Source organism: Staurois parvus, unplaced genomic scaffold, assembly GCF_062004578.1.
Source record: "Staurois parvus isolate SC_StPar_1 unplaced genomic scaffold, SC_StPar_1.0 ptg000151l, whole genome shotgun sequence".
Taxonomy (NCBI): Eukaryota; Metazoa; Chordata; class Amphibia; order Anura; family Ranidae; genus Staurois; species Staurois parvus.
The window spans coordinates 10,628,254-10,700,342 of record NW_028317947.1 but is presented as its reverse complement, the minus strand read 5'-3'; the positions used below and the strand labels follow the sequence as shown (position 1 = coordinate 10,700,342).

General features: G+C 42.0%; 1 protein-coding gene across 1 annotated transcript; it reads left to right on the top strand.

The window, feature by feature from the left end:
- The first annotated feature begins 34,562 nt into the window (after nt 1-34,562).
- Nucleotides 34,563-67,076, top strand: LOC149464454 (keratin, type I cytoskeletal 42-like). The gene is made up of 8 exons (XM_089674423.1): nt 34,563-35,033; nt 51,672-51,754; nt 54,142-54,298; nt 56,518-56,679; nt 58,360-58,485; nt 60,163-60,383; nt 64,375-64,406; nt 66,844-67,076. Exons 1-8 carry the CDS (start codon nt 34,623-34,625, stop codon nt 66,966-66,968), a joined length of 1,317 nt encoding a protein of 438 aa, XP_089530549.1. The 5' UTR covers nt 34,563-34,622; the 3' UTR covers nt 66,969-67,076.
- Nucleotides 67,077-72,089: the final 5,013 nt, after the last annotated feature.

The window sequence follows — 72,089 nt, the reverse complement described above, 5'->3', positions numbered from 1 at the left end:
GGGAAGATCTCCTTCCCTTGTTTTAGTTATTTATGGCCAGGAGCTTTCACTCAAGCTCTTTGTCATTTTCAAAATCAAAATCTATAATGATGTATGAAATGATTGTCCCATTCTCTATTCCCCTACAAAAAAGACCTGGCTATAGGGGGTCAATTGACTGCACTTCATCCCTGTGTAATATGCAGCCTACTAAACAGATTCCAATGTCATGCAACATTGGTTGTTACCAGCAGTGGTAGCTGGGAGGGAGCTTATAAGCAGCTCTACTGTACATAATGGGGATGTGTGAATAATTACTAATAAACAAGGGTTTAGCTGTTAGCCACAACCTTATTGCATGTGCACACCACGCTGTAGTCCTTGAGTACACAGGCAACGAGGGTGACAACCCTGTACATATTTCCAAAGAGGTGGCATGTTGTCACCCTTTTACAGTAGGAAACTAATTATGGCCTGGCACAGCCCATCTCACCTTCACACCAGAGAAACTCTTAAAATAATTTTCAGGTCTCAGGGAACCTTGAAAAAAATGATTCACTGGGGGTCAGTGGGAATAATGCCCCTTACGTGAAAGACCAGTGTGAATACAACCCCCTTACACTGGTGCCCAGTGGGAATAAAGCCTACCTTGCAGTGCTGGTTGGAATGCTCCCCCTTAGCAGAAAGCTAAAACAATCATTGGTGTCAAGTTGATAGCTCTGCCAAGTGGTGTTGAACCCAAAAAAATTGCAGACTCCAGCTTATGGGAGGTTAATCAGCCACAGATCAAGGAACCCAAGTAACCTCTGGAGGAAGCTTAGGGTTTCATATAACCCTGGTTGAAAATAGCTGTTCTGGCAGGATCAACAGGTAAGTTTGTGTTGGGGGCTAGAAGAAAACAAAGGAAGCAAAGAGACTAGACTAGTCACTGTGTCCATGCATAAGCTATTTAAAAAATTTAATGTATAACTAGACTGTTAACATCATTTTAGCCTAATCGAAGCCTTAGGTTTTAATTAGAGATGAGCGAATTATTCAAAAATTCAGTTCGGCTGATTCGCCGAATTCGCGGAATAAATTCGCTTCGAGCCGAATATATTCGCTGCGAATTTAACTTATAAAAAGGGTGTTTCTAGGCTTCAGAGAGCCTTTATATTAGTGCAGAACACTGTACCTTTAATTTAAATGCCCTTGGAGTCTGCTGGGGAAGAGAAATAATACTGTCAGTCAGTATGACATGCAGATGAGTGCCGTCGATCTTAGAATCACCGCACACTTCACTCATTTGGGCAGTCACGGGGCCAAAACCAGAGTGTGGAGCCACAGTGTGGCGGTGGAGGCAGCAGCAATGGGAGGCCATACAGCACCCTATGACAAAATAGAACCCACCAGCAGTGTGAGGAGACCTGAAAGTGGCACATGGCAGAGTGTGGCGATGGAGACAGCAGCAATGGGAGGCCGTACAGGGACCCATGACACACTCTGGACCTGGCAGCAGCATGAGGAGGCGGTACAGGGGCCCATGACAGATTACGGGCCTGGCAGCAGCATGAGGAGTCGGTACGGGGGCCCATGGCAGATTACGGGCCTGGCAGCAGCATGAGGAGGCGGTACAGGGGCCCATGGCAGAGTGGCGGAGCGTAAGCAGCTAAAATTGAAGGCCATACAGAGGCCTATGTTAAAAAGTCCCCCCAGCAGCAGCGTGGGGAGACGACTATCAAGAGTCCAATGGCAGAGTGGCGGAGCAGAAGCAGCTTCAATTGAAGGCCATACACAGGCCTAGGTTTAAAAGTCCCTCACAGTTAATTCCAATAACGAACTCTACTCCTCCGTGCAATCTACTTACGAGACCCTGGGCAGGTCTGGGTCCAATTTGTGGTAGAGACTGGTTTTGTTCAGCCATGCTTGAGCGAGTAATAACAGGTCTGTGCTGCCCTTTGGTGTCTGGCTTAATGCGCACAACACTGAACGTCCCAGCGTTTGTCAACGATTTGCCGTTAAGTGATGCAAACCCGCTGAACCACGTTCATGAGGAGCCGGTACAGGGGGCCATGAATCAGTATGTACCTGGCAGCAGCGTGAGCAGACGACAGAGGCACATGGCGCAGGGTGGCGGTGTAGGCAGCATTATTCTGAAGCCATACACAGGCCTAGGTTAAAAAGCGGAAGCCGTCAGCAGCGTGAGCAGACGACAGAGACACATGGCGCAGGGTGGCGGTGGATGCAGCAGTATTCGGAAGCCAAACACAGGCCTCGGTTAAAAAGCGGAAGCCGTCAGCAGCGTGAGCAGACGACAGAGGCACATGGCGCAGGGTGGCGGTGGAGGCAGCAGCAATGGAAGGCCATACAGCACCCTATCACAAAATGGAACCCACCAACAGTGTAAGGAGACCTGAAAGTGGCACATGGCAGAGTCTGGCGATGAAGTCAGCAGCAATGGGAGGCCGTACAGGGACCCATGACACACTCTGGACCTTGCAGCAGCAAAAGGAGGCGGTACAGGGGCCCATGGCAGAGTGGCGAAGCGTAAGCAGCTTAAATTGAAGGCCATACAGAGGCCTATGTTAAAAAGTCCCCCCAGCAGCAGTGTGGGGAGACGACTATCAAGAGTCCAATGGCAGAGTGGCGGAGCAGAAGCAGCTTCAATTGAAGGCCATACACAGGCCTAGGTTAAAAAGTCCCCCCAGCAGCAGCGTGGGGAGACGACTATCAAGAGTCCAATGGCAGAGTGGCGGAGCGGAAGCAGCTTCAATTGAAGGCCATACACAGGCCTAGGTTAAAAAGTCCCCCCAGCAGCAGTGTGGGGAGACGACTATCAAGAGTCCAATGGCTGAGTGGCGATCCGGGAAGCCAGCGTTGTGATTGCAGATGCAATGAAGAGATTCTACGAGGTGATGCCGTGGGTGCGAAGAAGATCATATACCGTCGTACTTCCATCCATAAAACGGAACAACCTGCGAACCGGGAGCTTTATTGCCCTGACCCGCTGAGCAGCTTCTGGGATACCCAAGAGGCCCATGGCAGAGTGGCGGAGCGTAAGCAGCTTCAATTAAAGGCCATACAGAGGCCTATGTTAAAAAGTCCCCCCAGCAGCAGCGTGGGGAGACGACTATCAAGAGTCCAATGGCAGAGTGGCGGAGCGGAAGCAGCTTCAATTGAAGGCCATACACAGGCCTAGGTTAAAAAGTCCCCCCAGCAGCAGTGTGGGGAGACGACTATCAAGAGTCCAATGGCTGAGTGGCGATCCGGGAAGTCAGCGTTGTGATTGCAGATGCAATGCAGAAATTTTATGAGGTAATGCCGTGGGTGCGAAGAAGATCATATACCGTCGTACTTCCATCCATAAGACGGAACAACCTGCGAACCGGGAGCTTTATTGCCCTGACCTGCTGAGCAGCTTCTGGGATACCCAAGAGTTTGGCTTCTGTGGGGAATATGGTTGAAAACTGAAACTTAAAGGCATGTTGACGGAAGGGCACCAGTGTCAGTGCTCCGGAGGGAATATAGCTTCAAAGCTGACACTTAAAGGTATATCGACGGTCAGAGACCACAGGAAGTGGAGCTTGCGTCTTAAATCGACTGAATGTGGCAGACGTGAAACGTCTACGGGCCGTATATGAAACGGGTTGTTCCTCTTTCTGGAATAAGTGTTGGAAATGGCCACTCTTTTTGGTGTGGCGTTTTGTCTATTTAATTCCGATAACGGACTCTACTCCTCCGTGCAATCTAGTTACGAGACCCTGGGCAGGTCTGGGTCCAATTTGTGGTAGAGACTGGTTTTGTTCAGCCATGCTTGAGCGAGTAATAACAGGTCTGTGCTGCCCTTTGGTGTCTGGCTTAATGCGCACAACACTGAACACTGTGTCCCTGAGTAACGATTCTGTGTCCCTGAGTAACGATTCTGTGTCCCTGAGTAACGATTCTGTGGCCCTAAAGTCTCTGTGGCCCTAACTCTGTCCCTTAATACACACAGGTCTGTCTCTCTTGAATGACCGGAGGCTAATAAAGAATTCTAAGATGGCCGCGATTTATAGCTCCACCATTACACAGTGCTGGCTGGCTGCTGATTGGCTAATGCGATCACATGTCATGAATGCATTATGGGTCAGCGCGCCTTGTCTGCACGCCTTCCCAGAGATCCCCGCCCCATCTTCTCTGTCCATTTTCTCTGTCGCCACACATGTCGCCGCCATTTTTGGGAAAATTCGATTCGTGCATCCGAAGTTTGCTAATCTTCGGATTCGTCGTGAATAGAATTTTTCCAAATCTTCGGAACGAATTCCACTTCGTCATGTTCGATTCGCTCATCTCTAGTTTTAATGGTATAAAGTGGAACTTTTTAGAAAAATGGAAGTGGAGCTGTATGTTGTGACAGGTCAGAAATATAAACTAGTAACCCTTAACAGAGCAACACCGAACACACGTTTGTCCTTCACTTATAATCTAATAAGGAAATAGTGGATTGTATAGCTGGTATGAATAACATGCTTTGCATTAGCTTCCTCTTTGTGTTACTTTGTTCATTTATGCTTTGTTCAGCCTATAATGAGATTACTTGGAAGTGGTAAATAAACCGATATGAAGATAATCTATCTTGAACTCGACCTATGTACCTGTTTGTTAGCTAACAAGCTGGTTACTCTCCTTACACTTGATCATACTTGGCACAAAATCGAAAGCAATTTACAAGCGTACAGCATGTGTTATATGCTGCCAGCACAGCTCACATACTTTTTCTCCTTTTCTTAATAACTCAATTTTGGGTGAAATCCAATAAGTCCACTCACCTTTCAGTTTTATATAACACCAAGGACCTATTTACTGTGTTGCATTATAATCTATTGACAACATGTCTAAACAAGCTTTGGTCAATGACTGTTAACACTATCTATTTAAAATTCGAAATTAAAAAACGTATTGAAAATGAATGTCAACGTGCATTAAAAAATGCATATCAATGCAAGGAAATTCACACTGATGCATGACAACACACCTGCCTAATGCTACAAACAAGCACCTCTATGCACATGCGATGTTCTAAATGTCCCTTGAAGGTTCTATCCCTAGCACCCCTAATACTGGTCATATACATAACGATAAATGAAGAGTTGATCAAAGATTCAATAACTTACTTACAAACAATCACTCAGCACAACAAGAAAAAGATGGTTTTGATCAGAGGCGGACTGACCATTTGGAAACTCGGGCACTGCCCGAGGGCCCGGGGTCAGTAGGGGGCCCCATGAGATGCCCCTGGTACCTTTTTCATAGGTTTTTTTGAGTTTGGGCAAGGACACAGGGGCCCCATGATCCCCTATTACCCAGGGGTCCCATGAGTTGTCAGTCCACCCCTGATCACAGATTGTCCATTTTAAGAACAGTCATAGTTAGGTAGCCAGCTTTTGACTTCATAACAAGTAATATGAGTTTGTATCTAAGATTGGGTCACCTATGTATGGAAACTCCATAAGGAGGGCATGCATATTTAAGTCGACTAAGTAAAAGTGGAGTCCACCATTACAAAACGTAGAACACCATCTACAGGGTTCACCATGTCATTAGTATAGACTTCTTACACCTTTATTATTATGCCTACTGTGTTTGGTTTTGATCAGAGGCGGACTGACCATTTGGAAACTCGGACATTGCACAAGGGCCCGAGGTCAGTAGGGGGCCCCATGAGATGCCCCTGGTACCTTTTTCATAGGCTTTTTTGAGTTTGGGCAAGGACACAGGGGCCCCATGATCCCCTATTGCCCGGGGGTCCCATGAGTTGTCAGTCCGCCCCTGATCACAGATTGTCCATTTTAAGAACAGTCATAGTTAGGTAGCCAGCTTTTGACTTCATAACAAGTAATATGAGTTTGTATCTAAGATTGGGGCACCTATGTATGGAAAATCCATAAGGAGGGCATGCATATTTAAGTCGACTAAGTAAAAGTGGAGTCCGTCGTTACAAAACGTAGAACACCATCTACAGGGTTCACCATGTCATTAGTATAGACTTCTTACACCTTTATTATTATGTCTACTGTGTTTGGTGGTGTAGACTGTTTCTTCCCCACCCTTGCTGAAGCCAATGAAATCTTGGACTGTTTGAGCCCTTTACTTTCCATATCCTTCCTACCAGGCCCAGACTGGCACCCCGGGGGAAAAACATCTCTCTAGTAGTTTACTTCTAGCATCTGCCAAATTACTGAAATAATAATTCTTGAGGGGACACTTTGATTATACACACTTTAATAAAACAATACTTCATAACCTGTGATATTATAGTAAATCAATAACATACATGGCAATACATAAACCTTATTATAAAGTTGTTATGCCTTTTATGTCATGGCCAACTTTTTGTCTTTGTCTACCATTGCCTAGTGATTAGAATAAATATTAAACAGTATTATCTCCAGTGGAAATTCCATTGTTTTGGCATCCTTTCAGCTCTTGCTCATCTCCTTCACAGGAAGGGTCAATAAAGATTATTCTTGTTGAGATATCATAAATAATTGTTCTCAGATCTTCATGCTTTTCGGGATAAAATGTCATAAAGGAAAGGTGTGCTGGGAATTACATCAACCTCAGGCTGTTAACTCTTTGTACATGGGGGGGGGGGAAGGGAGAACATACGACCATGTCCATGAACAGCTTAAAGAGGAGGCTGCGAGGAACTAGTTGCACCATTGGAGGTAGTCTGCCGGAGCACAGAATCGAGTAAGTACCCGGTTTCCCCAAAAATAAGACCTACTCTGAAAATAAGACCTAGTTGTGATCAGGGCTTTTTTTTAGATGGAACGTGGCGGAACACTGTTCCGCCACCTCTGGCACTGGCCCTGTGCACACCAATATCTACTGTTATAAACACAGAAGTGCAGCTTTTGTGTTTGCAAGTAACAGTCCCTCTTGTAAGTGACATCACTATCTACTCCCATAGAACCTTTCTACCTCTGTACTCACTGTTGGACAGGGAAGGAAAAGATACCTGCGGGCATGTGTAGTGTGTTTAGGGGCAGAGTGGGGAATCTTGTCCTGCAGCCTAATGCATGGAAGCCAATGCCCCAGGGGTGATTGGTGGCCAGTGGGGAAGAGGTGGAGCGGTGAGTAAGTGGGGTTGGTGCACTGTGTAGGAAGATAGAACCCAAAATGGGAGTTACTATAGAGAGGGGCCGGCTGCTGATACCTGTGTTTTGCAAAGCAAGAGAACCATATGAGGGCAGTGGAAGGTAAGGGGGGATGTGCAAAGGTGAGCTGCAGTCAGGTGTTGCAGAGGTAAATTGATAGGTGAGTTGCAGACAGGGTGCATAGGTGAGCACCCCCCAGCCACAGCTTAGCTCTGCACCCCCTGGCCATAGCTTGCCCCTGAACCTCCCAGGCACAGCTCACCTCTGCATCCCCTGTCCGCAACTCTGTACCCTGTTCGAAACTCACCTGTCAATTCACCTCTGTAACACCCAACTTCAGCTCACAACTGTCATCAGCTGGCACTCTCTATAGTAACCCTCATGAGATGCCCCTGGTACCTTTTTCATAGGCTTTTTTGACTTTGGGCAAGGACACAGGGGCCCCATGATCCCCTATTGCCCGGGGGCCCCATGAGTTGTCAGTCCGCCCCTGTCCACAACTGCCTGCAGCTCACCTCTTCACTCCACACCTGTACATTAAAAAAATAAGACCTACCTCAAATATAAGACCTACTGTATTTTTTTGAGCCCCAAAAAAATATAAGACAGTGCCTTATTTTCGGGGGAAGCATGGTATTTCTTCTTATTCCTGCCCCCCTAGACAAATGGAGCATTTAATCCTTGCAGGACGAGGTACCCCACGCTAAGGTTTTTTTTTTTTTTTTTGCTGTGCCCAGTGTTGGCTTTTAACATGTACTTTCAAAATTAATTTAAGATTTTTGTCAATCTGCAGCTTTAATTAAAATAATACTTAATGACTCCGCCATGAAAATCCTTGTTTAAGACCTTCCTGTAATAGGATGACAAAACTCACTACAATTGGCCATTTCGATACACATTACACAGGCAAACTGTTATCAAGTTTAGGAGACCCACCCTGAGAAGTGCCATAATAACCACTGATGTAGAGTACGTAGTCAGAAAGTGCCTGCAAAGAGGCTGCAATAGATTCACAGAATTAAGATGATAGAAAAAGGCAAAAACAGTAACATTTTCATTAAAAAATGTTGTTTGGATAGGGTTTAATCTTATAAAAAAAAGATATATTTATAATTTTATTATTATACAGGATTTATATAGCACCAACAGTTTGCTCAGTGCTTCACAATATAAAGGGAGAGAATACAGCAATGCAGTTCAATACAAGAGGGTTCCTCCTAACCCTGCTGCTTGAAGCTTGCAATCTAAGAGGGAGGGGCTGGTACAAAAGGTAATAACTGTGGGGGATGAACTGATGGGAGGAAAAGAAGATTCCATTATTAGCTGAAGGCAGGATAGGCTTCCCCGAAGAGATAGGTTTTCAGAGATGGCCTAAAAGTGGGCAGAGTAGGGGGTCGTGGGAAAAGCAGAGAGCACGGTTTGGGTGATATTTGTAGACGCGTTTGGTGATGTAATTTGGGGCAGAGTTATAAATGGCTTTATATGTGATTGGTAATGTTTTGAATGTTATCCGTTGGGCAATGGGAAGCCAGTGGAGGGGTGGCTAGTAAGGTAAGTAAGGTGGATGAGTCTGGCAGCAGCATTCATGATAGACTGAAGAGGGGATAGCCTGTGATGAGGTAGGCCAATGAGGACGGAGTTACAATAGTCAAGACGAGATATAACAAGGGAGTGAATAAGTTGCTTAGTGGTTTAAGTGTTTAAAATGGGCATATCTTGAAGGTGAAGTCTACAAGATTTGTACAGTGATTGGATTTGGGGCTGAAAGAACAGATGGAAGTCTAGGATTACACCTAGTACCCTGGCATGAGGGGAGGGATTGATGGTTGTATTATTGATCTTGATGGAGAGGTCAGTGGAGGGGGGCATGGGCTGGAGGGAATAGTATGAGTTCTGTTTTAGAAAGATTTAGTTTGAGGAAGTGGAGTGACATCCATGCTAATATACTCATCTGGGAAGGACTCTGGGAGCTACATACAGGTTAAATTGCAATTTAAAGGAGAACTAAGCCTTTAATACAAACATTTGCCAGCATGTAGAGTCTTTTGGTACAAGAGACTTTTTAAATCTGTATATAATTTTTTTTCTTATCTGTACACTGACTGTGGTACATGCTCAGAATGGTGTACAGTCCCGGCACATTCCTGGAATCTCGTAAGTTGGGAATGGAGTTGGGTGCCAAGGTAATGTAACTTCAGCATGTATGCACAGGAGATCCATTATCAATGCTTCACCCAATGATAGACCTTGAAAAAGAGAGGAAGAGCATAACAGTGGTTGGGAGGTACCCAGACCTCATATCATTGGAGGAGATCACACTCAGAAGTAAATCTATAATTATGGTAAAAACTGACTGGTCGTCTCACCTGTTTAATTTACTTAAAGGCAGCCAGTAAAATAATCATAGAACTGCTCATGCATTGAACTAACATTTGAAATCTGTGCTGTGGTGATGTAGAGTCAGCAGGAGGAACCACTAGACACTGTAGGGTATAACAAGGGAATCTTTAACTGGAGATTTCTCCTTAAAAGATAACTAAACCCCACAAAAATGCAGTATACTATAGCTTACCAGTCCCTAGATGTTGTGGTTGCACTTGTTTTAATTTTTTTAAGGCTAAACACATTTTCAGCCATACTGGGACAGCTTAGTAAAAAGACTGACTGTCCCAGCAAATCTGGGACAGTTGGCAAGTATGGAAATGTCATGTCCTTGTTACTTCTTGCCAGCTGACCTGGAATCAGAATGTAGACTATGAATTCTATCAATCCCCCATGTAATGCAGATGAACAAAAGAAGACATGTTTGAACACCTGCGTGGGACAAAGATGGCTCCTTCTGTAGATACAGTGGAGGAATGAAAGTAGCCACTCAAGGACAGGAAGTGTGATATTTGCAGGATTGCCAGGTTAAAAAAAAAGGAGACTAAAATACTAATGCAGCCATCAATGGACATCTATGGACTACTTGGCTACAATATATAAAATTTTTGTTTTGGGGTTTAAATATGCTTTAATGAAGTGGCATTCAATGTCACCATAGCAGGAGGCAAGTATACTTTCTTTAGTTGGAAACTTTCTATGTATCAAAGTTTTACTCTCCACTCCATAGGCACTAAAACAATTATTAGTAAAAGAAATACTTAATTATTCAATCAGTTAATCAGGAATGCAAGCTCTATCACATATTGACATTTCTATCAGAGTCAGCTGTTGTAGAGAGGTGGCCGAGTTCCATACTTGCATGCCAAACATGCATAGAGGTGTGTGCCCTGAGCTAACCTGCTCACATGGCAAATGTAACATAAAGATCTAAGATTATTAACTAGAAATGTAACTGATATCTGCATATAGCTGTTGAGAGTAAAGAAATAAACGCACAGTCATAGTTACATAGGTTGTGAAAACCGGATGTGAATAAGCTCAACTCTTCACAAGACATGCAACATTGGTCCAGTCTCCAGAGGAAGGCAAAAGAAAACACCAGGTGCCACTGTTGCCAATTTTACCAAAATGGAAGAAAACATTTTATCATGACCGTAAAAGGTCTACGGCTCAGTTCCTACTATGAGAATGGGTTCCCAGTTCATTTCTCAGGCCTAAAGCAATGAAAATAGATGGACATGTTCTGTAGTCTTAGCACACTTCCTGTCTTGGGGTGACAACACTTCTCCCCGTAGATGCAGTGCAGTGAATTAGCGCTGTTACCCTAGTAGAGGAAGTTTGTTACCAGCAAATGCTGCCAACGTATACAGTATATGGACTTGTAAACTACAATAAATATTTTTGTTCTTGGATTTAGATAAATTGCAATTCTAAGGTGTTACTGGCACAACCAACAGATTATAATAAAAGAGTAAACCTAAAAAAAAAAAGAAAACTATTTCATCTACTAAATGTATTGGTAAGCTATAAAACAGTATATCACATTTTTGCTTTTAGATTTGCATGTTCTTTAACCATCCTTGATATAAGGAATAGTGAGAAGCCGAATGCACCTTCAGTTCGGGAGGTTTGACAATTATGATTAAAGTCCAGATACTGAAGTCAAAGGAAGTCGAATGTTAAAAAAAATGTAATGGCCATTTTCTAGTCTGATATACTAGGAATTGTCAAACAAATGACATAGGGGGCTGGGCACTGCCTTGGAGGACATGTACCAAAGTGAAAACATTTTATAAAAATTCCATATGGTGGCGACCAGCGATTTTAGTAATGCTAAAAGGGAAACATTTAAAAAATGCAAAAGGACAGCAAATAATATACTTGGAGATGCCTGGACCATACCTGTGAATTGACACATCTATATGATGTATACAACCTGTCAAACACGAGATCCGTGGGCTGAATTTGGCCCACTAGGCCATTTCATGTGACCCTCGCACCTCTCCTGCAGCTGCAGCACCCTCATTTATTTATTTATTACAGATACTTATATAGCGCCGTCAATTTACGCAGCGCTTTACATATATATTGTACATTCACATCAGTCCCTAACCCTCAAGGGGTGTACAATCTAAGGTCCGTAACTCACATTCATACATACACATACTAGGAACAATTTAGACAGGAGCCAATTCACCTACCAGCATGTCTTTGGAGTATGGGAGGAAACCAGAGTATCCGAAAGAAACCCACGCAGGCACAGGGAGAACATGCAAACTCCAGGCAGGAGGTGCCGTGGTTGGGATTCGAACCAACAACCCTAGTACTGCCAGGCAACAACCCTAGTGCTGCTAATGTGGCCCACGATGAAATTGAGTTCGACACCCCTGTTCTATATGAAGGTCTGATATAGATGTTAATAGGGGACCCTCCAAAAAAGTATGAGGTCCCTAAATTCTATTTATGTTTTAATAGAGGAACCCTATGCAAAAATAAAAAAAAAAGTGAGCATGCAGCTTGGCAGGTCAGGTAAGAGGTTTTTTTTTAACCACCTTGTCTCAGCAGTCAGCAGCAGAGAGGAGGACAGAACTCCTCCACCAGATCCTGCACCTGTCTATGCAGCCACAGCACCCCCTTGTTTCTGCCTCCCCCCGGTCTCAGCATTCAGTATACTCCAGCTCTCCTCTGGTCCTCCTCCAAACCCTGCAATTTCTGCTTCCCAGCTTCTTCCCGGCAGCAGCACAAGGTAAAGGGAGTGCTCTGTGATGTAAGGAAGGGTGGGGGATTATTGACTTCTGATGGTGGGGGGCTGTTGACATCTGATGTATGTGGGGGTCAGTGCTCTAGATAACTAGTCTTATAGATACAAATGACCCTTTGGGGGCAACCATAATGCTAATGTGGCCCACAATGAAATTGAGTTCGACACCCTGTTCTATATGAAGGTCTGATATAGATGTTAATAGGGGAACCCCCAAAAAAGTATGAGGTCCCCCAAATTCTATATATGTTTTAATAGAGGAACCCTATGCAAAAATTAAAAAAAAAGTGAGCATGCAGCTTGGCAGGTCAGGAAAGAGGTTTTTTTTTTTTTAATATAGATCTAATTAAAAAAAAACATGGGGAAGATGCAGTAAACCTGGTTCACTCAGAATCTGGTTCAGCTATGCAAGGTAACCAATCAGCTTCTAACCTCAGCTTGTTCACTTAAGCTTTGGCAATAAAAACTGGAAGCTGATTGGTTTCTATGCAGAGGTGCTCCAGATTTTGCACTCTCAAGCTTTTGTAAATAAACCCCCATGTCTGCCTGGACACTTTACTTACATTTTTTTGTCAATGAGTAAAGTTACTATGTAGGTCTTATTCATTCACATATGGGAAGGGCAGTATCTAGGTGCCCTCTTATTGTTAAAAAGGCTCCCAAATTCCATTAGGCCTCACGCTCACAGACTCCCACAACAATCAGGCCTCATCAACATGGAGACAAAGTGTTTTGCCAGTGGGGTCCCCCATCAAGCTACCCTCCCTTTCAATGTTGAAGGCTTGGGGCCTAGTACGGTAGCAGGGTAATTTTAAGCAACCGACAACACCCCAAATGGGCAAAGCACAAGTTAACTCCAAACCCTGCAGGCTCCCAAATTCCGTTAGGCCTCAAGCCCACAGACTCCCACAACTATGAGGCCTCATCAACATGAGGACAAAGTGTTTTGCCAGTGACGTCCCCCATTAAGGTACCCTCCCTTCCAATGTTGAAGGCATGGGGCCTAGTACGGTAGCAAGGTAATTTTAAGCAACCGACAAGACCCCAAATGGGCAAAGCACAAGTTAACTCTAAACCCTGCAGGCTCCCAAGTTCCGTTAGGCCTCAAGCTTACAGACTCCCACAACTATGAGGCCTCATCAACATGAGGGCAAAGTGTTTTGCCAATGAGGTCCTCCATTAAGGTACCCTCCCTTCCAATGTTGAAGGCATGGGGCCTAGTACGGTAGCAGGGTAATTTTAAGCAACCGACAAGACCCCAAATCAGCAAAGTACAAGTTAACTCCAAACCCTGCAAGCTCCCAAATTCCGTTAGGCCTCAAGCCTACAGACTCCCACAACTATGAGGCCTCATCAACATGGGGACAAAGTGTTTTGCCAGTGAGGTCCCCCATTAAGGTACCCTACCTTCCAATGTTGAAGCCATGGGGCCTAGTATGGTAGCAGGGTAATTTTAAGCAACCGACAAGACCCCAAATGGGCAAAGCACAAGTTAACTCCAAACCCTGCAGTTGACCCTGGGCCTTTAGATATGTACCCACCCATAACAAGGCTTGGCAAAGAATGTGCTCTTATGGGCCTTCCTAAAGCCAACAACCCAAATACTAAACATTAATGAATCTAGTTAAATGCAAATAAAAGTTGAAATTGATGCAGATCTGTATAAAGTCATTATTACATTGCTAAATGTATTTTTTTAAATGCAAGCAGTGTAAGTAACTGCATCTGACTAACGTTAGGTATTCTGCCAGCTACTGGTGCCAGCTTTAAGAATTCAAGAACTGAAGCCCCACACCAAAATGTTTGAGTTCAAAATGGAGCTTAATAATTGGGCAGAGCAGCCAGCACATGAGTAGTGCACCAGAGATAGGTTCATCCAGACCCCACTACACCACCATTACCCTTCCATGCCAATCCCCTTTACTTACTATACTTACAGAAAACATAACACCAATTTTGGAGTAAAATGGCCAACACGGCCTTTTATTAACAAATCAAGTTTAAACACATCAACCATTCCTTATAACAGAAACATAGAGTTGTCGTTGGTCTTTGAAGGCACCCCCAAAACAATCCGAAATGCAACTGCGGACAACCATATTACACTAGGCCTCCAGCCGCAACCAACCAGCTCGGAGACAACCATACCGTCTGCAGTGCAGCACCACCACCTTCCAGTTAAACCTTGGTTAACTGGAATGTTCCCGGGCACACCATACCAACGATGGGTCCCACACCATTTTTGTACCTCCAAGATAAGAACCGCCTCCAAAGACCAACCACCACCCAGGAACCGAAATAACCCCCCCGGGAGGAACACAATACTCACCAAACAGGGAGGGTGGGAGGGAAGCTCTCTCTCCTACGTCCAGCTCCGACTGACGCCCCTCACCAGGACACCCCACTCTAAGGTGCAGAAGACCCCACCTACCCTCTCCCTCTACCAACCAGATCCCCCAGCTATCCTTTACCAACCCCCCTAATACTATCATTAACCCTTACATGTCTTTTTTCCCACTCTGGGCCTAGTCATGCCTGCCCTGCGCTAATTCTTTTCTTCTTTTCCCGCTATGGGCATTTCTTTTCGGGGGCCTGACATCACCCCCTTTATCAGTGCTTAACAGAACACGGGGTCGATATTCTGGGGCACAGCAGCAACTGATGAATTGAAACAAGCAGAGCAAGACACCAAGACACTACTTCTACCTCCACTATGAATTTCTTGACAGTAATACACAAGTGTAGAAAAACGATTGAGCCCAACCCAAGGAAGCAATGTGTCAGGCCATAAATTCTCAAAGGAAATAACTAGACAAGGCCTTTCACATTAGCAAATTTATTGCAGGCATGCAGACGGCTCTGCCCAGCTCAGAGTTTGACAAATGATAGAATGATCAGAATTTCTTGCTCCTAAAACACGCAGATACTATGATTGCACAGCTAAAGCTTACAGTAAACACATATAGACATCTATTACCGCCCCCGCAAAACAAAAAAAAAATAGGCGCCGTAACATTAGAGATTAGTGAGGTATGTTGTGCATTTTTTTATTTGAAAGCTGCAAGATTTTATATTTTTCTGGAATGTCATCTGCTGTGAACATCTGATATGATTTTAATGGTTATTTTAGTTTGTAAAAACTATGTACGTGCTAAAGCACGCCTTATGAGTTTACAATTTGTGAAAGTTAGAACTACTCCACCTTGCACAGGCATTTCACTGAGCATTTTATACTATATCACAAAGTGTACAGTTTCGTATTGGTAATCTTAGACTGGAATATGGGGAAAATATTTTTAAAAATTACATACAGTATATGATATCAATAGCATTGTTTTTCTTACAATTTTATTAACAGTTGATCCAGCAAATCTGTTATTTTTCCACTTCCTTAAACAATGTGACAATGCAGTGAAATCAAACCGTAGTGTTGTCACCTTGTGAATAGGGTGGTCTCAGATGGACATGTAGTTATAAATGGATTTAAAGTAAGAAGCAAACACCCCCGGAGCCACGCTATGTGACATCATCACGCTACCGGAGTGAACCCCATATTTGCAAACTGTCCAATTTTTATATTGTTTATAGCACTGTGATTATTTTAACTGATGTGAGTGCAATATATATATATATATATATATATATATACTGTATACACACATTATATTGCCAAAAGTATTGGGACACCCCTCCAAATCATTGGACTCAGGTGTTCCAATCACCTCCATGGCTACAGGTGTATATAATCAAGCACCAGGCATGCAGACTACTTCTACAAACATATGTGAAAGAATGGGTCGCTCTCAGGAGCTCAGTGAATTCAAGCGTGATACCGTGATAGATTGTCACCTGTGCAATAAGTCCATCTGTGACATTTCCTGGCTACTAAATATTCCACGGTCAACTGTTAGTGGGATTATAACAAAGTGGAAGCAGCTGGGAACAACAGCAACTCAGCCACAAAGTGGTAGGCCACGTAAAATGACAGAGCGGGGTCAGCGTATTCTGAAGCGCACAGTGCACAGAAGTCGCCAACTGTCTGCAATCAATCAATAGCTAAAGATCTTCAAATTTCATGTGGCCTTCAGATTAGCACAACAACAGTGGACAGCAGCTGCATCCAAGCCTTACATCACCAAGTGCAATGCAAAGCATCGGATGCAGTGGTGTAAAGCACGCCGCCACTGAATTCTAGAGCAGTAGAGATGTGTTCTCTGGAGTGATGAATCACACTACTCTGTCTGGCAATCTGATAGATGTGTCTGGGTTTGGTGGTTGCCAGGAGAACGGTTCTTGCCTGACTGCATTGTGCCAAGTGTACAGTTTGGTGGAAGGGGGATTATGGTGTGGGGTTGTTTTTCAGGGGTTGGGCTTGGCCCCCTAGTTTCAGTGAAGGGAACTGTTAAGGCGTCAGCATGCCAAGACATTTTGGACAATTTCATGCTCCCAACTGTTTGGGGAACAGTTTGGGGATGGCCCCTTCCTGTTGCAACATGACTGCGCACCAGTGCACAAAGCAACGTCCATAAAGACATGGATGAGCAAGTTTTGGGTGGAGGAACTTGACTGGCCTGTACAGAGTGCTGACCTCAACCTAATGGGAACACCTTTGGGATGAATTAGAGCAGGCCTGCGATCCAGGCCTTCTCATCCGACATCAGTGCCTGACCTCACAAATAAGTGCTAATATTCCAGTACTCGTGAGGGGTCACATGATCTGACCTATCATAGACATTCATCAAGAATAAAATAAACTTATATATAAAAATATATATAAAATCGAGCGCACAGTAGGATGTAGATATGGTAGCTGCTGGCACAAAAGGCACCTCGTGAACCTCCAGAGTAAATAGTAAAGCATAAAAGTGCAGCGCTAATTAAACAATAGTACTATTGTTTAATTAGCGCTGCACTTTTATGCTTTACTATTCATCAAGAATGCCTACTTTGCCTGCCCTTTCAGCCCCCTGAAAAGTGCTCTATGAATGGAGGATGAGCTGATAAATAAAAGGCCCACTTCTTCCCATCATAGAGCACTTTTAATTGATGGAAGCTATAGCAAAACTTTGAATGGTGGCCTGAGTGCCTGTGACATTTTTTTTTAAAGACGTTTAAACCATAGGAGCAAAATCTAATAACTGTAGGCACCCTGCTGGGGATAAATTATTTTCTCCAACCCCTGTAACTGCCACAATTTCTGGATAGCTTGGTCTTTAAGGAAAGTGGCAAATAATAGATGTACCAGTAGAATCTCTTAGGGATCTCCTGAGAGATATAGGAAATTATCATGTGGTTTCATTTTAAGGCATCTACCAAAAACTAAAATATCGGCTTTGGAGGACTGACCCTTTCCAGGAAAACATCACATTTGGAGTTACTTGTCACGTACCTGATAGGAGAATGAGATGACAAGGGCTGCTTCTCTTGTATCTCCCGCCGAAGAACCCCTGAAAGTGAGATATGAGGTACAAAAGGACAGGAGGAACATGAATGCCTGAGGATGTCGTCTGCAGAAGCACAAACTGAAGATGCTGATGAAGAGCCAGTGAAACATGCCCTCAAGAGAGTCAAGCAGGTGAACAAGCAGAAGTTCGATAGAAATTGGTCGACATTTGGCCTGTGTGTATGGCAGCCATTCGGACATGAGCGAAAAAGGTCTGCCAATCGGCTCCTGCCGATCCAAGTGTTCTAGAAAGCCCCCCTCAGGCCCCCCTCTTGTATCTCCTGCCCAAATCACCCCTGAAATTGAGGCATGAGGTACAAAAGGACAGGAGGAACATGAATGCCTGAGGATGTCGTCTGCAGAACCCCAAACCGAAGATGCTGATGAAGACCCAGTGGAACGTGTCACTTAGAGAGTCAAGCAGGTGAACAAGCAGAAGTTAAAAGGGAATTCTGGAATTTCCAAGGGTTCACAATGGCAGGGATCACCAATGACACTAGAAGACATGTAGCAGCGCTATACATACAAGTAGCAGCTGGATCACAACATGGGCCAAATGTCGGTTGGCATTACACATGGCTAGTGCACATGGGCCAAATGTCGGGTAGCATTAGCCGATTCAATAGAAATTGGTCGAGATACAGCATCCCCAAAATAGGCCGTATGATGCCAACACTGACGTTGGGTGTGCATACACATTCGTACACACACAGTGATGCACTCATGTGGAGGTATGTGCATATGCATGTGCAGATAGCCAGGCCAGCTGGCTGACAGGGAACTCCTGATACCCCACCAGGTCAGTTATATATTCAAGGTGATTACTCTTAATTGTAGATTGTCATCTATTTCCACACTCTAGATTACAAAGCCTGTCTCTATTTATTCCTCAGTCCTTTGTCTGTTCTTCACCTTGATACATTTAGTGCACTGTCCACTGACAAATATACTTGAAAAAGGATTAAAAAATCAATGATGACTAAATGAAGCCACAAAAAACTGTTGCAAATAGAATTACAAACTAATTAATGCAGAACATTGGAAAAACAGTTAACTACTGACAAACTATCTGTAGTTCTGTTCAGCCAGCCTTGTGATGTGGACACATTTCCAGAGCCAGACCAAAGATACAGAGTGTGTGACTGTACAGTCTAACTGTAGGCACCTAAAAATAGTCAAAATTGCTTACCCCCTCATTGATAAAGAATCTATTGCTCATTTTTAGTAGTGGAGGGGCTAAAGCCTAGTACACATGGGCCAAATGTTGGGTGGCATTGGCCGATTCGATAGAAATTGGTGTGCACGGCAGCCAGTCGGACATGACCGATAAAGGTCTGTCAATCGGCTCCTGGTGATCGGGGTGTTCTAGAAGGGGGGCCCCCCCCTCAGAACACAATAGCACAACGGGGGGATCACTTATCACGTACCAGGTGATGGAGGCCAATGGAGAGAGGGCTTCCCTTGAGGCTAAGTTCCAAACTCCCCTGGATATGGGACAGCAGGAGTCGGGCCCAAAGTAGCACGGGTCGCCTGTAGGAGTGCTGGTCAGAGGTACACCCAGGAGCACAGCTGATGCACTGGAATGGAGTCTGCAGACAGGTGGCGCCTGTGAGAGGTATGCAAGCCTTCAGAGAAACAGAGGACCACAGAATAGTCGGTTCAAAGCCGAGGTCAAATGCCATATGGAGATTGGAGCAGACGTAGTCAGTAGAGTAGCCAGGGTCATACACAGAGGAGTGGCAGAGAATATCTGTTAGCCAAGCCAGGGTCAGGTCAGGGGTCAGGCAGAGAAGACAAGTCCAAAAGCAAGCTGGGTCAGTAACAGGAAATCACTATAGCAAGGAACACAGACAATGGTACTGGGGAGCCAGAGATCAACCAGCAATTTGAGGGAGTGATGAGCAGTATGGATCTTTGCCAATGTGCACTTCTGCGGCCGTGCAGGGCACTGGCAGGAGTGACAGGTCTCCTAGAAATTCTGCTGTGAACAACCCTGACATCACTGTACCAACATCCAGTGGTGTATTTAGGTTTTGTGCTGCCCTAGGCAACCCAAAAATTGGCGCCCCCACGCAGAAAGAGCTTGACATTGACCAACAACACCCCTGCCCTCCACCCGAGCCTTCCTCTACCACTGCCCCCTATACACCAGCCACCATCCCCCATGGCAAGAGAGAGAAAGACACTCACCTTCACAGCTCCGGACATCCCCGCAATGAGAGTCGGGCTGTGCATACACCGTCATGAAACCCACAGCATCTCTCGGAACCCACCAGGTCCCCATGCCGTGTGTGTCCCTTCTTCCATCCCTTCTTCCAAGGCGCAGTGCTGCCCCCCCTGAAAAATGCCACTCTAGGCAAACGCCTTGTTTGCCTTCTGGTAAATACACTCCTGCCAACATCAGATAGTTAGTACAGTGGCTCCCCCTGAGCTGTCAGTTTTTTTTGTTCAGCCCACCCGGTTGATAAAAAAAGAAGTGTGTACCAGGCTTAACACTTGCCTTAACCTGTGGTCCTCTGACAGCCATCGGTCCTGTCCACCACTATGTAGTGCTGGATCGGGAACAGATTCCTGCCTAATGCCATGTCTCATCCTGATGATGTGGCTGCTGGTTCTGCACCAATTTTGATGGCAAATAGGCCAGTTGGACACCAGCAAGAAGTGGCTTCAGTGGACCAGTCATCACAACCAAAACTTCTGGGGAGCAGGATTGTGGGACCCTGTGTTAGGACAAGCATTAGAGTGTGTTAGTCCATCTCTTAGAAATAATGAGCAATGGACTTTTCATGATTTGGGGGAGGCAATTTTACCTATTCTTTTAGCATCTGGAATTAGGCTTTCAAGTAATGTATCTTCCTGGTTCAGCAATTTATCTTCCTATGTCTTCTCCTTATTGTAGATTTATTGAATATCATCACCTCTATCCAGCTAGAAGGAGGCTCACACAGAACAAAGCTTATGCAGGAAGCAACCTACCTGCATGGACCATATGTGAAAATGCTGGAGGATTCTATGCTCCCGTTTGTGTTCATAATCCCCTTACATACTCTTCATTGACAGAGCTTAGAGAATGTGGTGATTACATGTTTCTTTTTTTTATTTCCCCACATACCCTGATTGATGATCCTGATGAAGCAACACACTGTACATGAAACGCGTTGCTGTGAAAAATCATATTTCGCGTTATAATGTATGATGATAAAATGACAAGAATGACAGGGTTTACTTTCTGTAGTTTAAACAATGTTGTTTGTGAAATCCTGTTGAATTTGATTTTGAAAACCATATCAGCTGGTAAAGATGTATATTAATTAGATGTGTCATGAATACATCTACAACTCTGGCCCCAGCTACATCACCAACCTGGTCTCAAAATATCAACCAAACCAGTCTCTTTGATCCTCCCAAGACCTTCTTCTCTCTAGTTCCTGTGTCACCTCCTCTCATGCTCGCCTCCAGGACTTCTCCCGAGCTTCTTCCATTCTGTGGAACTCCCTACACCAATCTGTCTGGCTGTCTCCTAATCTAACCACCTTTAGGCGATCCCTGAAAACCTTTCTTTAAAGAAGCCTATCCTACTTCTACCTAGTAAACTGCCGTTTATTTTCTCCATCAGCTCATCCCCCCCACAGCTATTACCTTTTATATCACTCAACCCTTCCTCCTAGATTGTAAGCTCTAACGAGCAGGGCCCTCTGCTTCTTCTTGTACCAAATTGTATTGTAACTGTAATGTCCACCTTCATTTTGTAGAGCGATGTGCAAACATGTTGGCGCTATATAAATCCTGTATAATAATAATAAAAAATCTGAAGAATACATTTTAAAAAAATATATTTTTAAAAGTATATTTTTTTAAAATATATTCTTCAGATTTTTTTTAACATATAAAAAAGTAATTTCAACATATATTTGTACATATATTTGTAAATGCATTCCAAAATGTAGATGTGTTTAAAGACATACAGTATATTTGAAATGTATTTTTAAAAATATTTTTCATATATTTTGTAATAAGAATGCATTTCAACATGCAGTGTATATATATATATATATATATATGTGTGTGTGTGTTTTTTTTAATATATATTTAAAATATATTTTTCTTCCATATGGAAGGTAATGTGGTTTGGGGAATTACATTCTTTCCAAAATTGAATGTTAAAAGCAGACAACATTTGACATTGATCAAGGCATAGAATGTACAGAGATTTTGTGCAAATAGTTCTACAAATGTTCTTTTGAAAATATACCAGTGCATGTATTGTACCATCATTACATACACGATAATGATCGGTCTAGTTTAAATGGACCTTCTTTTTCTTATTAGAAACAGCTTGACCCTCGTACTTCTTATTTTTTTCAGTAGAAATATATGATACACATTTAAAGAATTTTTTTCTTTGATTTGGCATTTATTTAAAATTGATCAGACTTCACCATACCAGATGAGACTGTTCAAAACACACTTGCCTATTACACTCCATGTAATAAACTACACTCCGTAAACAATAATACACAAATCCATGGAAACTTTAAATTTATGAGCTAGTCTTATGATACTTGTTATACATCTGCCATATGTCAGTGATCATTTCCAATTATACGGTATGTATGTTTATGAGCTGTGCCAGCAACGGTCATAGCTCGAGGGTGTATCATAACAGTATGCTGTGCTACCTTGTTATCATGTCAGTATGCTGTGCTACCTTGTGTAACTTGACAAAGTTGGGGAAGCCCAATACTGGTTAGATAAGGATTTTTAGAAACCAAAACTTAGTGGTACTTCAATAGTAAATGTGTAATAAGTCCTCAATAAGTGAATATTAAATTAATACATTAAATAATAATAAATAAATGATAATTAACCTCTAACCTTTACCCTCTAACCCTAAAAAGAAAAAAATATTATTAATAATAAAAATAATAATAAATAAATGACTAGCAAAAAATACATTATTATTATTATTATTATTAATAATAATAATAGTAAAAAATGAACACCCTAACAAATAAACAATAAAAAGACAATCAGTAAAATATTAATCCTAACCACTAATCCTAACCCTGACAACTAACCTTAACCAGGGGTGTATTTAGTATTTACCACAAGGCAAACAAGGCACTTGCCTAGGGCAGCATTTTTCAGGGGGGCAGCATCTCCCCCCAGAATAAGGGATGAAAGAAGGGACACCTGCTCCATTGGAACCAAGTGGGATCGAAGAGGGGCTGCTTAATGGTAAATGTAGAGCCTGACTCTCATTCCCGGGGATGTCTGGAGATGAAGATGAGTGTCTTTTTCCTCTATCACCGGGAGGGTTGGGGGGGGGGTAGTGGAAGGCTCGCCCAGGTATAGGGCAGGGGGGGGTGTTGGTCAATGTCAGGCTTTCTTCACGAAAGAGACAAGGGGGAGGGGGGTTGGAAAAAAAAATTGCTCAAAAACGCAACGTTCAAGTGTGAATACAGCCTGTTTAGTGGTGAATATAAAATCCTTAGTGACATAGCATACACAGACTCCCCTCTGCCCAGGGTCCTTAGTACTCACAGGACTGTGCTTTCTGTAGACACCTCCTTGCTGGGTACATCTCTCCTGGGGATCCTATAGGAAAAAAGCCTCACATAGGGCTCTCCAATCTGCCCTAGCCCCCAGCTACTTAAGGGACAGAATGGCTTCAGCTCCTCCTACATACAGGTCCACTCCACCTGGCCACCTGCCCTGTCCAGGCCTATGTGTTGGCTACATGCTTACAGGTATAGAATGTTAGCTCCCTTGCCCCAGATTCAGTTTGCACCAATTCTAGTAAATCTGTTGTATCAGACAATATTGTAGTTCAAAGCCACCTAATGACAAAGTGGCTAATTGCACCTGCATACAGACTTGTGAGGCCAAGGAGGGTCATTCTCCCTGAGTATGGCAGAGAAAAATACCCAACACAGAGTGACAAATTGTAAGGGCATATCAGGAGCGGACTGACCATTTGAAAACCCGGGCAAAGCCCGAGGGCCCGGGGTCAGTAGGGGGCCCCATGAGATGCCCCTGGTACCTTTTTCATAGGCTTTTTTGAGTTTGGGCAAGGACACAGGGGCCCCATGATCCCCTATTGCCCGGGGGCCCCATGAGTTGTCAGTCTGCCCCTGGGGCATATAACAGGCTCCTATGTGCCACGTCCCATAATAATTGATCAAATGAACCAAAGAAAAATGAAAAAGGCCAACTGCGGACTTTAGAGGCACTGCAACAAAGATATCTTTAAAATCATTTTATTATTTGAATGTAGACCATCACATAGGAATACATACATATTATTCCGCTAAGAATGCAAGACCCCCAGGATGGGGTGGAGCATTCTATGCAGATTACAAAACTCGTCAATAATAGTTAAAAATAATACAAAAATATTGTATCCCGGAAAGAGTATCAAAAGACATAGATCAGATGTCAATATTAGTAATCACTCTAGTTGTTCGACATGTTTCACGAAAGTATTGCTTCTTCAGGAGTTACTTGAGGTATCAGCTACAAAGCAGAGAGTGTGTCGGGATAGATGGTAATAACGCATGGAGCAACCACGTGTCAGGCAAGTCAACAGGGGGATCCCACAAGGATGACAGACCACTAAGTAGTCCTTGAAAGTGGGGCCTTTTGATCTTAGAAAAAATGGAGACTGCAAAATTGATGTTATCATCGATTTTAAAGCCCAAAGGGCCACTTAAAAATGTTCACTGAAGTGAAAAATGTAAAGATATATTAACATCTCAGAAAAATCTACTCAGCCACAATGGTTACTAAGCAGCGTTTGTAAAATCTTATTAGGGTACAAGCAGGGGAGGAGCAACCGGGACATACGGCCGATATGATACAGTAAGTCAGTGTCACAAGATAGAAATCAAGTCAGACATATAGGGTAGCTAAGCCAGCTCATATTTGAACCAGGAGGTCAAGTACCTGGCCAATCCCACCTAATACACCTCCTGTTGTGGGGCCCACACAGAGATGACTTCTGGGCCAAGCTGTCCTGCTCACACGGACTACCTGGGATGGTGTAAGGTTGTCTAATGTAGGAGCCAAACGCTCTCCATCCCCCTGAGTATGGAGCAACTTAGAGCCTACACAGAGCTTTCTTCCCTTGTTCCTAGTGGCTGAAAGCCAAGGTTCTCCTAATCCAAGCGTTATGTATCTCTTTTTAGCTAACTCCATCAATCACTCACCTTGCTTCCAGTTGGGACTGAAAACTCACATGATTTGGGGGGGGGGGGAGATTCAAAATCGAATGAATGGGCAGAGACAGGAATAACTGGACTGTATATTTAAATGTATCAGTGACTATACATCTGCTGGAAGAGAATATTATCCTAAACTGGTTAGCACATCCGCCTGGCAGTACTAGGGTCGTTGGTTCGAATCCCAACCACGGCAGCTTTTGCATGGAGTTTGCATGTTCTCCCTGTGCCTGCGTGGGTTTCCTCCTGCCACTCTGGTTTCCTCCCACACTCCAAAGACATGCTGGTAGGTTAATTGGCTCCTGTCTAAATTGTCACTAGTGAGGTATGTGTATGTATTATTTTTGTTATTATTATTATTATTACGTCGAGTTTTTATAGCGCCAAAGGGTTTGCTCAGCGCTGTACAGGGGGGAGACAATACATGAAACCGAACAGCAACAACAAACAGCACACGAGGGGTTAGAGGGCCCTACTCTTTCGAGCTTACAATCTAGGAGGGAGGGGGTAGTGGTACATGAGGAAGTGGCTGTGGGGGATGGAGTGGTAGGAGGAATGAAGGAGAATGGCTGTTAGGTGAGGGTGGGTGGGGTATGTATAAATGTAAGTTAGGGAATGTAAGTTAGGGAACTTAGACTGTACGCCCCTTGAGGGTTAGGGACTGATGTGAATGTACAATATATATGTAAAGTGCTGTGTAAATTGACGGCGGTATATAAATACCTATAATAAATAAATAAAAGTGATGATAAAACTTTTTACAATACCTGGAGAAGCCGGCTACATCTAAAAAACTCGGATTCCTATAAATCCTTGCTGGAGACAGTCTTAGCTTTTATTTTAAAGTAGAATGTGTTACATTATATATAGTACCTACAGATATAAATATGAAATGGCCCATTAAACAGGGTCATAACATGACTCATGTAATAAAACAGTAATATAACCCCAAACACTCACCCACACCCTACACATGTATCTACTTTTACTTAGTTTTGTTGGAATATTTTACTTCTGTATTGTCTCCAGACTCTCAGTAATGTCATCATCTGGAATATACTGCTAAGGGTACCTGGGCACATCAAGACCAAGGAATACACGTAGGAGCTATAACACATCAATACTAGTAAACTTTGTAATGAGAAATCATGTCGTGTTTAGTATACTTTTTGTTCATTTTATGGATAAAATGTCAATAAAATTTTATGTAAAAAAAAAAGTTGTTTGATGGTCACGGAATTCTGGGTTACTGGGTTACTGGTCACAAGGGGTTTTCACTGTAGTAGAGAACAAAAACCAGACTCTTGGTCAAGCTTGACCATGAGTTTATCTCCCTTCCTGATGGAACTTGCACGTGTCTCCTGTGTTTGGTTTTTGATGTTATATGCCTTTTTTACTGCAATTCTTGTGAGTATAATTTATCAATAAATTTACGAATTGTAAATGCGCTAGGTTGGTGCGCTTTGTTTTTTGTTCTCTACTACAGTCTGTATCGAGCTTCCCCAGCTTCGTGTTAGAGCCGCCCAACCTTTGATCAGTGTTGGATGAACATTTATCATGTTATTCGATTGGCCTTCTTCTGATCTGAGTCCCGCAGGAGGTGGTGGATGTGTCGACAAGGGGTTTTCAACCAGTGGTGCGGCCTAGTAGACTACAACTTTGCCTGGTTAAAAATTAAAAAAAGAAACCCGGGCAGGTAGGTTGAATTTCTGGCTTTATGTATTTCAAAATGTAATTACTATTTTGCCTGATTTGTACTTTTTCCAGAAAAGGGTCTTCCAGTCAACCACAACAAAACATATCTGCAACAAAGTGGCAGGTTCTCTCTCTCTCTATATATATATGTTTGAATCTTTTTTTTATCATCCTCCATGTATGAGTTATTACAATAACCATGATGTGTGATAAGAACTTTATTGTCTTACACACTTTGTCCTTTTGTGAAAGCAGGAGAATGGTACATGGTAAATTATTAATGTGAGTTTTTAGTTCCTCTTTTCGTACATTTAAATTCTAAGGTGAATGCAAATTCGTCAAAACATTCTGCTTTTCATATCAAACTAGAAAGACAGTAGGAAAAATCACACTGTCTCCTTCAAAATTGTGATATAATCTGTGGTATTTCTTTCACACCAAGATTAATCTGGAATTAAAGGAGACCTTGAACTTGCAATACAACAGTGGACCACTTTTACTAAAAACTACTATGACCCAAAGTAAGGTCATACATACTAAAAAAAATCTATAAACACCACAACCACCACCAACCACAACTTTGTCCCAGATTGTCACCCTCATACAGACCATACTTGACTCCACATAAAATTCCTACAATTCATCTATAGAGAAAATGTTAAAACTACACTCACCGGCCACTTTATTAGTTAAACCAAGTTGCTAGTATCGGGTTGGACCCCCTTTTGCATTCAAGACATCCTTAATTCTGTGTGGCATAGATTCACCAAGGTGTTGATAACATTCCTCAGAGATTTTGGTCCATATTGACATGAGTTACTCATCTTGAACCAGTCTGCCTATTCTCCTCTGACCTCTGACATCAACAAGGCATTTTCATCTACACAATCGCCACTCACTGGATATTTTCTCTTTTTCAGATCATTCTCTGTAAACCCTAGAGATGGTTGTGAGTGAAAATCCCAGTAGATCAGCAGCTTTTGAAATACTCAGACCAGCCTGTCTGGCACCAAAAGCCATGCAACATTCAAAGTCACTTAAAACCCCTTTCTTCCCCATTTTGATGCTCAGTTTGAACTTCAGCAAGTCATCTTCACAACATCTAGATGCCTAAATGCATTGAGTTGCTGCCATGAGATTGGATGATTAGCAATTTTTATTACCAAGCAATTGAACAGGTGTATCTAATAAAGTGGCCGGTTAGTGTATACTTACTGTCTTCAGTGCAGGAGAAAGTGATATCAAAATCCTACTGATGATGTCCTTGGAATGCTGAGTCTTCCAAATCTCAAAGCAAGGTGCTCCATCACAGACCAGAAGTGTCCGCTTGTGAGATTTGGGATCCTCAACATTCCCAGAATATTGACAGTAGGATTATGACATCACCCGTGTATTTTTTTTACATTCCTTTACAAGTTTGTTTTTTACAGGTGGAATTCTGTATTTTACATGTACAGTATATGGAATGTTTTTCAAAACTCCCTTCATCTACACAATACTTGTTATCAATGGGTAAGCTTTATATCTAAGGATGACAATTAAGGCTTGCATATATAATGAAGGAAATAAGTATTTGATCCTCTGCTGATTTTGAATTTTGCCCACTCACAAAGAAATGATCACTCTAAAAATCGATTGGTAGGTGTATTGTAACACTGAGAGACAGAATAGCAACAAACAATTCAAAAGAAATGCATGTCTAACAAATGATGCACTGATTTGCATGTTCATGAGGAAAATAAGTATTTGATCTCCTATCATTCAGCAGAATTTCTGGCTACCAGGTGTCTTTCATACAGGTAACAAGCTGAGATTAGAATCAGTCTCTTAAAGGGAGTGCTGATAATCTCATTGTGTTACCTGTATAAAAGACACCTGTCCACAGGAGCAATCAAACAATCAGATTCCAAACTCTCCACGATGGCAAAGACCAAAGAGCTGTCCAAGGATTTCAGGGACAAGATCTACACAAGGCTGGACTGGGCTACCAAACTATCGCCAAGCAGCTTGGTGAGAAGGTGGCAACAGTTGGTGCAATCATTCGCAAATGGAAGAAACACAAAACAACTGTCAGTCTCCCTAGGTCTGGTGCACCATGCAAGATCTCACCTTGTGGAGTGTCAATGATCATGAGAACAGTGAGGAATCATCCCAGTACCACACGTGAGGATCTTGTCCCTGATTTCCAGGCAGCTGGGACCACAGTCACCAAGAAAACAATTGGTAACACACTACACCGACAAGGATTGAAATCCTGCAGTGCCTGCAAGGTCCCTCTGCTCAAGAAAGCACATGTCCAGGCCCATTTGAAGTTTGCCACAGAACATCTGAATGATGCAGAGGAGGACTGGTTGAAAGTGTTGTGGTCAGATGAGACCAAAATCGAGCTCTTTGGCATCAACTCAACTCGCCGTGTTTGGAGGAGGAAGAATACTGCCTATGACCCCAAGAACACCATCCCAACTGTCAAACATGGTGGTGGAAACATTCTCCTTTGGGGGTGTTTTTCTGCTAAGAGGACAGGACAACTGTAACGCATCAAAGGGACGATGGACGGGACAATGTACTGTCAAATCTTAGGTGAGAACCTTCTTCCCTCAGCCAGGGCATTGAAAATGGGTCGTGGATGGGTGTTCCAGCATGACAATGACCCAAAACACATGGCCAAGGCAACAAAGGAGTGGCTCCAGAAGAAGCACATTAAGGTCCTGGAGTGGCCTAGCCAGTCTCCAGACCATAATCCGATTGAAAATCTGTGGAGGGAGCTGAAAGTTCGAATTGCCAAATATCAGCCACCAAACCTTAATGACTTGGAGAGGATCTGCCAAGAGGAGTGGGCCAAAATCCCTCCTGAGATGTGTGCAAGCCTGTTGGCCAAGTACAGGAAACGTCTGACCTCTGTGATTGCCAACAAGGGATTTGCCACCAAGTACTAAGTCATGTTTGTGAAGGGGATCAAATATTTATTTACCTCATGAACATGCAAATCAGTGCATAATTTATTAGACATGCATTTCTTTGTGAGTGGGCAAACATTCAAAATCAGCAGGGGATCAAATACTTGTTTCCTTCACTTTACGTACTAATAACTTTCAAAGTTCACATGGCAGCTTCCAGTTGGTCCAGTTGGCTTCTCTCAGGAGTGGGAGCCACACATAAAAGAGCCAAACACGACAGCAAGAACTGTGTTGGGAAAGCTTAAATGACACTGTAAGAGACAATGACCAGGAAAACAAATGCTTCAGGAAGAACTTGTTTGCACTAAGTGCATTGACCCCTGTAAAGCGGCACTCAAGCACTCCTACTGCGCTAGAGGCAGGAAGTAGTAAGGATTCATAGTGAATCCAATGGATTTTATGTAAATATACGAGTTACAGTTATGGGGCACAGGTGCACATTTCCTGCTCTGTTCCATGATTTCTGAACAGCCAAGTGCAAGACAACAGTCACGAAGGGGGCTAAAAGACCTAAACATACCAATTTTAATAAAGTCTGTGTTTGCATGGGCTTTTAAGGGGGACTGCAGTCATGGGTCAGGGTGGCAGAGGGTACTACCTAGGTAAAAGCAGGGACCTTTTTGGAAATATTAACATTGATATTTGTACAGTACAGAGGTACTTTAAACTACCATGGACATGAGACGATAGTCTCCAAATTAGCAGCTTGTGGCCAGATGGGGCAACAAAACATAGCCCCAGATGCTGCTGGCTAGCCACAGTGGTGAGGAACAAGGGATCAGTTAAAGTGGAACTACACTGCATCTGACCACCACAAACTGAAAACACTGCAATTTATGTTTAATATTCAAAGCAAACTTACCCATCCATCCATGTCTCCGTGCTTTATTTTGCTGAGAAATTACTTTGGAAAACACCCCCCCCCCCTTAGAATTTCTGGCCATAGCAGTCCTGTGTAAGAGACGATGATTCGCGTAGAATTTACTTCCTGGAATCCATCTGCCCTTAGGACCAGCCTGCATGTAGGAGGGTGTGCTTAGCTGAGAAAATCACTCCTCCCCTGCGGAAGACTCCTGGGATATATGACGTCACTTATCTAGACCTGGAAATCAGAAAGTAACTGAAGAAATATAAAAAAGCTGTTTAAAACAAGTAAATATGATATATTTTTCTATCTATCCCTGTCAGGAAAGGACTCACCGTTTGTGGTGCTGGGGCTCACCTGCTGTGTGGGCTGCAGTATCAGTTCTCACCAGCAGGTGCTTTTCAGCAGTCAGGATCTCACTCCTGCAATCAAGCCATCACCTGAGGCTGATTGCAGGAGGTGTATTTAAGCAGCACCAGGCCTGCAATCAGTGCCTTGGTGTTTTCCCATGAGCCCTTGTTGTCCTGAACCTGTGTCCTGTCTTCTACCTGCTTAACTCTCCTACTCGATTCTGACCACTACTGAACTCTGCCTTCACCGACCCGGCTCTCCTTTTTGACCGTCCGTTTGCCTGCCCCTCTGTGCCATATCTGCCTGATTGTTCCTGACCCGGCCTGCCTGACCACACCACCTCTCCAGCCCTGACTACGCCTGTGTTCCTGAACATATTGATATTAGTTGAAGGTTTGGTTTTTGTTTACTGTGCGTTTTTGTATATTTGTGCAGCTCTTAATAAATTATATTATTATTACATCATTCCTGAAGCCTGCTGTTCCCTGTGTCAGTCCACACATCTCTGGTCATACTTGGATCCCTGACAATCCTGTCCGGCCCATGTACATAAATGGCTGGACAGGAGCAATGCAGGAGTGGGTGGCCGTTTATAAATGTCCTCTCGCATTTCCTGCCTGTGCGTGCTCCCTGCGCAGGACCTCTGTATGAGGTCCCAATCATGTGATCAATAACTGGCCAATCAGTGATCACATGAATAGTAGTAAGCAAGATGTCACTTCCTGACATCATTGCTTACTACTTGTGAAATCTGTGAATGATCACCGAGGTCACATTGTACAAGGCTATTCACAACAGCCTTGTACCATGTGACAAGCTGTGACCGATCACAGCTCACACAGTATTTCTCAATGGCTGCAAGAATGCAGCTAGAGAGAAGGAGAAATTATTGCTTTTACAGGCTTTATGGGTATAAAAGCAACCACTGGTACCTTCCACTTCTGCCTCTCCCTTGGCAAATGTGTGGTCAATCTCCAGGCCCAATCAATGATATCTGGGGTAGGCTTGGCGTTCTAAGTCCTGTGTAAGCTCCAACCATATCATCTTGGAGCTTACACAAGGTTTTCGGTGGATAAACATACTGTAGTGGTGGGGGGAGTAAAGCAATGTTGCTCTGCATTGGCAACACACATAATTGCTTAAACACATATTGGATGGGCTGTCTACTACACTCTAATAATGCTGGTAGGTGGTGCATTTTGCGAGTGTCAAGGCCTAAGGTTTCCCATAATAAACAACGAGAGGTTTGACATGCTAGTATGGTACAAATGTGCTAAAGACCAGGGGCGGGCTGACAACTCATGGGGCCCCTGTGTCCTTGCCCAAACTCAAAAAAGCCTATGCAAAAAGGTACCAGAGGCATCTCATGGGGCCCTCTACTAACCCCGGGCCCCCGGGCAGTGCCCGAGTTTCCAAATGGTCAGTCCACCCCTGCTATAGACTGATCTTGAATGAGAACAGAGAAGACAGAAAATGAGCAATGCAGACAGACACTGCGGTCACTGCCTATCTTATGAGAGACAATATGAATTGGGACAAGCTCTTTAACGTTACATAGTTACATAGTTAGTCTGGCTGAAAAAAGACAAAAGTCCATCCAGATCTACCATAGAAAATACGTAAAGTGGAACTCCGCTCTCTCAATCAACACTGACTGACTTTAATCCTTATGCTGCTGGCATTGTTAACCACTTCAAGTCCGGACATTTTTACCCTCTTCCTGTCCAGGACAATTTTTAGCTTTCAGTGCTATCATACTTTGAATGACAATTGCGCGGTCATGCAACACTGTACCCATATGACTTTTTTAGCATTTTTTTGAGACAGATAAAACTTTATTTTGGTGGTATTTATTCACCACTGGGATTTTCTTTTTTTTTTTTGCTATATAAATGAAAAAGTCCAAAAATTTTGAAAAAAAGTGTTTTTCTTATAACATTTGCAAGTAAATAATATTTCTTCATAAATCTTGGCTAAAATGTATTCAGCTATTGTTTAGTAAAAAAAAACAACCCAAACTAGTTTATAATCAAGAATTATAATTTTTCAAAAATATTTTTTACATTTTTATTTTTTTTTTATATTATTATTTATGTGTTTTTTTTTAGCATACTGTCACCCTAGCAGTACAGTGTCTCCATAGTGACACTACTACTTGGGGTGATGAAGGGTTTTTTTTTTTTGTTTTTTTTTACACTGATTGCTTTTACACCCATAAAGGCTGTAAACGCAATCATTTCTCCTTCTCTCTGACTGCATTCTTGCAGCCATTGAGAAATACTGTGAGAGCTGTGATTGGTCACAGCTTGTCACATGGTACAAGGCTGTTATGAATAGCCTTGTACCATGTAATCTCTGTGATCATTCACAGATTTCACTAGTAGTAATCAATGATATCCTATCCCTCTTGTATTGAACTGTATTGTTGCTGTATTGTCTCCCGTTATATTGTAAGTGCTGAGCAAACTGTTGGTGCTATATAAATCCTGTATAATAATAAAAAAGACATGCTGGTAGGTTAATTGGCTCCTGTCTAAATTGGCCCTGGTATGTGTATGTATGAATGTGAGTTAGGGACCTGAGATTGTGCGCCCCTTGAGGGTTACGGACTGATGTGAATGTACAATATATATGTGTAAAGCGCTACGTAAAATTGACGGCGCTATATAAGTACCTGAAATAAATAAATAAAATAAATATTGTCAGCAAGTGACATCTTGCTTACTACTATTCATGTGATCACTGATTGACCAATCAGTGATCACATGATTGGGACCTCACGCAGAGGTCCTGTACAGCGATCGGTGTTCCGCTGTGTCCTCCGGACAAAGCAGGCACCTGATCGCGGTGCCACACGGTGCTAGGGAGCGCGCACATGCTGAAAATGCGGCGCCGTCTATGAATGGCAACCCGCTCCTGCACTTCTCCCACCCGGCCGTTTACGTACATGGGCCGGAAGGGAAGTGGTTAAGTGACTTTGAATGTGGCATGGTTGTTGGTGCCAGACGGGCTGGTCTGAGTATTTCAAAAACTGCTGATCTACTGGGATTTTCATGCATAACCATCTCTAGGGTTTACAGAGAATGGTCCAAAAAAAAAAGGAAATATCCAGTGAGCAGCAGTGGACGAAAATGCCTTGTTGAGGTCAGAGGTCAGAGGAGAATGGGCAGACTGGTTCGAGATGATAGAAAGGCAACAGTAATTCATGTCAATATGGACCAATATCTCTGAGAAATGTTTCCAACACCTTGTTGAATCTATGGCATGAAGTATTAAGGCAGTTCTGAAGGCAAAAGGGGGTCCAACCCAGTACTAGCAAGGTAAGTGTATATACACTATGGATAATATAAACAACTACTTTTTCATTATGTAGTAAGAATTGTGTGTTACTAATAATAAACTTCATTCATAAAGCTAGGAATTTATTAGGCATACTGACTACCTGGATTCAGGGTTGTCCAGTCTTAAATGCAAAGCAACAAAATAAAATAAAAGACATAAAGGTCGAGGTATGGAAGAAATGAAGGACAAAAATAATTCAGGTTATAGATCTGTTTGTACAATAGTGCGATTGTGAATAAATGTAGACATGAAACAGCGTGTAATAGACTTCCAAGGTGAGTAATTGGATAGGAAAGTGAGCAAGAAGAATTATTAGGACTCAAAGGTTATATTTGCTTAGTGTTTTCATACCTTTCTTATCAGCAAAGAAGGTAAAGTGAGCTTTTACAAGCCTAGGAGGTGCTGTAGTTCCTGTATATATAAAGAGTTATACACGCAACATTAATATTCCGCACTGCACACCTTGGCCAGGTCCATATTCACTTGCTAGTCAGCAGATAGCCATCATGTCCTTCAGCCAAGTTTCATACAAGAGAATGGGTTCTATGGATAGATCCCCAATTTTGTCTGGAGGAGGTTACAATAAGGTGGTCAGCACAAGATATGCTGGCAGTGTCTATGGTGGTGCTGGAGGATATGGCACCAAAATTTCAACAGCTCCAGGTTTTGGCTTAGGTGGCTACAACAGCAGCCTCCAGATCACCACTAATAGCGATGTCCTGCTTGCTGGAAATGAGAAGGAGACAATGCAGAATCTGAATGACCGCCTGGCAACCTACCTGGATAAAGTACGATCCTTGGAGAAGGCCAACTCTGAGATTGAAGTACGCATCAAGGAATGGCATGGCAAGAATTCCGGTTTTGTGGAACGCGACTACAAAAACTACTACCAAACAATTGAGGGCCTGAAAAATCAGGTAACATAATGACTAAATTCTCCAGCCATGTTGATTTTTAATTTTAAAAAGAAAATAATAATTCACAATAACATCCATTAAGGAACACACCCACTGATCACCTTCCTTTATTTCAACCACAGTAGACATATAACAAGAAACAAAGAAAGTCTTTTCACGTTTACTGTGTTGATTTTGGAATGATGCTGCTAGCTACTGGGTGAAATATATTAATTATTAATTAGCAGAAAATTGTCTAGTGCAGACATCACATTATGTTATGTTTATTTTACAGTTGTTTATTTTACTTTTATCTAGAGAGTCTGGCTTATTTCATTAAGTAGTGCAAAATGTTACGGCTATGTGTAAAGAATATTAGCCCAAAGCAGCGCTTATCCCAAATTCCCGATTATTGTTCGTATTGGCTGGTTAACTTACATCTGATTGCTTGCTATGGTTTACTGAAAAGTGCACAAAGTTTCGAGTTCTGTAGTGCCTTATTAAAGTAAACCATATCTCCCAACTTTCTGAGCCATGAAGAGGTACAACTTTCAACAAAAAGTATATAAGTAAAGGACACACCCATTCCACACCTCATTTACACGGACCATGAAGAATAGCATGCCCAAAAAAAAGATTTGTTAAACCTACAAGTGATTTTTTTATACCACTTCTTTTTCTTTAAATTGAATTAAAAAAAATAACAAATGCAATAATATAGAGGCTGGGTGAAAGGTCTAGTGCAATATAACACCTTTGACATTCGAAGAGTACATTTTTATTTACAGAGGTCTATCCATCAGGCTGAAATAAGGGACAACTGAGTCCACTGGGGTAAAACTTTATCAAAGTGAAAGTCAGCAAACTCTAACCCTGAAGATATGTGATGTCACCTTGACAGCAGTCCCCAAAACCCTCATCAGTTGCTGTAGCCCCAATGAAAAATCAAGTATTTTCAGATATGAGGAACACTACTTTATGCCATTCACAATACAGTGCCCAGTCTTTGAGTGGTTAGACTCCAGGACCAAGAGCTATCATATATAACTCAGGAACCTGGTATTTGCATAGGGGTTTTTTTTGTGGACCATGGAAGTGGGCAACATTGTAGGAGCAGGCACAATATGTTTTTCAGCCCTATTCTTTGTTTGGTCTTTTTAACTTTCCTTTGATTTACTGAAATTAAGCCATATAGCTGAATGCAGCTCTTGAACCAAGGGATCTGGTAATTCTTGCAAATACCAGAGGAATGGTTTTGTCAGAAGGACTGAGAGTGCCTATGAGCTACTCTAAGAGTTCACATGGCTGGATGTACTCCATTGTCTCTATTTTAATATAATAGCAGGGTATGCTACAGCTAGCAGTTATCCTAAACCCAAAGTCATTTAACTGGTTACCATGGTAATTCTTAGAAGTTATTCATGTTCAGGAATGTGTGAACAAATTAACAATTATGTTTTGTTTGATGGTCCTTTTTTATTCCCAGCTTTGCTGTTTTGGTGTTGGATATCTGCTGTAGGTGATGGTTAGATTATAGGGCACAATACACTTGAGCACCTCTTGAAATTAAATCCATGCTGAGGGACCATCACATTTACAGGCAGGTCCTATTTTACATTCCTATTCATTTTACATTTTTATACCTCAGAATGGTCTTTGCTGCTACAGGTTTTACCATTTCAAGCTCAGTATATTTCATACTACGGAGGTATAGACCAGGGGCAGACTGACCATTCGGAAACTCAGGCACTGCCCGAGGGCCCGGGGTCAGTAGGGGGCCCCATGAGATTCCCTTGGTACCTTTTGTAGGCTTTTTTGGGTGTGGTTTGAGTGTGGGCAAGGACATAAGGGCCCCATGATCCCCTATTGCCCAGGGGCCCCATGTGTTGTCAGTCCGCCCCTGGACGGATGGCAAAAATGGGCTCCTAGGACAGAATCCACCCCTCAGTATAGCCCTGTGTACAATGCATAGTTTTTGTGGTACCTGGTGTCCTTATGTAGGATTACATAGGCATTAAAAGATACAATGTTAAAGGTTTATATTTATAGACATGGCAAAGCGCTACGCCCCACAGCAACCAATTCAATTTCATCTTCTATATACTCCATGTAATCATACAGCTGAACAATGCAAGCTGATTGGTTGCCTTGGGTTACTGAATATTTCACACTGCTCTTTCCCTGATAGCCTTATTTGCCTGATAGTGGAGCAATAATGATTACTGATCAATAATGATGACCCAGAGCAGTCAATCACAGGTAAACTTTTATTTGACAATACAGCAAGTAACTGATATCTAGTTGAATCCCATTAATTACTATTCTTTACAAAAAATAATGTTTATGGATGCGCAACACCAGTTTTGACTAATAGGTTCTGCGCACAGTCAAAATGGAGAAAAAAATCTGTATTGCCCATAGCATCTAGTCATGTGCAGTTGCAATTATCTAATAAAACAAAGATCCTAATGGCTGTCAATGCCAACACCCATTTTTTCTCTTTTTAATACAGCTGTAGAGTATTAGACACGTGAGAGCACCACACAGGTAGGATAAGTCCAGTAAACAGCATTATTTGTCACACCACATTAGAAAAAAAAAATGTGTTTTAGGTCATTATATTGATGCCAGATTGATGTGCTATTCTTTCTACCTCTACAAGCATTATCCAGTACAGATTTGAACTCTACTATCCATATACAACCCTGAAGAAAGGGCAATTTTGAGCCCAAAAAATGTTTTATGTGTCATGACAAATAAAGCTCCTTACCTAACCTAGCTACTTGTGTTTCACTCTCGCCCTCCAAATACTCTACAGGCCACTCTAGGGTTCCTTGCAATAACCCAGTTGACAAAGAGCAGTCTCCAAAAAGGTCAGTTAACCACTGATACCCATTCACCATGATGTCCAGTACTTTTCCAATACAGTTGAAATGTGTTTGGCATACTCATTTAATTGGAGGCTCCATATTATGTAATATCACTCATTCAGTAGGTCTGTGGGAAGAGCAACCAATCAAAAACACCCATTAAACGCAACTGAATGTAAACTGAAATCTTGGAAATTATCATTAATTTTCTTTTTATTACCTTATTAAGTCAGCTGGAAATGCAAGAATAACATTTTATAACTTAAGGTTTGGCTTAGTTATTTATTGCTCCTATAAATTTATGGCAGGAATATTTTGGACTGTTCAAACAATCTGTGCACCATAAACATGAATATTTGCTGATCAAAAATATTGGCAATGCCAGTAAATACCAAGTAAAGGAATTACCGATGGTGATTGGGTTTATTTGATTTCAAAATAGTTATATTACATTTGTTATATGCTATGTTTATTATTATTTATTATGGTATGCTTTGGTTATTTTTTTATACATTTGCAGCGTATTACATGCTGACATAGAATTCAAAAAGTCAGGGGGAAAAAAGTAATACGCAATACCTGATGAAGAGAACTAAATATTCTTGAAAGCTTGAACAATAAAACATTTTGAGTTAGTCAATGAAACGTATCATCTGTACTTTTACTTTCCTGTTACTATTTATGGCTAACGCAGTACAATACTTGCGTGTAGCAAGCTGATCTCTGATTGGCTACTACACATTTGTTCTGCATTTTACTACATAAACCTTGTAATATCATTTACACAGAACTTGTGGGAGGTGGGAGATATCCATTGCCTTCATGCAATTTTTATATAAGTGCACATAATAGAGGGGAGTCTACCTTTCAAGGTCCAGGTTGGAATGTATGGTGACATCATCCTAGGAGTAATGTGATGTCACCCAACACCTAGGCCCTGTCCCTCTTTAAAGGTTTGTTTTCAAGGGTTTATGCCACTTATTGCTTATCACTATAGGGATCTGTCAGATGGGACTGTGGTGACAATTTTGAAAGTCAATGCAATTCCAAGCTACCAGTTGACTGTAGTTCCAACGGGCTTATATCAAGCATGTCAGACTGATAGATTTGGTACTGAATTAGCCTTTTTATACCTTGCTTGTTACCCTTGAAGTAGAGCTAAAGGCCAATCTTTAATTAATTGTGGATAAAGTTAAGAAGGATTATAATCCCTGTCATTTTTTACCATCTGTATCCTATTGGGGAGATTTCCTTTTGCTCCCTGTCTCATAGCCAAAGCAGGAAGGGAGAGGAAATCTACCCAAAGCAAATCCCTGTTTGTCACCAGGGTCACCACAACTTGTGTCCCTATTGGAAGATTTTTCCTCTATTACTGTTCTAGTAACAACCCATAATTTGGAATGTTTTCACTTTCACTCTTGGCAATAATGGTAAGCCTGCTAAATATGGAGGGAGGGTGAATATACCTAATGGGGATACAGACAGCAATAAAAATCTGGCAGGTACTCCTATCACTCCCTACTCTATCCAAACGTAGAAAAAATTATACAAAAAGGTATAATTTAATTTAAAGAGTACGCAAATCCTAGCAATAAACCTCTGCTATTAGCTCCTTTTTTGATTGGTTCATGTAACTTGATTTTTTCAGAAATTCAATGGCCTGCACACTTTGCTATTTAGTTCTCCCTATCCTGGACTACAGAACAGTTAGCTCCTATGCTAAGGAGATTAGGACAGCAGAAGGAATTTAGTAGTTTATCTAAGGACAACTAGGCAGGGCTGACACCACTCAATCTACAACAGTTAATTTTTTACCCTGTATAATGTACTTACGGGATCTTTGTAGGATTAGAACATGGGCAAATCCACATTATTGCAGATTTGTACTACGTATGGGATTTTTTTTTGCCTTGACATAAGGCTTCAGGCATTTAAAGTGAATGAAACCCTCAATTTAAGGCCTGGGAAAGGGTTCTAAAGCTGGGTATACACACAAAGTTTTTTTTTTTTATTTGTTCAACCAGTAGGTTGAACAAAAAAAAACCTCACAAATATCTCCCCCCTTCAGAATACACAGATCAAATTACTGGTTTCACTGATTGAATGCTGGTTTTCCGGCAGGACAGTTCAACAGAAGCCAGTCATTAGAGCAGAGAGGGGAACACACACATTCCTGCTGAACTGCATGTGTATCCTGTATAAGTTACACCCAAAAATTGCACCTTTAATGACTTAAGTTATTCAATAAAGGGTTTAACCTAAACTCCAAAACGTTTGTATTAATCAATGGTTAACACTGTACAATACTTTACTATTGGAATTTAATTACAAAATGCTGTATTAGATTTTAGAGTTTCTAAATGCGACCCTCAGTAAAAAAAACTAATATGACCCCTATAGTTCCAATATTCTTAGTTTGGTATTCTTTAGTATGTTTGATATGTCTAGATAATATATGCAACAGGAAGAAGGGTGCTTTATCATAACCATAATTAAGCACGAGATCGTGTGAAATGCGTTAACAGGTCCTGTATTCATGTCCTGGTGTTTTGTGTGTCCTATGGATCAATAAATATACACTATATTCATCTATCCTCCGGTGTGCGGCTCACCCTTCTGCCTGTTGCATTGTGAGTGGTGGTGAGCCAGAGCCTGCACCTGTCGTGGATTGATCTGGATTGTTTGCTTGAGCGGTATACCTCTGTTCTTTAGATAATATATTCACCATGACTGCTTTAAATAATATGTTAATGTTAATTATGTGCTTAGTCCTTAGTGAACAATCTAGGGTTCACTACCAGAGTTCCATGAAGCCCTCGGGTTCCTCCAGAGGTTGTTAGAGGTTCCTTGAGCATTGAGCAATTTCTATATCTCCGATATTTTCCCACTAACATCATTGATTGTTTTAGCTATCTGTAAGGGGGTAATTTTTCCCAATGACCACAAGTATAAGCAGCATGACTATGGTAAAACAGATGTCACATATCACTTACCTTCAATACCTCTATGCCTTAAATACCCCTCCCAACTAATTACCTAAAAAAGAATTAAACACCTGACTGTGGTGAAAATTGGCCGTAGCGGCCATTTATTAACAAATAACTAATATAACATTCCTTTAAACAGAAACATACTGATAATAACAATAATAACCACAGTTGCCAATCTTTGAAGGCACCAAAAGACTAATCTTCACTTTGTGTCTGTGGAACCACCTAAAGGTACCTGGCCGCAAGACACAGACTTGGGGACACTCCCAACTCTCTGCAGATACCTCCATGACCCAACTTCCAATTTCCCCAACCGTTAACTCTAACTTCTCCAGAGGACACTATACCTTAGTTTGGTCCCTAGTATTTGATATCACTGATAATTTAGATCGCAGATCCCAACCACCTGGCCACTATGGTTTTTCCAACTGCTCAAACTCCTCTCCAACCCACCCAAACCCCCTTTGGAGACCCTCCTCAAATTTATTAAGTAGCCTCCTGTCTCCTTGCTCAAACTTATCCCATCCCCTAGATGTTAACCCTATATCTCCTAGCCTCCCCTGTTCACCCAGTCATGTACACCCTTCACCTTTTTTTCTTTTCTTCAGGCTTTTCTTTCTTCTTATTGACCATAACAATAAGGTATCATGAGTTGTTGATAAAGACAATTTTAGCAGGGGGTTCCCTGAGACCAGAAAGTTATCTCAAGGATTCCTCTGTGTTGAAAAGGTTGAGAAAGGCTGATCTAGGTGAAAGACAGCTGAAGGGTAATAGTACTATATATACTGATAAAGCATGATAAAATATGCAGATGCTCTTTTCATTGTTATAGGTATAAAGTGTATCTGTACATGAAACCTGTCAGGAATGTATAGGATAAGAAGTACGTACAGTCTTTCCACATTTAGCACCACACCCTCATTCTCAGTGCCTGCAACCTTATATGGTCATGAAAACTGGAAATTGTTGATGTGTACAAAGGGTGGTAATTATCTGTCATCCAACGGTTCTCCAAACACTTTGCACTACAATCATCTTTGAAAGATGACAGCCGGTATGAAGTTTTTTCAGTACCTTACTTCCTTTTTTAATATTCCAGTGGGATACTTTTAAAAAGTCACCTATTAAAACATAACGTTTATGCCTTGCTTATTACTGTTAGCCACACATGCTGTGATTCTTTTACTACATTATAATTTTATATGCTTTTTTTTATAAAATTGGCCTACGCACAACATGTTTGATACTGTCATAACTAAAAAGGTTCTTGTTTAAAGGTCAAAGTTGACACCATATTCTCTGGATATCATAGAGAAGGTCAAAAAGGACCCCATCTGAATTCATTGCTCTAATTGGATGCTCTTGCCGTGCTCTTCTCTTTTGATTAGCAGGGGCTCAAATCAATCTGTTGAATGTGGCCAAGTGAGTGTTTTTTTCTATCTAAGGCTATTACTTTGCCACATATGATCCACTGTCAGGTGCCGGAACTAGCATCCCAACACCTGGCAGTAGGACATTTCCTAGACCTGCTGGACAACAGGATTTTTGTGAAATCCTGGGACAATCCAAAGGGATCCAAGACATGCTTTATAATAATTTCAGTCAAGTGAAGTCTGACCAATAGCATAAAATGTAAAATGCAGCGCTGACAAAATAGAAGGTGCCACTGATACAAATGCACAAACAATATAGTAAAATAAAATTGAAAATGAAATGAGAATAAAGTTCTGTGAAGGTGCTCTCTGCGTTCCCAGTGCATATGGTAGAAATGTGCACTAACCAGAAGCGTATTCAAAATACGCGGTGTGTAATAATCCTGAAGTTCCCCCCTCTCAGGTCAGAATATGGACTGGAACTGAAGAAAATGAGGAAGAAGCGCCCTCGTGTGGTGAAGATGGGATCCAGAAAGCCAGAGATCCCCTTCCAGGGATGTGTAGATAGGAAATCCTTGATGGTAAAAAACGTTCCCCTCTCTGGAGCTGATGGATCACATCTGGGCTCTGAAAATTGAAAAGCTCCTCACAGGAGACCGAGGGAAACACTCATAGTGTAGTATATAAGTTAAATCTTTATTAAAGCCAGTATAGCAGGGATGCAATGAATCGCAGTGTCAGGTAAATACGAATGACTGACCATCCAGTATCTAAGATGGCCACCGGGCCTCCACGTGGCACCGGTGGCGTGACGTCACAACGTCCTGGGCTCCACTGACGCGTTTCGTGCGCACGCACTTCTTCAGAGGTAGAGACGAAGCTTTCTGGATCCCATCTTCACCACACGAGGGCGCTTCTTCCTCATTTTCTCCAGTTCCGGTCCATATTCTGACCAGAGAGGGGGGATCTTCAGGATTATTACACACCGCGTATTTTGAATATGCTTCTGGTTAGTGCGCATTTCTACCATATGCACTGGGAACGCAGAGAGCACCTTCACAGAACTTTATTCTCATTTCATTTTCAATTTTATTTTATTATATTGTTTGTGCATTTGTATCATTGGCACCTTCTATTTTGTCAGCACTGCATTTTACATTTTATGCTATTTTGCAAGGTTTTATATGATTTCCTTGAATGTTCAGCTGCTTAATTTAGAGCGCTCACTGTAGCATTTTACTATTACAAGTCTGACTAATGCATTCACTCACTGTTGCATGCAGGAATTTTGGTGCAATTTCCATTGAGTATAGTGATAACTATATTCTGAGGGACAGGTAGGACCTGACATATGACAATGCTGGGTGAAGAACCATATAAAAACAGGAAGAAGTTGCATGGGGTTAAATATGCCTTGCTGCAGGGAGGTGCAAGGTGGGTTCAATTTAAAGTCTATACCATCTTGCCTATTTTTAATACCTATTCTGTTACTTCTTTATTTATTGCCTAGTAGTGGTCATTTAAAGAATTAACTTTATATATTGTTTATTTGGATAATCAAGATGCCCTGATCACAGTTCAAGCTGGTTTTCTGTGCTGTCAGGCAGGGAATGAAGGAGGGGTGGTCCAGCAATAGAGATCTGGTTTGTAATGGGATCATTTGTATTTGGTTGTTTTCTTGCAGGTGGGACCTAGGCCCAGGGTACCCAATCAATGAGAGACCACACACACCATTCTTGATGTTGTAATTTATTCTGTATATTGCATACAGTTTAGCGGCAATGAATAAACACAGTTTCTTGAAAAGCACCAATATAAGGCAATATAGCTGCTGGTATGTAAACAGCTTTATCAGGTTTCGATCTGTACTACCAGAGGATGACAATTGTTGGATGGGGTGGTGATATGCGGTGTACCAGAATGATACTGTAATGCTGCTAGGAAGAGCCCCACATTACTGGTCCAGATCACGGAATGTTTCCTTGAGACAGTCATAGTCCCTGAGCTGATCTTACTCATTATGAACCTCTCCCTGCGCTATGCAATTTCCTTACCAGCAGGATCTCTGTCTCTGGCCTACAACTTGCTCCAGGCATGCCCAAATTAGGTGGTTATCCTGTTATATAAGGTCCCACACCAAAATGGCCATTGGGGATCTCAAAAGGTTTCAGTGTCCAATCAGACAGCTGTCTCCTCTGAGATATTGATGGAGCACCTAGGGGGACAATTCCCCTCAGTCCATCTGTGATAATGGCACAGTGCCACCTACAGAATGGAAGGGGACCTGTACCTGTCTACATACTGATTCTTAAAAGGACATGAAACCCCTAGTTTTTTTAAGCACCTTCTGCAGCTGATTTAATTACTAGTTAATTATGTAGCTTCTTTATCTTTTAACCCTTGCCTATGTTCTTGTTTAGGCTGGTGTCATTAACTACTTCCCCAAATTACCAGTTTCAGGGTGGCTCCTATCCCTTTCAGAATTCTTTGGAGCCACCCATGCATGCAGAGACTAGTGTTGTGTCTCCCTACACTGTATGAATCAATAGAAACACAAAGCTCCATAGCCTAGGATGGCAAGGTACTACTCTGCTCCTCCTTCCTTCTCCCGCCTCTCTTCCCCAAGCTAATAAACAGACTGGAGACTGCACTGTCCACTGATAACTCTTTCCTGTGGTAACCAGAAGCTTAGGGAAGTAGCACTGAGCAGCCAGCAGTATGGAAAGTTGTAAAATGCATGTATGTAATGTGTTAAGCTAAAAACACAGAGGGTTTAATACTACTAACTGATGTGGTTTTTATAATCCAATTATTTGTTCAAGGTAATAAAAGATGCAGTGTATTCTAACACTCAACAGAAGATGGCATGTGTGGGTTCTTTGTAATGAATAAATGGTAGCATTGCAACTTGGTTTTGATGTTTCCCCAGACATATTATTACAGATACAGGGATTAACTGGAAAACCACAGTTTAAATTGATGCACATTTATTTATTTATTTTATTTGGAATAATCAATGCCATACCTATATCCATCCAATGGCATCCAGTGTTTACTTATGAAGCAGTTGCAAATGTTATTTTGTAGGCTTTGACATCATGATAGCATTTTAAAGGATTGAAGTGGCAGATTGCTGAGTGTGAGTTTTGAAATGGTAATAGTGCCCATGTCTACATGACATTAGGTGGGCGTCCCAGCAAATGCATGACCCACAACTAAAGAAGCCCATAGATGGTTCAGTTTTTTCATTCAACCAGCGGGTTGAATGAATAAAACGGATCTTATTCCACTATCCACACATTCTATGTGATTGGGGGAATTACTGCTGCTGTGCTCTTGTATTCTGATAGCAGGCAGATTTCCTCACTGTCAGAATACAATGATCAAGTCTACCCGCTATAGTCCGTGATGTTGTTAGCGTGAAATTTATCCAACAAGTTGGTTGTACAGAAGAGGTTCGGTGGGTCAACTTCTGTACAACCATTGTACCCATGGATCAAAATTTGTCTGGTCGCTGCTGAACTGGACGAATTTAAATCCATGTATGACCCGTTTAGGATAAATAGGCTTCTAAGCTCCAGAGTCTACACAAGTGCTATGTCAACTCAAAAGGGTCACAAAAGTACTGTATTCTGGTAACTGTAAGCAGTTATGCCCTCCTCCTTCCCCCTCCTCTTCTATCTTTGGCACTTTTTTGGTTGGGAGGAGCAGGTACCTGGTTTTGACAGGTACCAGCTCTTACCTCCAGTCAGATTGCCGCAGCAATCTTTCAGACATTCTCCCCTCCACACACAACCTTCTTGGACAAGTCACAGGTCCCAGAAGGCTTCAGGACCATTCATAAAGCACAGTGTAGCTTGAGCATGTGCAGTGGGCAGCCGCCTGTGTAGCTGCAAGGAATCACAGCTGGCTGCCCACAGCAAACATGCAGGTGCCGAGGACCCAAAGAGCGGTGAACAACCAGATCAGATGAGGATGGTGCTGGATCCCTGGACCGGTGAGTGTCCTTTTATTAAAAGTCAGCAGCTACAGTATTTGTAGCAACCAGGGGCGGACTGACAACGCATGGGGCCCCCGGGCAATAGGAGATCATGGGGCCCCTGTGTCCTTGCCCAAACTCAAAAAATCCTATGAAAAAGGTACCAGGGGCATCTCTTGGGGCCCCCTACTGACCCCGGGCCCTCAGGCAGTGTCCGAGTTTCCAAATGGTCAGTCCGCCCATGGCAGCAACGGACTTTACCGCTTTAATAAATGTCATAATATTATTCACTGTATTAACCCTATATATTTATTATGCTTTCATCATTTGTTTAATTATGATATATGGAAATCATGTTTGTTTTTTTTATGCTGAAGTTCAGGTATGGCCATTTTTACATAGTTACAGTGCTCCACCTCAGACCAATGTCATTATATGTGTCATACCTTTGGGATCTCTGTGGAAGCTGGAAATCTCTGTAGTAGGCACCAATACTACAGTGATCCCCTCTAGTTTCAATGTCTGTACAGAGCAACTGCCCTTCTGTACTGGGAACACAGAAGGTCACTAGCTCGGCACGGGCGCCATTAAGGAAACACTTTTCATTTTCTCAAGGTGGAAAGGCAGGGTGGTGATGTCAAGATCTCCACCTCATCCAATCTGAGGACACTTTTCATTCATTGAGAAAATGCAAAGTGTTCTCTGAATGGCGCACACACCAAGCGAGAAAACTCCTGTGTTCAGTAAGCAGCAGAGCAGTCGTTCAGTATGGGACTCAGGAACTAATTTAGATAGTAGTTAAAGTACCCACTACAATGATTTCCAGTTTCAACGAGAATCCCACAAGTATCGGACATACTTACTGTACTTACATTGGTCCAAGCTAGACCAATCTCATTATGTATAAATGGCCATACCTAAACTTCAGCTTTAAGTGAACCTTTTGCTTTGTCCTGTATAGACATAACACAGAGCCCCTTAAAACCATAAAGATTTCATACAGTACATCTGTATGAAAAATATTAATAAGCATTTTCTCTCACATTCATTCATAGAAATTCACCGCATTGTGGCAAAATTATATATATATATATATATATATATATATATATATACTGAACAGTGATCATAGTTCTGTATTTCTAGTATTACATTTTACCAAAGAAGCAACCACTGGAATTAAATGACTAAAACATGGCAACGTTGGGGGTTGGTTGGACTTTGATATATGATCAAACACAGTAAAACAGTAGACTGCAATAGAAGCAGGTGAATGATTAAGGGAGGGGAACTTTACTATGAAAGCACCATTGTACAAGAATCCTTTCAGCCAAAGTAAAATTAGGGGAACCTTAACACACCCATCTATGCATCACCTGTTTCATATCCAAATAACTCAAAGAGACAGTCACAAAAAGAATGGTTGTCTGCTAATGATATTTCCATTGATAAGCAGTGTGCACTGTAAGTGGGGACTGCCAACTTTTGTTATAGGAATATAATTAATTTTTGGCAAGCCAGGTTGTATTCTACTAATGAAAAGCTTCCGTGTTTCTCAATGCTGGAGTATTATACAATACTTATTCAATACTTTTCCTATTCAGTCAGTGAAACCACTTTCTAATAATAAGTAATTACAGTATGTGTTTGTTGATATGTTAGGCGTTGCTTTAGTGGTTGCTAGGAGCATGCAAGAGGTTTTGGCATCAAGTACCAAAAGCAAATCATTATATAAAGATTAAGACAAAGTTTAGCTCACCAAGGCTCAGTTTTAAGCCAATGAAAAGAATTCCTTATACTTCATCTGTCTATTTTAGTCTTTGGATGTTGAGTTTTTGTATTGATTTTTAGGAACATCTAACTCAATTAAGTGTTCGCTAATACCCAAGATTCTTCATTATTTGACACATAATAAGACTGGTCATCGACCTTTACTGCATGGTCAGACATGTATGCTTATGATGTCTTCTTGGCCAATTTCTTTATTAAATAGGAGGCCTTTGGCTGCAAAAATTGTTATTATTATTATATAGGATTTCTATAGACAATACAGCAACAATACAGTTCAATACAAGAGGGTTAGGAGAGCCCTGTTCCTTGGAACTTACACTCTAATCGGGAGGGGCTGGTGGTGCAAAAGGTAATAACTGTGGGGGATGAACTGATAGGAGAAAAAGAAGATTCGCTTATTAGCTGAAGGCTTTTCAGAGATAGGTTTTCAGAGATCACCAAAAAGTGGGCAGAGTAGGCCATAGTCGGATACATTGGGGTAGAGAGTTCCAGAGGTTGGGGCAGGCTCTGGAGAAATCCTGAAGATGAGCATGGGAGGAGAAGACAAGAGCTAGAGAGCAGCCATGGGAGGAATGGAGAGGACAGTTTGCGTGATATTTGGAAACAAGTTTGGTGATGTAATTTGGGGTAGAGTTATAAATGTATTTATATATTATTGTTAATGTTTTGAATTTTAATCATTGGGCAATGGGAAGCCAGTGGATAGATTGGCAGAGAGGGATGGCTGATACAGAACGGTTAGTAGTGTGAATGAGTCTGGCAGCAGCATTCATGATAGACTGAAGAGGGGATAGCCTGCAATTAGGTAGGCCAATGAGGAGGGAGTTACAATAATCAAGGCGAGAGTTAACAAGGTAGCGAATAAGTTGCTTAGTGGCTTCGGTGGTTAAAAACGGGCGTATCTTGGAGATGTTATGGAGGTGAAGTCTACAAAATTTGGACAATGATTGGATTTGGGGCTGAAAGGACAGATGGGAGTCCAGGATCACACCTAGTACCTAGTCAAAATATGGAGGAAGATAATGATCTACCCATGGCCTCCAGATTTTAGTGTATTGAGTCACTTTATCACCCAGAACAGCCTCAGATTTGGCATGGATCACAGCTAGCGCCACTTTATTTTTTACCTCAATGAGTGGGGAGATTTCCAGAAGCAGGCTATAACTTGTTTAGCAGCTGTTATTACTTGAAGTGACAAATTTTTGGTGAGACAATCAGACTTTTTGGGCATGAGGGCCACTAATGGGTCAGGAATGACAGTCTGCCTGAACATAATGGAGATAATCCAAAAAAGTATTACACAGAATATACTGACCATGAGGTAGGACCACCAAATATGAAGGTGGCTCTCCGGGTTTCCACAACCACAGAAACAGGTTGATGGATAAGACATTCTTGCTGGTACAAAGTACAAGCTCATCATACCTTTGTAATTTACTTCCAGGGCTCTAAGATTTTGTGATGTGGATTTAGTATCAGTCCATATAGCCATCTTGTAATAATTGGACTCCAAAATCTGTTTCCCATTTTGCACGTATAGATTGGAGAATTACAACCATGTTTTGCTAACAACTGTAGGTACAGCGAGGAAATAAGCTTTCAAGCATGTGGTTTTTTTTTTTTTAAAGAAAACGTTCAAATGGGTCATAGAGGTAAGGGGGTGTCCAATTGGAAAGAACAGACCATAAAAATGTTTGAGTTGTAAATAATGAAACATTTCCGAATTTGGAAGACCGTGGAATTCTTAAAGGGTAGAGAAGGATTTAAATGTTGTGCAAGTTCCCATATGGGGTGGTGGGTAGTTCTATTCCTCTAGTTTAATTGAACCCAGGGGCGGACTGACAACTCATGGGGCCCCCGGGCAATAGGGGATCATGGTGCCCCTGTGTCCTTGCCCAAACTCAAAAAAGCCTATGAAAAAGGTACCAGGGGCATCTCATGGGGCCCCCTACTAACCCCAGGCCCTCGGGCAGTGCCCGAGTTTCCAAATGGTCAGTCCGCCCCTGATTGAACCTATATCATTATGATCTCATGATGATATTGTTCTTTAATAATGGAAAGTGTGCCTGAAAATGATTTTCTTAGCTGATTCCTGACTAATAGTGACAGGGCTTTTTTTCAGCGAGAACATGGGGGAATGGAGTTCTAGCACCTTTTGCACTGAATGTATGTAATGGCAAGAGGTACTGGGGTGTGCTGGAGAGTCTGTTGATGCTGTCTGCTGGGGGATCTATTGTTGCAGGGGTGATATATTATTTCAGGGGCATCTTATGTTACTGGGAAGGATCGACTGTTGAGAGAGCAGTCTATTTTTTCTAGCTGCTCAGGGTCTTTTGATGTTGGATGCTAGGAGATCTATTGTTGCTGGTAGGGGTCTATTGTTGCTGAGGTGGATTTATTGTTACTGAGTGGGGTCTATTATTGCATGGAGATCTGTTGTTGCTGCGGTAATATATTGTTGCTGGTGAGGGGGGTCTACTGTTGCTGACTGCAGGGTATCTATTTTACAACTTTTCCTATTATCTCTAACATTTAATTCCATAAAATTTACATAGCACCACATGTGCTGTATTCTCTAAAAGAGGCTTTACTGGGTGGTGTGTAGGGGGTGGAACCAAGGGATGGTGCTCAGAGGTGATTAGGGGCAGAGACAAGGAGGGACTCAAAAGGGGGGAGTACCTGTACCTATTCTCTGAGAAATAGTGGTTATTGCCATTTATCCTATATAAAGATACAATGTACCTGTATGTTTCTTTGTTGGTTTATTAATAAAAATTGTAGTTAAATAAGTTGTGCAAGTTGTAAAATGACCACTGAAGGGAATGCATTAAGGCAGAGGTCTCCAAACTGTGGCCCAAGGGCCGGATGCAGCCCATTGCTAGCCAATATTTGGACCTTGGGGCACTATACCTTTAACTGATACAAGACATGATTCCTCCCATTGACACCAATAATGAGGCACTATTCCTCCCACTGATACCAATGATGGGGTACTATTCCTCCCACTGATACCAATGATGGGGTACTATTCTTACCACTGATACCAATAATGATGTACTATTCCTCCCACTGATACCAATGATGGGCACTATTCCTTCCTTTAATATCAATGATGGGGCACTATTCCTTCCTTTAATATCAATGATGGGGCACTATACCTTCAACTAATACCAATGATGGGGCACTACTTGTCCTTCTACTGACCACCAACCCTGAGGTGATGTTTATTCTCACTGATGCTGGGTCCAGGAATTTTTCAACCCTCAATGGCCGGAATCCGCCCCCCCTAAAGTCTGAAGTACAGTAAACTGGCCTTTTGATTGAGAAGTTTGGAGACCCCTGCATTAAGGTACAAAATGTCTGGACTTTAGAACCATTTTACAGTTGTTTGAATCTTATAAAATGAATTGCTATATGGAACATCTAATACAACACATACTAAATAAACATAAACAATAAATTATATCTTTGCATATAATTAAAATGAAACTGGGAATTCTTTTTATATTTCTTTATTGCTGATATGAAAAGAAACTAACGTTTTTTTTCTTGTTTCCTCTGGAAAATTTAATTTTTGTCATTTTTACAGTTTAGGAAAGAGTCAAATAATTTAGCAAAATTCAATTTTTAAATTTAAAATTTGTGTTTTTTTGCAGATTCTTAATGCCACAATGGACAATTGCAGAGTCCTGCTGCAGATTGACAATGCTAAATTAGCTGCAGATGACTTCAGACTCAAGTAAGCAAACCCATATACATATTATTATGCCTGAGAACCAGGCTGGAGTACCATTATCGGCACATACGCTTTGGATCTTTTAAAATGTCTCTTTGCTATTAATATGTTTTTGCAAAGAACATATTTTTATTGTCTTTTTACTTGGCTTACAATATGTTGACAATTTGCAAATAAGCCTATACAGGGGACCTGTATTTCTACTGATTTAAAAAAAAAAAAACTAAAAAGGGGCTACTAACCCCTTAAGGAAAAGCTAGCTTTTTTCCTAGTGTGCCTAATGGTAAATCTAACCTTGATGACAATATATGATACTGTAAAAGGTTATCGTAAGTATTGTTTCTTGCGTATTAAAGTAGAACTCTCAAGGAGAGAACAGTAGAAGGGACTTATTTTAAGTGAAGAATACATATTTAGATTTTTTTATTTAACAAACGTTTAGCATGACTTTAACTTGCATTGCAGGACTTGTCACAAGTAAAAAGTCCAGCTGGACCCTGCCCTATGAAGCATACAGTCTAATCTTCACACATAAAATAGAACACCTGCAAAGTACATTCAGGTGATGGTGTGGTTTGTTTGCCAGGAACTCTATAATGGCCAATAAAGGTAGTGGTCACCTCCCATAGAGCTAGCTATTCTGTACAAATGTTTTATCATCTATTAAAGACACGCACCAGTTTTTCCTTATCACAATGCCAAAAGATCAGGAGCCCTTTTTCACTGGCCTCAGGCTTCAGAACCCATTTAAAGTTCCAGCTGTGGCTAGTATAAAGGGGTTAGTTTACCTGGGATTCCATTCAAATAGCTGGTCTCGACTAGAATTTAAGGGCTTTTGAACAAAATAAGTTGATTCAGGGATGGCAAGAAATTATATTCTGACTAGTGATTTACAAACATTCAAATGAAAATCTAATCTTGTATGGCCAGTTTTATCAGTAGAAGTGTTCCCATTAGAAAAAAATGCTCTTTATTTTTGTTTTGGTGACAATCCCAATTTTTGGATCTTCCCCTTACTTTTTTATGGTCACCAGGACAAACTGAGAAAGTGAATCTTTGGAACAGGGGCATAGGCAGGAATAAAAACCTGATATTTATTATTTATTTCAGGTACTTATAAAGTGCCATCCATTTACGCAGCGCTTTACGTACATTCACATCAGTTAGCGTATGTACTCTCCAGCGCCTCAGGATATGCACAGCCAAAAGGGAAGCCAAGGGTACCAGGACAGCGACAACCAAAAGGAAATGTTCCAGGGGTGCAGCCCTCCTCAGACGGGGAAATCAGCCACTGGATAGAGAGAAAACAGGTGGCGCACACACCTAGTGCATTATCCAAGGTTTATTGTAGGAATTAAATCATAAAAACATACTCACAGACGAAGCATGTATCTAAAAAGCATAGAAAAATGACAATGGCCACAACGGCGGGCAAAGTGTTCTCACTGTCAGTGCGGTCAAATGGCTGAAGCGTTTCGGGGACCATTTCCCATTTCCCCACAGGTATAAAAGCACACTCCCACACCATCTCACTCAGGCATCAACAGCAGGGCTCTTACTTTACTTTCCATTCATCGTGCATCAGCATCAGAGGTTGGTCATCAGCTCTGAGGAAAGGGATTCGTCCCCGAAACGCGTCAGCCATTTGACCGCACTGACAGTGAGAACACCTTGCCCGCCGTTGTGGCCATTGTCATTTTTCTATGCTTTTTAGATACATGCTTCGTCTGTGAGTATGTTTTTATGATTTAATTCCTACAATAAACCTTGGATAATGCACTAGGTGTGTGCGCCACCTGTTTTCTCTCTATACATTCACATCAGTCCCTAACCTTCAAGGGGTGTACAATCTAAGGTCCCTAACTCACATTCATACATACAGATACTAGGGCCAATTTAGACAGGATCCAATTAACCTACCAGCATGTCTTTAGCGTGTGGAAGGAAACTGGAGTACCCGGAGGAAACCCACACAAGCACAGGGAGAACATGCAAACTCCATGCAGGAGGCACCATGGTCAGGAATGAAACCCATGACCCATTTACTGCAAGGCAGACGTGCTAACCACTAAGCCACTGTGCCACCCATATTGGTGTAATCCACTTGCTATTTCATTAAAAATGAAAACGTACAAAAAAAAGATTTGGATTCATAGACACTTTGGGGTTTATTTACTAAGATTGGAGAGTACACAATTTGGTGCAGCTCTACATAGAAACCAGTCGGCTTCCAGGTTTTATTGCCAAAGCATATTTGAAGAAGCTGAAGTTAGAAACTGATTGGCTACCATGCACAGCTGCACCAGATTTTGCACTCTCCAGTTTTAGAAAATCAATCCCTTTAGGTGTTTTGGGGGAAGTTCTGATTTCTGTTAGCTTATGTTTTACAGGTTTGAAACTGAACAAGTTTTGAGGTTTGGTGTAGAAAAAGACATTGCCGGTCTTCGGAAAGTGATTGATGATCTTAGCCTGACTCGAGCTGAACTTGAGCTGCAGATTGAGACTTTGCAAGAGGAAATGGTCTACCTGAAGAAGAACCATGAAGAGGTCAGCGTCATTTTCACATTTCTTTACAATTTTGGTGGGACATCTCCACTTTTCACCCTCAAGGAAAGAGACTTTAGAGAACAGTGGGGTGAATTAGAAATGAGCCAAGGTGATATGACTTAAGTTTAGTGATCTTCTAATTATGTGTGGGCAAGTAATGTATTATCATGGAAACAATGTGTACAGTAAACATATATCTACAACAAATAGTTAGCTGAACTCCTGACTTACCTCCAGTCTTGTACAGTTGTACAGGCTCCTCACCTTTACTGAAATTGCTTACTTAATTTTACTGCACACTGTTTGCTTTTTACAGTATACAGTAAAAGCTGCAGAAAGTCATATAGAGAATGTCTCATTTTCTGTCTGGAGGACTTCCAGCATCATCTAGTTATTTCCTCCCCAGTCGTACTGTCCCTGACCTGTCCCTTTTATTTGCTGGATTTCAGTTACTTCAGTCATGGAGTTTTAGCATCACATGTGGGCATTACCAAGCTGTGTGCATATGCAGCCTGCTTAGGAATGCTCGTTCCTTTGGACAGGCATCCACCCATCAAGACATATTTGTATACAGTAACTCCAGCCAAGAGCCAGCCCACTGCTTTCATCAGGGCTGAGGGTTCTTGAGAAGAGTACTGAGGCAGGGCATAAGTGGAACATAAGCTTTTAACATAGAATATAACTGTAGCTGTGACAACTCATGGGGCCCCCGGGCAATAGGGGATCATGGGGCTCCTGTGTTCTTGCCCAAACTCAAAAAAGCCTATGAAAAAGGTACCAGGGGCATCTCATGGGGCCCCCTACTGACCCCGGGCCCTCAGGCAGTGCCCGAGTTTCCAAATGGTCAGTCCGCCCTGACTGTAGCTAAAATTTTAGTTAGAGTAGGGATTGGCTAAAACCCCTATATCTTTTTTCCTGCTTTCTTTGTCTAGTTGGGAAGATTTACCCTCACTTCGAGTCACAGAAGCACCACAGGAAGTGAGTGGAAATCTCTGTAAACTATGGGGGAATTCCCTTGTAGACAATTTTTTTTTTCTGAACATTATGTCGCCACTGGAAGACTCTCTCTCATGGCATGTTTTGATTAAAGCCTTAAAAGTATGGACTTCCCATCCCTTTCTGTTCTGGTGATAAAGGTCACCACCAGGAAAAATAGTGAGGCTGGATCTCTCCAGTGGAGACGCAGACAGCACAAATAAAGTTTGTGCTAGAGATATAGTTTTAATACGGCCAGTTCTACATAATTACTTCCAAAATTTAGCAGATTTTTTGGACTATATGGGACATTTTATTGGGGTTAGACAATACAAACTGGCTGGATGAAAAGCAAGACTTATCAAGACTTAACTTCTACTAATGACTCCAAGGATAGAAAAGGTGGATCTAGCTGTACATTTTTAAACAAACCATTTGCAAAAAAACTCAGGAAAGTAAATAGTTTTTAGTTTCAGAGGTGTAAGATTTACCAGCTTTCTTCTTGGGTTAGCAACATAGTACTTAAAACTGAATTTCAGGTATGGTAATTTTTAGATAGCTGCATTGGTTCAGATTGACCCAATGTAATATGTATGTGCCATACCTGACCGATCCCATTGGAACATGGAAATATTGTAGAAGCCACCGCTACTACAAGGATCTCCACTAGCTTCTGGGTCTTGTGCCTTGCTGCTTAGTTAACACAGAAGGTTGTTTGGTCAACATGGGCACCATTCAGAGAACATGATACATTTTCTCAATTAATATAAACTGTTCTCTGATTGGATAAGGTGGAGATCATGATGTCACCACCTAACCTTATCCAATCAGAGAACACAGTTTGACCATTGAAAAAATGCAAAGTGTTTCCTGAATGCTATCCATGCCGGACAAGCAGCCTCCTCTGTTCAGAATGCAATAGGTCAGCTGCTCAGCACAGGCCCCAGAAGCTAGTGGGGATCACTGTAGTAACAATGTCTAGTACAATGATTTCCAGCTTCCACAGGGATTCCATAGGCACGGCAAATACATACTTACATTGGTCAATGTTGAACCAATGTAACATCTGTAAAATTTGCCATACCGGGATATCAGATTTAAAGCCCATATTTCTTTTTTTCACCTGAACTACAAAAATGGCAAAATGAACATCACATCTATCCTACAAACTTGCCCTGAATGGAAACTGCTACCATGATAGAGATTTTATAAATCAAAGTCCTCTATTTTTTTTTTGCATACAGGACGTACAAGTTCTCCGCAGCCAAGTTGGTGGAACAGTCAATGTGGAGGTGGATGCAGCACCTTCTGTAGATCTGTCCAAGGTATTGAATGAAATGAGACTCCAGTGCGAGACAGTGTGTGACAAAATACGCCAAGATGCAAAGGATCAGTTTGAAACCAAGGTATGTATCCCTATCACTGGACTTTATTTACAGTGGTAAGGGTCTAGGATATTTGCCCTCCTATCCCTCTTGTATTGAACTGTATTGTTGCTGAATTGTCTCCCGTTATATTGTAAAGCACTGAGCAAACTGTTGGTGCTATATAAATCCTGTATAATAATAATATTAATAATAATAATATTCACTTCAGAATAATAGTCTTTTATACAAATGTTGTTTTTGGGGGGTGAATCACAACTTTTACCAAATAAATAGCTACTCCATGACCCACAATATCAGAGCACCGTGGCTTTTAGAGACTTTTTCCTTTGACACTCAGCAGAAAAAATTATTGCGCTGCCTTATTTATTAATGTGTGTACATTTATCCTTGAGCTATTGGGATCTGTAAACAACAGGATTTCATCAATAAAGTTGCTAAGGAGAGTCTGGGAAACGTGATAAAAAGCTGAAAACTCAATTTTCTGGCTGAATATAAAAGTACTAAATATTCAGGTGTAAAATGTAATATTTGCATGACTATATAAAAGTATTATTTTTTTTGTCTAACCATAATGAATAAAATATACACAACACCACTTTATGTTACCTTTAATACAGTTAAAGTATATGTAAACCCTAACAATGAACCAATTTTATTTGCTCCTTTTTGGCCTGTTTAATTATCCATTGAAAGTTTTTGTTATATCTGTTTAATCCCTTTGGGCCGGCGCCTCCCGGCCCTTTAAGGGTTTCAGAAGCCGGGAGGCGGGGCAGGGTTTAGGGTCATGTGACTGCCGTGACACGCTGTCACGGAGGTCACATGATCGGGAAAGGTCCCAAACGAAAGAGGAGATCGGGACCTTTCTGTGAGTACTGGACATGTGTTCTGGGAGCGCGCAGGGCGCGCACTCTCAGCACATATGTCTTTTTTTTTATAGAACGCAAATGTGCGGCAGCTGGGCGTCTAGGCCCAGATGCCGGGAGGCTGCACATTTGCGTTCGGCCGGTGTGAAGAGGTTAATAAATATAATGAAATACCTGTAGATTCTGCCAGAAATCTATGGGTATCTGTGGCTTCTGCCTCTACTGACTCTTATCAGTAAGCATTTTTTCCCAGTGCTCTCTCTCTCTCTGAACTATAAAACACCCCCATATTATGAAGAAGAGGAGAGGGGAAAGTTTTCTGTAGTCCTGCTCTAGGGTGACAACACTGCTTCTCCTATATACAGTACAGCGAGGGAGCATTGTCACCACAAGACAGGAAGAGTGTTACTGGCAGTATCAGCAGATTCAACTAAAGGAAAAAAATGAAAAAAAGAAATATAAGGACTGGTAAACTGCAATATATTACATGCTTGTTCTTAAATACGCATTTAAATACCTATAAAATCCTGTTTATACCTGATGTCCAGCTGAAACCTGTTCTGGTTAACAGCTCATCGCCTCATTATACAGCCTCATATAACCTCATTTCTAGATGCTCTGTTAAACACAGCTGATCTCATGTGATATGGCAGGTCTTCACATCCAGATTAAATACAGCTAATCAGCATTGTAAAAAAATAGATTTTCTGATGCAGAGCTCGGAACGGAACGCAGAAAAAGAGATCCATGTTATTAATCAGCTTGATACAGGACGCAATTTTACAAAATATCCTCTTACCTATCTTATGCGGAATCTTTTTTTGCTGCTTTCTAGATAGAAGTGGTAAACAGGGAGATTGTAACCCATACAAGTGAATTGGAAGAATCCAAGACGCGTATCACAGAGTTTCATCGCAGCGTACAAGGCCTGGAGATAGAGCTGCAAGCAGAACAGAGCAAGGTAAGGTTGTCAGCCTCATTGCTACCATTTCTGGAAAAAATATTACACGGGGAAATGTTTTTATTGACGATTTGTGTGATTGAAACTTTTGTGAAAAATGACATCAAAATTGCCCAAATAAAGACAAATAAATTGCAACTGAACCTTCTGTTATGCCTTATGACTCCTTGAGGGTCTTGAAAGATTGGAGGAGCCATTGGGAGAGTGGAGAAGTTTTGTAAAGGTGCCTTACCATTGTAATTTGATTAACGGTGGGCTGTATGGAAGCTGATCCTGTGTCCATCCAGAGAGTGAAAATCATCCCACCTGGGACTAACTCGTGATCTGTTATGCCTTATGACTCCTTGAGGGTCAAAGATTGGAGGAGCCATTGGGAGAGTGGAGGAGTTTTGTAAAGGTGCCTTACCATTGTAATGGTTGATTAACCGTGGGCTGTGTGGAAGCTGATCCTGTGTCCATCCAGAGAGTGAAATTCATCCCACCTGGGACCAATTGGTGATCTGTTATGCCTTATGACTCCTTGAAGGTCAAAGATTGGAGGTAAGCGTGCACGCTAGATGGTGACAGATGGTCTGATGCACTTGAGCACGTATTTATTTTCACGGTTGAAGATTGATTCATCACAGTTATACGTTTGGAACCTTATGGAACTATATGATTTATGAATATTGTTAATTTATGATCACATGTATTTATATTTGGTTAATATTTGTTTCACTTATATCACCTATCATGCATATTTAGTCACATTCTTAAAGGCATGTTTTTGGGCTACACATTAGGTGCACCACTGTACACCTCTATATTTATTCATATAATTTATGTATTCACCTATTTAATATTGAGTCCTTTATTTCTATTTTTTATGTTTATTATCACATGGTATTAGTGCTACGCTACCTTATCTACTTATGTTTCATAAAATGTTATTCACTTTCCGCAAAACCTAGTAGTACTGGCATGATTTTCAATACTCCAGAGAATATAACACATACGTGTCCTCCATGACCTAATGCTGTTCTGAGAGGCTCTGTGGGCCCAGTGGGGCCGGGGTGTACAACATGGGCTGACTAACCAAACACATATTAATTACACAGGTTCTGTGGCTGATAATGTGATAATCAAACTCACTTAGTGCTGCATTAAATTAGTCACAGAACCTATGTAATTAATATGTGTATGGTTTTAAAGGGATGAGATGGCAACCTTAGGGCTGACCCGAGGAGAGCCAGTTCCTTGGGTTCCAGCTGCACCTATCCTTTTGCCATCCACTCTACCCTTTAACCCACCCCCCACTCCCCTCTTTTTTCTCCCCTCTTTTTTCTCCCCTTTTGCCCTTCCTTTTTTTCTTCTTTTATTGCAAGTGATTGCTTACCTCTACTAGCACCCATCAGGTGTGGCAGCTTATTTCTGGTTCCTACGCATGATACCTATGCAGAAGGGAGTCTGATTTTGGACTCTCCAGCTTTAGTAAATAAACCCCATGGGGTTATTTACCAGCCTTTAATGTGCTGGACAAATATTTTTCAATGGTGCATCCTTCTTCACCCATTCTACCAGCCTGGTCCATAAAATATCAGCCTGGTGGCAATGCTAGGTGGGGAAGACATTTAGTTTTAATCCCACCCATCTATAAGCAAATGTAACTTATTTCTTATCTGTCTATTCTTCTTACAGAGGGATGCTTTAAGTTCCATCTTAGATAATATAAACGCTCAATATGCTACACGTTTGGCCCAGATACAAGGATCTATTAGCAATATAGAAGCTCAGCTAGTGCAGATACGATCAGACATGGGACGTCAGGTTCAAGAGTACGAGTTCCTTCTGAATGTCAAGATTCGGCTAGAAATGGAAATCGCAACTTACCGCCGCCTGCTGGAAGGGGAGGAGACAAGGTGAGATAGGAGTGGTTTTAATTTTAGTGTAGACCAGAGACTTTATGTAGATACAGAGTTCATAGTAAAAACAATGATCAGTATTCCATTTTAACACATAAGGTGGCCATCAAACATGGCCATATCATACAGTAAATGTTATATCTTTGGTTATTGCATACACCGCTGGTTGTTCTCAGTGTAGAGCTACCCCCATAGGGGCCACTGGTAATAACTGGTCTTTCCCTAAAAGCACATAAGCTCCCCAATACTGTAAGCACCAGTCTATTTACACTGGCTCCAATAAAACAGTCTGGGGGATGTCTACTTAAGATGTATTACTTGAAGAAACTTTAACAGGAGAGGGGTTTAGGGTCACAGCATACTCCAAAATGATTATTAGCAATAATGGAGGACACATTTCTCAAAAATCTTCATACAGCAGCCTTTCCTGCAGGTAACAGGGAATGGCCCATATATCAAGGACTCTATAAGAGCAACCCCATTCCATGTAGCAATCTCTGGCACTTCGCTTCGAGCAAAAGCAAGCCCAAAGTCCAAATCAAGGTCTTTACTCACAATGTCCTTGTAGCTCTCTGCCACCCATCCTCCACAAGGAGATCCTCAGTGAAGTTGTTAAAATGATCCTTCTCCAGATCTAGGACTTCAGAACAGTGCTCTCCAGCAAATATTCTTTTAACAGCTTTCCCCGGGCCCTCAGCCCAGCTCCTGCTGAGGCACAGACTTCAATCTCCTGTTTCGGAAACTCTTTTCTAGGAGCAGTAGCCCCCCACACTCCAGGAGACTGAAACTCTCCCTGAAGTGGAAACACACTCACCCAGAACTTCCCAAACATTTATCACCTTCCCAGCTACCTTCTAGATGCCTCCTTTTAGGGATTGGCTGGGGCATGATAAATATTCATACTGGTTATCTGCATCTCCCTGCCCTATATTCTGGAAGTTTCTTCAAAAGACAAGTGGAAGAAATCAAAGACCCAGCTCAGGATATGTTGAACAGGTGAAAAAAATCAATCACTGCTATACTCACCAGAAAACTAAATTTATCTAGCAGCCTAACTAAGAGGGCGCTACAACAGGGGTTTGCAAATTCAATCGCTGTTTTAAGAATGGTCAGAAAACGTCTAGGAGCCTTTTTATAATGGATAGAGGATATTGCTATCTGTTACACTGCACTTCCCTATGCACACTGTAGCCAGGGGCGGACTGACCATTTGGAAACTCGGGCACTGCCTGAGGGCCCGGGGTCAGTAGGGGGCCCCATCAGATGCCCCTGGTACCTTTTTCATAGGCTTTTTTTTGTTTGGGCAAGGACACAGGGTCCCCATGATCCCTTATTGCCCGGGGGCCCCTTGAGTTGTCAGTCTGCCCCTGACTGTAGCCCATTCTATTCATAAAAATCAAGCTGCAATGTGTAGCTAGCTGAGCCCTACAGAGTTCTTTCTGTCTACCACAACAGAGGGATGGGAGAAGAGCTGGTCATGTGACTTTGACAGTTCGCAAAACCATGATCTTCTACTATGGCTTTTTTTTGCAAACCTTTCTTTCATTACTGCTGACTTCAGAGTCTGGAATCCATAAAGGAAATGAGTGAAGATCTCAAAAAAAAAAAAGTAGATGAAGGGAAATCTCTAACAGCCTTAGACAACATTGAAAAATCTGACAGAGTTCTAATCTTTTCTTACTCTATCCAAAACAATTGAGTACTGTCCATGATCATTTTTTGCACAAACATCCAAATATTCAGGAAAAGCTTTCGGGGCGTACCACCTTCTTCAAGGTCAAAGCAGTAGTCACCTCAAGCCCTACTTTAACCAATACAAAAAAGTAAAGATATGGAGATTAGTCACTTGTGGTAGCCCTAAAAGACACTATACTATTATTCTCCACCTCCCACTCATGTTATGAAAAGGAGGAAAACGGGAGGCGTTCTGTAGTCCAGCAGTTGAGAACTGAGTAAGGCTGGCAACAATGCTTGAAATTTCAGTGCAGCGTTGTCAGCTCAAACATGAAGTTAGGTGCCCCCTTTTTGCCAGATCAACAGATATTTTTCTGCATTAGCAACAGGGAGAAGTATGCTGTTTTTTAGAGATGTACTGTATGTTTTTTTAATTTTCTTTTGGCCAGTAATACACTTTAACCTCAATGGTTTCAATGCCTTGGGATCACAAAGAACAAGTAGAGAGAGAGAGACTTCAGATAAAGCTTCATGCACACAGGAAGTTTTTACAGCTGCTCCTATGGCCATCAGGCTTCCAAACGCTCCTCCATGTTAGCCTATGTGTCCATGCACACATAGACTTTTAGCAGCCTTTAGTGGCAGGAGAGTTTAGAGACAGGAAAAAAACCTCACTGCCAGCGTGTCAGGGATCCCCGCGGCGCTGGTCCCTTGCGCAGGCGCAGTGCGCCGCCTGGTGCAGGGATGTGGGCACTAGGTCCAGGCCAACTGCGGCATCCGAGCTCGTGCATGTGCACTGGGAGCCGCGGGCGCGCGCCTGGCACCAATGACAGCGCAGGGCGCGATATTTAAACGGCCCTGAGCTGTCATTCAGTGCCTTCTGGTCTTTCCTGCTCCCTGAATCTGCAAACCTGTACCCTGTAAGTTGCTGACCCGGATTGTACCTGACCACTCTGTATTCTCCTACTCTGACCCTTGGCTTGCCTGACCTCTCTCCCAGATGCCCCCTATTGGATCTGATACTCTATTGCTGACCTGATGTGTGACCCGACTATTCTCTGCCCTCCGCTTTGTACCGCACTGTCCCCACGGCTATAGACCCGGCTTGTCTGACCTTACACTTGCTCAGCCATCCATTCATCTATCCCATCGGGGTCACCCGACCTCCTCATATCAGGCTTTCCCCTGTTGGAACCCCTAGCGAACACCCCTACCACTGACGGGTGTACTCAGTAGTCGCGACCTGGTCTCGGGATACTCCAAGTCCATCTCCACCATCAGGGGCCCTGGTGAACTAGTACTCTGGGGCTTAGATTCCACGCTCTGGGGACACCTGACCAGTGGAGTGCTAGTGGTGCCGTCAGGCGGTCCGTTACACAGCGCATTCAGGCAGAAAAAAGCTTGAAGCTTGTAAGCGCAATAAGCGTGCACTAGGCATCTTTAGCGAAGAATAAATTATTATACTGGCCAATGAAATGAAGTAACGCCCAAGAACTTGACACTTGTAAACATGCCTAAATGCTTTTCTGCAAAAAACTCTGCTGCCGGGAGAAAAAGCTTAGTTAGTTAGTCTGGCCGAAAAAAGACATAATTCCATCCAGTTCAACCATTAAAATAAAAAGTTATAATCCTACACCCACAGTTGATCCAGAGGAAGGCAAAAAAAACCAGCAAAGCATGATCCACTTTGCTCCTGCAGGGGAAAAAATTTCTTCCTGATCACCCGAGAGGCAATTGGATATTCCCTGGATCAACTTTACCTATAAATGTTAGTATCCAGTTATATTCTGTGTATCTAGGAAAGAATCCAGGACTTTTTTAAAGCAATCCACTGAGCCGGCCAGAACCAACTCTTGCGGGAGTCTATTCCACATTTTCACAGCTCTTACTGTGAAGAAACCTTTCCGTATTTGAAGATTAAATTTCTTTTCCTCCAGACGTAAAGAGTGCCCCCTTGTCCTCTGTGATGACCTCAGGGTGAATAACTCTACACCGAGTTCACTATATGAACCACTGATGTATTTATACAAGCTTCTAGGAGAGTTTTAAAAACGTCCTGTGTGCATGAGGCCTAAAGGGAGCTTACTTCAATGAGACTTAAAAAGCTTCCCAAAAGAGCTTACAATCAAAGGCTTGTGTAAAACTGAGAAATATATGCTATTCAAAATATAATTCTCATATTTGATATTTTGTGCTGAAATATAGCATTTTACATATATAAAACCTATATAATGACATTTATTTATCAGAAATGCTTAAAATATATTATATTTTTGACAATTGACGTTTATAACATATTTTCTTCATATTTCAGTTTGTCACAGGAGGAAGAGGAAAAGCTAAGAGGTATGTAGTAAAAAAAAAAAGTCAGTTTTGCATTAGAGAATTTACAGATATGAGTAAACTGTTGGCGGTTGTTTTGGTCCCCTTTACTAGTTTACCAAACTAGTGGCTGAATTTACAGGGAAACAAATGTACACTATGTGAATCTTTTTTGTCTGTATATGAATCGTGGAGGAGACTGCTGATAGAGTATAAGAGGCGGGTGAGGTCCTGGTGAGCTACTAAAAATTGGTGTCCTGTTTTAAGCGAGCTGACCCTGTGGGGTCGTGACAAGGAGGTGAGGGGCCATCACGGCTAAAGTTTGGATTCACACAGTGTGGACACGTGTGACACATGCATGAACATTGAAATGCGTTTTTGTTGCATTTGGACACTTTAATTAAAAAAAAAAAAAAAAAAAAAAATGATTGCAGTGATTTGGTTTGTCACTAATTGCACTTTATTTTTATTCTTTTGTAATACACGGGTTGCACAGCATTTTTGTAAATGCACAATTTTTGCACATAAGTATAGTACCTTGTGGTAATATTTAGAGCACTTTGAATAGTTAGTTTGCACTTTATATATTTATATTTATTTAGTGTACTTAGGTATAGTGCTGCACTTTATATTTATAGTACAGGAGATGACCAGAGACTGTGGACATAGTACAGGAGATGACCAGTGACTGCGTACATAGTACAGGAGATGACCAGAGACTGCAGACATAGTACAGGAGATGACCAGAGACTGCAGATATACTACAGGAGATGACCAGAGACTGCAGACATAGTACAGTGGATGACCAGAGACTGCAGATATAGTACAGGAGATTACAGGAGAAGACCAGAGAATGCGGACATAGTACAGGAGATGACCAGAGACTGTGGACACAGTACAGGAGATGACCAGAGACTGCGGACATAGTACAGGAGATGACCAGAGACTGCAGACATAGTACATAGAAACCCGCTCCCACTTCCGCTGCGATCATCTAGGCGATTGGAAGTGGAAGTTGTCTGCCCTCTCTCCCCGTAGTCTTCTGGGACACGTGACAGGTCCCAGAAGACTACGGGACTATTCACAAAGCGAAGCGCTTCTCGCGCATGTGCAGTGAGCACCCGGCTGTGAAGCCTCAAGCTGTCACAGCCAGGTGCCCAACCTAAAGATGCTAGTGCCAGGGAGAGAAGACGGCCAGTGAAACCAATGGTGGAGAGGACACCGTTGGACTGAGGAACAGGTATAACCGAGGAGCAGGTTCTGCTGCACAGAAGAGCCGAGCAGCTGGCCCAGTATTCTAACACGGCAGTGGCAACGGGGGGAATACCGGGCCGGCCTCTCCATATTCGCTCCATAACACGCACAGACATTTCCCCCCATTTTTTTGGGGAAAAAAGTACGTCTTATGGAGTGAAAAATATGGTAGCTTTGAAAAAGTCAGAAAAATATACAAGATAATCCTACAATAGATGTCAGTAGGGTTCTGCTATATGTTGAGGTCCTCAAACTGCCCATTGAGTTATTATTATTATTATTATACAGTATTTATAAAGCGCCAACAGTTCGCTCAGCACTGTACATTACAATGGGAGACAATACATGCGACAGTACTATAACAACACATTGCAATACACGAGGGGATCGAGGGCCCTGCTCCTTGGAGCTTACAATCTAGGAGGGAGGGGATAGTGGTACAGGAGGAAAAGCTGTGGGGGATGGAGTGGTAGGAAGAGTGGAGGAGGTCAGCAATTAGCAGGGGGTGGGGTAGGCTTCCCTGAAGAGATTGGTTTTCAGGGTGCGCCTAAAGGAGAGGAGAGTAGGTGATAGTCTGATGGATTGGGGTAGGGAGTTCCAGAGGATGGGTGACGCCCTAGAGAAGTCCTGGAGGTGGGCATGGGAGGAGGAGACCAGGGAACTAGAGAGAAGGAGGTCTTGTGAGGAGCGGAGTGTGCGTGCTGGGTGGTACTTGGATATTAGGTCAGTGATGTAGTTTGGGGCAGTATGATGGACAGCTTTGTATGTCAGTGTTAGGATTTTGAATTTGATCCGTTGGGCAATTGGAAGCCAGTGGAGGGATTGGCAGAGGGGGGTGGTGGAAACGGAGCGGTTGGTAAGGTGGATAAGTCTGGCTGCAGAATTTATTATATTCCAGTTAACCTGAACTGAACTTTGCCCACTCATTCATCCAAGGCTATGGATTACACAGAGACTATCAATCTCTATCTGATAACAAAGTCATACTACGCCTAATTAAAAAAACTAATATTGGTCAAGGGATAAATCCCATGTCTAAACATTCTGAATATGCATGAAGAGTCATATTAGTCTTTGAAAGATAGCTGTGAGAAGAGAAGGAAGAAACCATTATTGTTCATTGATCGCACGCTCTGCCCTCAGGATATCCTTTATTCTTGTCTCTAGCTCTAAAACTAACATACTTAACCTGTTGCTCTCATTTTAGAGCTGATGAGAAGTCGCAAAATAAAGACTATCGTAGAAGAGGTGATTGATGGGAAGGTTGTGGCTACTGAAGTTAAAGAAATTGAAGAGAAGCTACCAAGCATAATGCAGCCACATGCAAAGTGATAATGTTGCATACAACTGTTTATATTACTGGATTGAACTCTAAGAACTAAAAGAACCAGTCTGTGAAAATGACTTGACATGCATTGAGAAATAAAAAGTCTTAAGATATGTTTATCTCCTTGCTTTTATTAACAATTAAATATAGCATTCTTCAATTATATGATAGGATATGTACTCTCTTAAACAAATCTGAAAAGCCACGTGGGTTCATCATCACAGTCAATAATTAATATGCTCATTGGTGGGTAAGACATTAGAATAAGTCAGTTTTTGTTTCTGGTCCCATAATAATTTTGATGAATAGGCGTGGGCTGTCATCTTTGAGTCTAACTATAAAAGAAGTGGATCACTTTATTCCTTGCCCAAGACATCAAAGAACTGGCAAATATGCAAGCACTCCCCAATTATGTCAAAATGTTTTTTGGCACATCCCTAAATAGGGACATTTAGGTCACACAAGTGCCTACACTTAGGTTCCAAAAAATCAGGGGGTGAACGTTGAATCAGACAAACTTCAGACAGACCCTAATGCTGTCTTATTTTCGATAGTGATCTTATAAAGTTTTTAAGTGCATGTGATTTAACCTCTGGGATCTGTCAGCCAAGACTTCTGGCAGTTGCCCCAAAAATGAGATTCAGCCATAAAATATGCAAATAAAATATAAATAGGCACTACATTTGCCCAAAACAATAAACTTCCTATAGTGCAATAAGTTCAAGATTAGTACCACCTGAGGGTTAACTCAATTTTGGTCCATGCAAAAAAATTTAGCCTATAGCACCTAGCCTTCCCAGGCGGTCTTCCATCTGGGTTTGAACCAGGTCCAATCCTGCTTAGTTTTATGAGATCAGACAAGATTGCGTGCATTCAGTGTGATGTAGCCCCAGTTGCAAAGCGTGACCAAAAAGATATTGTAACTCCTCCGTACAGCAATTCAACCAATAGTGAACAGGTGAAGTAAATAATAAAAAAATATGAATATAATGGCAACTTTTATCTAAGTGTAGTACTTTAATAGGAATCAAAATCACATAGACAAAAATATTCCACTCATTTGTACAGGTGCTTGTTAACCAAGCATATATCTTTTAAAAAAGATGGCCGCTTTGCACTTCAAGCCTCGCTTTCACTTAGCTATACCTGGACCCGAGAGTGACGTAATGACGCTCCAACGTATGTTTTGCCCAAAAAAGGCATCTTCAGTGGAATATTTTTGTCTATGTGATTTTGATTCCTATTAACCACCTCCCGCCCGCCATATAGTAATATGACGGGCGCAAGGTGGTTCTCTCGTTCTGATAGGACGTCCTCCCATTCTCACCGAGCATGCGCGGCTCAGGGAGCGTGCAGCGCGGTGATCGGCGGTGTGCTGTGTCCCTCGGACACAGCGGATCACCGATCATGGAAAGAGCCGAAGATGTCGGCTCGGCCATGTGATCAGCTGTGTCCAATCACAGCTGATCACATGTAAATAGGGAAATGGCGGTTATCTGCATTTCTCTCCTCTCGAGCTGTCACACTGACAGCTCGAGGGGAGAGGAGAGCCAGTAATCGGCTTTCCGCGGAGGGGACATGTACACTGATCATCAGGGCACTAATGATCAGTGTGCCCTGATGATCAGTGTAGCCCCAGCAGTGCCACCTGTCAGTGTCCATCAGTGCCTTGTGTCAGTGCTCATCAGTGCCTCGTGCCAGTGCCCATCAGTGCCACATATCAGTGCCTACCAGTGCACATCAATGCAACATATCAGTGCCCATCTGAGCTGCCTTTCAGTGTCACCCATCAGTGCCAGTCAGCGCCACCTATCAATGCCAATCAGTGCCACCTATCAGTGCCGCCAATCAGTGCCACCTATCAGTGCCAGTCAGTGCCGCCTATCAGTGCGCATCAGTGCCACCCATCAGTGCCTGTCAGTGCCGCCTATCAGTGCCAGTCAGTGCCGCCTAACAGGGCCAGTCAGTGCCAGTCAGTACCGCCTATCAGTGCCATATATCAGTGCCATGTATCAGTGCTGCCTTTCAGTGCCCATCAGTGATGCCTGGCAATGCCCATCAGTGCCACCTACCAGTGCCTCCTCATCAGTGCCTTTCAGTGCCACCTATCAGTGTCCATCAGTGCAGCCTATCAGTGCCCATCACTGCAGCCTCATTACGCACATCAGTGAAGGAGAAAAATCACTTATTTACAACATTTTATAACAAAAACTAAGAAAAAACTTTTTTTTTTCAAAATTTTCAGTGGTTTTTGGTTTGTTTAAGAAAAAATAAAAAACCCAGAGGTGATTAAATACCACCATAATAAATCTCTATCTGGCACAAAAAAATTATAAAAATTTCATATTGGTACAGTGTTGCATGACCGTGCAATTGTCACTCAAAGTGCGATAGCACTGAAAGCTGGAAATTGGCCTGGACAGGAAGGGGGTAAAAGTGCCCTGTAGGCTTGTGGTTAAAGTACTACACTTAGATAAGCTATTCACTTGTCTGATTCATGCATTGGCCGGCTGCATTCCTGTTGGAGAAATATCTAAAACCAACCTAAAGTATATTACTGTAAAACTGTAAACAATTCCTAATATCTGGCTATAATCCATGGAGATTTAGATGGAGAAAAATGGAGAATGCATGAAAGGGTGGTTCCCTATATAACCAAAGGCACATTTGACCACCATAACTGGGGTCAAAGGATCTGGTGAGTGAGTCATCTACACTTCACAGCTATGAACATGCGGTGAAGATAAGATCAGTCACATTTATTTTTTATATATTTTTATATATTTATATATTTTTTTAGATTTTTTTTATTTTTTTTTTTATTTTGTTCACATTTTTTTATTTTTTCGACCCTCTGTGGAATTTCCTATTACCCTATTTTGGGACAGTTACAAGAGTTGTCATTATATTCATTTGTTTTATTATTTACTTCACATGCTCACTATTGGTTGAATTGCTATATGGAGGGGTTACAATATCTTTTTGGTCTAAGCACACTAAGCCATTCACAGCCACATTACCCTGAATACACCCGATCTCAGAAGCCAAGCAGGGTTGTTCCTGGTTAGTACCTGATTGGGAGATCACCTGGGAATACCAGATGCTGTAGGCTAACATTTTTGGCATGGACCAAAATTGAGTTAAACCTCAGGTGGTACTAATCTTGTACTTATTGCACTATATGAAGTTTATTGTTTGGGTAAATGTAGCGCCTATAAGTGTTAATCACACTTAATTAGGGACAGCTTCACTTAGAATAAAACAACACTGAGACAAGATTCGTCTAGGGTCACTACAGTAGGTCCAAGTTTTGGGGGCCTTACACTATATAGAGTGATTTAGTTATAGGGATTATTTGTATATACACATCCCTTCTATATTGTATTTTGATTTTGGTATATATATATATATATATCTATAGCGCCTACCTATTCTATCTGTATTTCAGTCATAAAACAGCCAGACTGCATGACTTTAATGTCATATCTATAGGAACCCTTAGTCTACCCCTTGCTGTCTGATTTCTTCAGCAATGTAGATCATATGAGTATAACTGCATAGCTTGTTTTATCACAAAGATATACATGCCCTTTCCATCCAGCCATGACAAGGTAGTGATCCGGACCTCTTTGTTTAGGTGTCAACAAAAAACAGTGGGTCAATCAAGCCCTAATTGATATTTCAGACCTTTGTTAGTGCATTCCCTTTTTAAACCTCTTTGTGACTTCATTGGTGGGATTGCCTGTTTTCGTTCATGAACCTACCATTCCCCCTATCAAAGTTTTCCCACTACCATTGCAGCTGAAGTAGTATGACTTTTTCTGAAGTTTCCCTGATAATGGCTGTGTCAGTTGCAGACTGAGAGCTACTTCAGCCAGGACGTAGAATCAATAAGTAGGTTGGTAGTATCATCTGGTACATATTACATTTGAGCTTAAAGAGTAAAGTCAACCCCTCCACCACTTTATAAGGTCCTTAATACACTTCATTGCTCCCCCACAACTCTTTCCTTTTGGTCACCACTGTAAAATATCCAATGCTTCTAGAAATGGTGGCGATATAGGTGACCTCCTCCTCCCATGATGTAGTAATTACACCTAGCAAATAACACTCTAACATGACAGAGAGTGTGACATAACTGCTCTCACATTAGCTGACATCAGGTATTTTGGTGGAGGCTGTGTTAGAGGAAGAGCAGTAAGGAAAATTGAAAAGATGACTATAAAATGGCTGACATGATGGCTTTACATAGATACTTTCACTTTGGCCTTAATAGTCAGAAAGCCCACTCATGTTAATCAGAAGGTGGTGCTTGAAACCTGAGAACTCTTTTCCTACATTTTCACCAGCATTAATTCAGGGTACAAAAAACCTTATGTACAAAATTCTTGTATTGCCTTTTACCTGTCATTTACTCTTTGAGGGTGGCTCCAGTGTCCTGTTTCAGGGTTGTGGTTCAGAAAGGCTTGCCAGTCTTGTCAGCTAGCCAATCCCTGGTGAGTTCATCACTAGTGGGTTGGCCTAGTCTTTGACACAACAGCTGTGCCCTGTTTTATAATGATCTGTATTTCCTGGGAAGTCCTCCCTTCTGGGGAAAGGGTGGTTGATCGAGAAGGTTGTGTTTCTGATTAGAGGCCTCAGGGATGGAACCCAGATCTAAAGGTTAGGCCCCTCTGCAGGCCACATGTATCTAACTGTTTCTGTTCTAGAATCATCACTGGAACTGAGAAAAGCTAGAACCTCTGGGTTTGTGGGGTTGTGTTCACCAAAGAAAAACTGTGTGATGATTTTGAATGCTGGGACCCACCTAGCAACTTCTAACCAGAAAAGTTGTTGGAGCCCAACCCATAACTTTTGGGATATTTTACCACCTCCTAGCAAGGTGAAGATTAAACAGTTCAACTGCAATCAAGCCTAGGCCTGCCGTTTGTCATCTACAAAAAGTGTATATGTAATATACAGAATCTTTGGGACAAGATTTTCCTGTGATGGCATCCTACTAATCTTCATAAGGGCCCTTCTGGGTGGAGGCACTGACGTTTCACAGACACAGAGACACTGCACTATACTCCCAGTTAGCAAATGTTCAGGGCCCTTGAAGAAAGTACAACAGTTCCCAACAGATG

Coding starts and splice junctions, on each gene's coding strand:
- LOC149464454 (XM_089674423.1), top strand. CDS start 34,623: ATGTCCTTCAGCCAAGTTTCATACAAGAGAATGGGTTCTATGGATAGA. Junction 54,299..56,517: donor TGAAGAAGAACCATGAAGAG/GTCAGCGTCATT, acceptor TTTTGCATACAG/GACGTACAAGTTCTCCGCAG. Junction 60,384..64,374: donor CTGGAAGGGGAGGAGACAAG/GTGAGATAGGAG, acceptor TTCATATTTCAG/TTTGTCACAGGAGGAAGAGG.